Source organism: Xylocopa sonorina, chromosome 1 (assembly GCF_050948175.1).
Source record: "Xylocopa sonorina isolate GNS202 chromosome 1, iyXylSono1_principal, whole genome shotgun sequence".
NCBI classification, from domain to species: domain Eukaryota; kingdom Metazoa; phylum Arthropoda; class Insecta; order Hymenoptera; family Apidae; genus Xylocopa; species Xylocopa sonorina.
The window spans coordinates 15095675-15158813 of record NC_135193.1 but is presented as its reverse complement, the minus strand read 5'-3'; the positions used below and the strand labels follow the sequence as shown (position 1 = coordinate 15158813).

The window sequence follows — 63139 nt, the reverse complement described above, 5'->3', positions numbered from 1 at the left end:
TTAATCGCAAACTCTGCTCCGTGGCCACTTTTAATCAGTTTTATTCCCTAACTACTTTAATTACGTTAAACCGAGGAAATTATTATCAGGTGACGTTGGTATTTCCCAAGGGTTAAACGTATCTTATTTTATATCCCATGGAAAGGCAATTACTTAAAAAAAAGATTATTTTCTCCATTCCTGAAATTACAATTTTTATCTGCAACCAAATTCTTCATATCGTCACAATCACTGTCATTTAATTATAAAATTCCTTCGCCTATCTCGTTTCACTTTTAGCCAGAAAGCTCGACATTTTAGGTGGCTGGGCACACGCTGCGAGTCAGACATTTAGTACATATGTTTACTCTCCTGCTTCGTACGTCTGACGTTCAGTTTGTTCTTCTGAGCAGCCGGGAACACGATCCCCTTATTGTTTCGAGCTGTGTGTTGAGTTACTCCCCTTCTGCCTAAAAGAAAATTCGCTGGGAGACATAAATGGCTGTAGTTGAATAGTAATGTGACTTTTAAGCGCGCACTCAGTGATAGTCGATCCGATCAAACGTTACTCTCGACTTTTTGCTATTTGAATCCACTTTCGCGACATTGGTCGCAGGCAAGAGGTAAGATTTACTCGCAGACGATACAAACCTTGCTTCCGCGCGTGCTTACGTTGGACCAGCTAAAATTGCAATTTCGTAACTTCGCCTGAACTTTGGTAACTTTAATTGAACACACGCTTAACATAGGTTACAGCTTAACGTAGCTATAGATCTCTGCGTAAAACAACAGAATGCGACTTATCCGAGGCTTGGCGCAATTACAGTTCGTAAACTTTACCAAAGTGGCGGTCAGAAATCTGGATGACGCCTCTGGCACATTAAAAGGCGCATCATCCCTATCGTGCGATCAATATCGCCTGCGATTCCTCGAACAATCCGGATCTCATTAATTCTACATCCTCGAAGGAGGCGCCCGCTTGTTTTACCCTGTAATTGGCCCATTACACGGTGGAAACAGCATAGAACGTCCGTGATCATATTTCCATCGCGTTCGACGTCGATAATTGCCGCGTGTACTCAGCATTGCGGCTCGCGCGCTACGCTTCCCATCAATTGGAAACTAGGCTCTATTAAAGCGAAACGTAAATACGCTTATTGTCAGACTGCGGACCCGAAGTCTTGCTCGGGAAGTCGAGGGGACCTCCACCTCGCTAGAAGTCGACGATAAAGCCTCGAAAGATACGAAAGAGATAACATAGTTATGACTTTTTTAATACTTTCGATTGAACTCGCCTTCTCGTAGAAGGAAATATCATCGTTTTATATATGTCGCGGCTAACTTTGTGGCAGGGGTCGAACGATACACCGATATTAACTTTCATCCAACGTACACGCGGAAACTTTAACCCTCTGTATGCAAATTCTCGTTTGATCGTCGTACAAGAAATCGTAATTAATTGCAGCTCCCTACGCGGGGTCTGCAGTTGCAAAAAAGCTGCGGAAACATAGCTCGATCGATGGGAATTTTCGAACTCGATTTCGAGTATCTTGAATAATCCTGATGAAAGCTTTCTGTTCGACCAAAAAACTGCGCAAAAGGTTGGCAACGCGGACGCGTTCGTGACGCACGAACGCGAGGGGGTAAACGCAAACAGCGGGTCGAAAAAAAAGCCCACGCTCGTCTTCCACGCCATCACGATCGCCCGTCTCAATTTCCTTCGCGTATCCACCGGCATCTCTGTCATCCATTCATCCCTTCCCTAATCTGAAGCTCACCCTCTGCGAGCGGCGTCCACCCTCGTCACGGTGATCAGACTTTCGAGCCCTTCCGTCCCCCTTTCTTTTCTTGCTTCCTCTCCTCTCCACCCCACGCGACCTTCGACGAGAACACTCGAAACGACGAGCCGCGTCGCCACGGGGTTGAACGTTATACGTTACGTTATGTTTGAGAAATTGGTCTGCTCGGCTGGAGACTGGTCGTCGATGTTGATAGCTACCGTCTACGTTGCTTTGTTTCGCGCTGAAGCACACGTACCACCTTTGGATCCGTCCAATTGACTTAAGAACCGATTGTTCGTTTCATGGGTTCCTTTCGACGAGATTCAAAGTACTCGAGAAAAGCTTATAAATTCCCTCCACTCGTTTAATTCCCGCAAACAATCAGACTCGAACAGATTAATATCGTAATTTTCTACGCATCGCGTGTATCTAATCGCACCCCATCGATCGATTTCTCCCCATCCGTTGGCGAGAATCCCATAAATCCTCGATTCGAGCGATTCAACCAACAAATTTCCCTCGTACCTCATCGTTCGCTAATAACACCTGAACTAAGCAGCCGTAAAACGGACAGCCCTCTCGAGAAACCGCGGAAAACGGCAGGGAACGAAGCAGCGGGATCAAGGAAACGACTATTACGTACGCTAGCCAGCGAACGCCCTGCAGGAAGACGTAGTAAACGCACCCCAAAGGGGATGAAACTCAACCAGCCATCTTCCGTCTCCGCGTGGAATTAATGAAAACATTCGCGCATCGTTCATTAAACGAGACAAAAATCGTCCGACGTTCCATCGAAGCCTCGAACACAGCTCGACGTCGCGTGAAACCTCCCTCGTCGACGGGGTATAACCCGTGGTTCCCGCGCGATCCGCTGGCGCTGTCGTCGGTCCAGGAGCCACGGGGTAGGCAGCCGGAGCGAGACGATGTACGTTCGAGGGAGGGAACGGAGCGTGGAGATAGTCGACGAGGACGCTGGGTGGTGAGTGCCACCGTTTCGGGTCCTCCTGTCGGGTCCTACCGTCAGGACCAGGACGTTCCTCCGTTTCCGTTGCTGGCGTTCGCACGCGTCCCTCGTAACACGCGATCACGGGGAGACAACAAGAGAGAAGGACAGATCGATAGACCGGCAGGCAGCCAGCGGCGGCCAGTGTGCTTTTGCTTGCTCGCCTGCTCGTTTGGCCCTTCGCGGTGCGTGCGTGCGTGCGTGTCCGCTCGCGTCCGATTCCGTCGACCGACGAGGCTCGAGCACGGGGTGCGGCCGACGATGGTGAAGGCCCCGACCATGGGACCCTCGGCAGGCACCCAGGGGATCAGGAAAATTCACCCGGGTCCCGAAATCGCGATTAACCCGAGGAATCTGCCGACCGCGAACGCCACTACACCTCCCAGCATCCGAACAGATGGCAAGGCCACCCCGTTCTATCATCACCAGGTACATTAGGACCTCGCTCTACCCGACGCGCTTCTCACCTTTCGCGTACCCGATCGTACGTCGACTGCTTCCCTCGATTACGTGGCCGATTGATTTCGCCCTTTCTAACGCCATGTGACGAGTCGCACGGGGCTTAGATCACCCGTGTCGTTAACATTTCACGAGATCTTTTCGTTCTTCTCTTCCTTCATTATCTATATCGTGCCGTTCTTGGGTGAAGTGTGCTGTTTACGAGCTTCCGTTTCTCGTTATTCGTGCGTAACGCGGTTCTTAATTTTCGAACGAGGTTAGTCACTTTTTTTTTATATATGTTTGGCTAGGTTTGTGATAATGATCGTGTCAAGGACGGCAACACTTCGTTCTATTTGTTTGGTCTTCAATGATTTTTTTATTGTAGATTGTAAACGAATGGAAGTTGGGTTAAAAAATTGTTGGTATTTGTTGCTATGATTTTTCGTTGTTGCACCTGATTAGTGGTGAGTTTTGTTTTGGTACGAGGTTTCGTTCGTTTCTTCGCGATGAGTCTCTCACGAACGAACACTTTGACCGAGTGTCGCAGACGCGTCGGGATTTTGATCGCGGCTTCTCGTCGCCGTCGCATAGAGAATCGTTTCTGCCAATGCGTCTCGTGCAGACGTGCCTTTTGTACCGTTTCGTGGCTTTTTTGCAGCGCGTCCCTCGCTGCGTTCGAACGTACGATTTTTGTGCGGTCGTTGGGTTAAGGGTGAATGGAGCATCGAGTGATGTTGATTAAGTTGTCGATAGAATGCGTGCTTTTTGTAATTTGATTGTCTTCATTTTAACAGAATTTATCTCTATTTTACCATCGTTCTGATTATTCGATCGTCACGAAGAACTCAACTTCTTACGTTAGTTATCAGCGATACGAGTCGATAATTACAGAGATATTTAATTTTACAGCAGAATTCTCTCTGGCTTTTATGCCATTATTGTTAACCGTATTGTTCCATCGAAAATCGTTTTCCTGCAAGTTTTGTTTCGTTCTTCGGCTCGTTATCGTTAACGAACCAACCTACTTCCATGCCCTATAATTTCATAATTATCGCCTGGATATCAAAACTTTCGTGCTTCTTGTATCTTCAATCCCCTTTGTCTCACCATCGATCCTCGAGGAAAAATGATTTCTCCCTTTTAAACGGTTGCACTCGCGTTTCGCGTGTTTAATTAACGTCGACCGAGACTTACGTGGTCATTAGCCGGGATGCTTTATTACGGGGTATAATTAGATCAGCCGAAGCCTATTAGGTAACAGGCGTCTTCTAAACAGCGTAGCGGCGGCTGCCCGGATTTTGCGATGGTCTTTGAAATTTCCCGTCAGAGTTGAATCCATACGTCTGACGTTAATTGCGAAACATTGCGCGGAGAGCTGTTCCGGATAGTATCCTTAATTGTAACCCCGACGTAACGTTTCCTCTGGATCCAGCGAACTTCATAATCAGAAGTTAAGTAACACTTGGATTGTTCCTCGCACAAAACCTACCCTGACTTTATCCGCAAATAATCCCTGTCGAACTTGATCGCTATTTTCTTCCCGGTTCTCCATATTCATTTTCGAACAGCATTATTCAACGACGCGAAATTAATTGCTTTTTAATAAATACATTTCAAGCGCGGTACGCGTACGAATGCAATTGATTCGGTACGCAGAACCAAAAAAGGGTAGTCGCAAATTTTTTGCTCGAACCCCCGATTCTACCGAAACCAATTGGCTTCAGTCATTCGCGATTCGATTCAATTCGATTTTTCAGACATCCATCCAATTTCTCGGTGGCTGTCGAACACCTCGCGCGATCTCAACACCGCCAGATTTGAATACCACTGGCCCCTGTCCCATTTTCGCCTATTATTTGTTGCTGGACCTCGTCTGATCTTCGCATCGGACGCAACCCCCTCGTTCGCGGCTCTTCGTCTCACCTTCTGTCTCCCCCGTAACGTTTGCAATTCAATGATCGCACGGTGGGCTTCCGCGGACGCAAATAAATTATTGTTAAACTCAGCCGGGAAATATTAGGTCCGCGCGGTGGAAACGTGTCTGCGAGTTCATGAATGAATGGATGCCGCGCTCCTTTCTAAGAAGCACTTGTAATCTTTTAAATCCATTGATTTATTCTGCCTCTCGTTCCTTTCCCTTCTCCTCCTTTTTCTTCTCTTTTTTCTCTTCCTCTCTTCCCGCGTAATTTAATATTATTGCAACCGGTCGGGGTCGTAAACGAGCCAATTCGTGTCGTTCGCGGTGGCTTCGACCTCCGTTTCGTAATTTACTCGTCAGCGACTATTAAATAGATGAATTTTCTTGCCCCCGCCGCTTTGACGGGAATTTATGCTAATTTTTCTCGTTAAAAGGAATACGAAATAACATTGTTCGCGCGCGAGCCTTTGTTTTCGAGGAAAATCGATCCTCTCGATTCGTCAGATACGCGCGCTCCGTTAAAAATTCAGTTCAATGAATATCCCTGGAAACGTCCATTATGTTTACACTTAATACGGTATACGTGTGCATAGAAATGCAGCGGACTGTCGCGGGGAATATTTCTCCCTTTTTTTTTTTTTTAGGATAAACACCGTGGGTTCTTTGTAATTAGCGAAGCAGTTATTCGAGCGCACGAAGAGTTAGAAATTCAAATTATGCTAATAACCTGCTTGATGCATATTCTCGATTCGATAACATCGTCACCGACTTAGAAAGCGTCGACGAAGTACGGTTAAATCTGAGGCGAAAGGGTAAATATCATTTTGCTCTTGAAATTTTATCTGCTCAAGATTATTCAAATTTCTTGCGAACAAAAATATACGCACAAATCATTAATTAGAGATGGTACATTGTTATAGAATATCAGGCACAGATTATCGATATAAAAGTTTTGGAAAGTAATATTGTCCAGAGTAGCGAGTCAATAAGTTCGACTCTTACTTCCATGATGGATGATCCGCTTCAAGTTTATACTACTTGCGGTACCCTCGAAATCGGAGTAAGATATACCTCGGAAAGTTTATAACTATCCAGACATTTCGAGCATCGAGCTATAACCAATAAATAGAGCTCTGTTGAATCGCACGCGAGTCTTGCGGAAGCGTCAGATGCGATTAATTAAAGTCTCACCTGTTCTATCATGTTTATAGAAATTGGCGATCCAGTTGTCGAGGAAATGGATTCTAGATCTTTTTTCTCGCGTCGTTCGATTAATAGCTCCAATTATTCGTGGTAGTCTCGTCGAATTAAAAGTACTTAACGACCAGTCGGATTTTCTATTATCAACGTTTCATTTATCTCCTGTTTGTTTATTTCTATCGCGTCAAGTATTCCCGCTGAACGTTAAATTCGCACGTTTCGAGGGCGCAGCAAAATTTTGCACCTCGAACTATCCCGATGTTCGATTGAACTGTAATTAATGCAACGTGTATATTTTCCTGGAATTCGGTTGCTCGACGCGAATTAAAATCCGCTGCGATTGTTGCAAAAATACTATAATGCGGAATTTCTCTATCACCTGCCATAAATTCAGTCTAATAAAAATCAGCACTATTTCTGAATTTCATTTGCTCCTTCGATGAAAAGTCATTCAAGCACATTTGAATTGGATCCAGTTGAATTATACCGACTTCTCGTTCGAGATCGTATTTCTGGGGAGACGAAAATGGAATTTATAAAATTAACCAGCGCCAACGTTCCTTCAGACTGGTAATCCTTAAAGGGCGGTGGCACTAAGCACGCAGAGAACCCCAAGACTCACGTTTCCCTTTTCTCCCATTTGAGAATAATATCCACAGTTAATCCGACGAGCCGCGCACCGTAAAATTTCCCAAGCACAGTCACAGTGTCCCCAGTCACCGGGAACTCGTCAACGACGGAACGGGACACGGCGGAGGACTGTTCATTAATAAGGCCTGTGCGGGCTCGGTCGATAATTATCGCTGGAAATTCAATAAACAATGATACCCGTAATTGACAAGGGATCCGTTTGAAAGGCCGGCCTTAAGGCGAGCCAGCCATTGAAAGTGTCATAAAGGGCCTAGAAAGCGTAAGAACTCGAGTTAGCATAAAGCCTTTAATTAATCGTGATTACTGCTCGAGGAGTTCCCGTTTCTTCTCTCCAGCCCGTTCCCATCATCGAGCCACCCGCCCAGTTCTCCTCCTCTCTTTTCACCCAGTTCCCTTTTCGTTTCTTTTCCTCGTGTCCCTTTCACCCCGCCCAGCCACGCTCAGGTTCCCTCTCGCTCGCTCTTTCGCCCCCCTCGCGACGAATAGGACGAGTGCACGACCTCGAATCGAAGCCCGCAACTCAGCTCGTGTCATCCTCTCGTCTTGCGAATAAGTGCTCGGCGCACCTCGACGATGCACTCGAAGACTCGTTTCCCGCCGATCGGATGTGGGTCAGTTTTATCGAGAGTCGGCACAGGGAGGGGTGGGGTGATGGAAGCGAGATAGTCGGTCCGTTCCATTTTCACCGTCGAGGGGGTCCTTTCTGTTGATCTTTTCACGCTTGAATTCCAATAAATGGAATTACGCCGGCGTGGAATTCCCACCGTCTTTCTGCGGATTAGAAAATTTCACCGCCGCGAGATTATGCCCCTCGCAAGCTTTGGTACCGGGGCGCACCTTCGACCAGCCGGATTCCAATAAAATGGCGCCGCCGCGAGAAGAATCTCTATTTATCCGCAGGTGAAATATCTTAAATGAACTGCGCCCTGTCAGTTTCCGCGCCTGGTCATATTCCTTTGTTGTTGTTTTCCGATCTGCGAAATTGAATTTCTTCGTTTACGATAGCTGGTTGCATTACTCTGTCGGAAGGGAATAGATTTTTTAAGACACTTCTGACAATCGTTTATCGCGAGAAGAACTTATAATTGATAGCATCCATGAGAAGCGTAGCAGTGTATAGTGTATGGTACGTTATGCTATTAAGAAAATAGCAACGTCAACGCAGTGCCTGGTGAAACTGGTACACGTCACAAGTATGATTAAAATTTAAAAACGAGAAGTGGTTCGCTGTAGTTGGAGAAAACGGGGAACTATTCTCTCGCGCGCGACACACCTGCAAATAGTAATTGTTGACGTAATGGAATCGGTGGCCAGGAAAATGTTTTCGAAAGTAGAAATCGTAACGACCTCCCTCGTAGATGGGGAACACCAGGGAAAGATTTATCGCGTCACGCAACCACTGTAGTGTCACGAGCAAGTATGTTCGCGAGATGTCGCATATCCTCGAGAGCTGTAAGCGAGGACACTCGTAACTTCTAAAATGCTCATTCGTATGAAACGTGTCCCCCTGCCTGACGACCTCTGTCGCGCGAGTGTAAATTTACAGTTTCGCTATGTTTTCTCCCGTGGAGCCGAAAGATCGAAGAATCGTTCGAAAAATATTTGCTGTCTGATAGAGAAAGCGGAAGGGTATTCGATTTAAATTTACCCCTTTCGACGTGTACAGATAATTGCAGACGAGGACGCAACTACAGAACTTGAACTTCGATAATTACGTTTTTCAAAATGTGACCACGGATAATATATTAAAATATAACACTTTTGCATGTTAAGTTGTATATAAATTCATGTACGCGCGAAATCGTCTTGAGTTGCAGCACCACCCTACTGAAAAAGTCATCGAGCGCAAAGGGTTAAGGTATTAGAATTCCAATGTCGAATGTTACTAAAGTGAACATAATATTATCTGAGCTTGAAGCTCTGCAAATTGAAATATAAAATACGCTTGATCATTTTACCATTAATACAAAAGCTCTAATGAAAGGATATTAAAGGATGTATGAAATAATTTCGAAATTAAAGCATTAATTTCGAATTTTCTATATTTCCAACTACACATCGTACTTCGCGTTTCGTTATTTCATTGAGTACAGTGAAATTTCAGCCCGCGGCGTTATTAAAATGCACATACGGGGTGACAAGTGTATATCGTGCTATCCGAAAGTGAAGTTTCCGTCGAATTAAAATACTCTGAACGCATTAAATCTAGGCTGTCGTACGAAACCGGAATAACCTCCGACGGTTCTATTGTTCCGCTTCATTTTCATATCTCGTGGACCACCGCGACTCTAAATTCTCCGTATCACACATCGCTGTCAATGGGCGTGAGGGGGTTGGTTTTTCGACGCGACAAAGAATTTCTTCGGTTGTGCGTGCAAGAACGTCGCATCGCATTATCGATCTTCGTTACGGAACATTTTTGTACACCTTTTTGCGGCTCTACGACAAAGAGAATTATTGGAGTAGAAATACGGTGTCTGGCGAAAAACATTTTTTAAAGAGACCAACAAGTCCGCGCGCTATTCCTGTCAAACGGGAGCGTTAAAAGCAGATTTTCGCTGTTTCGTTCTTAAATCAGCATCCCATTCTTCGTTGCGCGAGGCACGAAACGTTTCTCTCTTCGTGTCTCGAAAACTTCCAGATGCCCACGAGTAGGTTAACGAAGGCGTTATTCATCGCAACTAACGGCTGCACTCTGTTCGATCGAAAACGAGTGCTTTCGTCTATTTTTCTTAAAGTAACGACACCCTTTAACACTTTCGTATTTGAAATCGTGCACGATCATTTTATCGCGATCTGATCGCCTCGATTTCGAACGGTAATAAGTATCCATACTTTAATCGACGGTGTGCATAGCGTTGAGAGACACTTGGTTTCCACGCCAGTGGAACGGTTATTACCGCGCGTAGTCGTTCGAGCGGAATATCGCGTTATTATTTCACCCGATATCGAGAGCTTCCGCGATGTTGGGAATAAAAAGTCGAGGCGGTGTAATTGCAACCAGCGTGGCCGGGGTCACGTGTCCTATCCGGCAACGCAGAAATTCTTAATTAATCCCTAACGATCAATTATCGCTTCTCGCGACGCGTTCGACGTAAAATGAGAATGTCCTCCGGACGAGGATGTGCACGCGAGCGAGTTGTATGATATTAAACGTACATCGAATTCGTAAAGTACACGCGTGCTATCGAATTTATTTTAGTATTTCGATATCGAGTGCGAATAAAATGTAGAATGCTAGTGCTCGCCGTAATTGTAACGTATCCCCAGTTTATATCGTCGTGTGTGCACGGTATCTCGATTTTCATTTCCTGCGTCATGTTCCAGTGACGTTGTTTGTGTCATTTAGTTCCCATTGCCCGCCGTCCATTTAATGGAATATGATGTTTAACGTTCAATTCGATGAGGTCTGCGTTTGATGGCCTCAGGATAACTGCGAAACTTATGATAGAGCTGTAGCAATAACTAGGTAACGGATATAGCAACATTTCATTCGAGAGAATATTCATCCTCCATATTTGTGTACCATTTTTCCTCGTTAAACTTCGTTGCTTCTTTTGTTCGTTTATAAACTGTCTAAAATTCTAATTTGCACGATGAAAGGCTAGACGAACAATCAATGCGAAGCTCTTAAATGATTGTGCAGGACGAGGTACAGTTTCGCATCGCACTTATGCGTTTCCAGTTCTCAGGGGTTGCGTCGCACCCTTGCGTTTTCGCGAAAATTCCATTCCAACGCAGAGAACGTCATCGACCAAAAACTAACGTCTAGATTTTTCATTCACGTTGAATATAGCTCAACTAGATTCAGACGAAACAGCTTCGTTACGGATTTCGCGAAACAGATGGCAGAAGAATTATTCACGAATTGCGAATGACGATGTCTGAATGTTGAGTCAGTGGCAGTGACAAGTGGCAATGAAATGCGAGTAATATTAGTATCGTCGATACATTCGATAGTGCAACAAACCGAAAGCAACGTTCGTACAGCACGATAATACAACCTTTATGGTATTTGAGCAGAGAGACTTTCGAAACGCTCGTGGCCAAGTGAATTCTCTTCGATCGTCCATAAGCGGGCACTGGAGACTGGTAGGAAAATCCATTTTAACTGTTTCTCTGGTGCACGTTCGCCGTTTGGTGTTTGCCGATTTCGTTCTAGCCGAGTTAGGGTTGAAACGTTCGAGTGAGGCAAAATTCGTGGCATCGAGCTACGTTGTTCGAAGCGAAAATCGAGCGATTTTGGGATCGCGTGTGCACCAAGCGGCACTGCTAATACGGCGGTGGTAAACTTGGGAATACGTTATCGAAGAAACGGTTGGGTTAGCATTATTAGTTGACGCGGTAGCGATAATGGCCGCGAAAGCGCGCGACTGGTGATCGAACTCTACAATAATTTCTCGTTATACACCTGGCGGAAGAGAACAATACGATATACATATCTATATTGCGAGTAAATGATCACTTGGGTGGTATCGTACGAGCAGGGCACAATCAGCGTGCAATCATCGACGGATCGACTAAGCATTCATAGCTAGAATTTCGCTGCCACGGAGGCGATACGGAGGAGTGTCGATGCCGCGTTGTTATAAATGAATAGACGTACTTCCTATTTATAATATGCATAGACGAAAATGCAAACACGTCGATATCGATCGGACATTGTTCGTGCGTCGCACTGTCAGCTGGCCGAGGACCTTTAAACTTTGATCAATAAATACACAATCGGCGAGGGTGCCATTCACTGCTGCGGTATTTGTAATCTCCGTTAATCTTACGACGTTTCGCCGACAGAGGGGGCAACTGGTCTCCAACGATCGAGGATTGGTTAATCTTGAAGTTGGTACGCGCGAGCTTTCCGCAAAGTTGTAGAGTAAACGTTATCTTTGCGCATTAACGCGAGATTTGCGTCTGGGTACTATATTTGTTTTCGAAATGGCGAGTATTAGAATCGTTGATCGTGATCTGTCGCGTAAATCTGATCCAAAACATATTTAATTTGCGTGGAAGGGAAGGAAGCGTAACAGGCCCCAGACTCCTCTCGAGGTCTGCCCCTTGCTTGTTTAAACTTTCTCATCTATTGTTATCCTCTTTCTTCCTGTCATTTGTTCGAGTTGCCAGAGTGAACTTCAGATTAACATCTCTCCTTCGATAAAGTTTGTATCGCTTCAGGCTTCGCGTTATTGGATGAGGTGTAAGCTTCGCGTGTATTGGCTGAGTTCTGAACGAGTTTTCAACTATGCGCTTGTATGTTACGATTTTTACACGCATTTTTTACAAAGTTGCGCTAGGAAATATCTTTCAGAAATAGCATTCATTGTCAAATATTTTCATTCGTACGTAGGATAAAAACAATCGCGTGTACGTTTCTGGTTACATTAAGTTCGATTCGATACTCTCATCGTTCTACGTAAATGTTAAAAACATATGGAAGAAGCAAATACACCCCGTTCCGTTCCATCCTCGTTGGTATCAGCATACTCGATTAACCGACCGCATCGCGCTCGTTTCGCAATTTAATTAGCGCGATGGAAATGGAGGGCTTGGAGGGTAGGCGGCGTGCACGTGTGAACGCGTGCCAGCGCGTTCGAATCGATCTCGCAACGATCTGAAAACCGTATCGCGTGGTCGCGTCGCGTCCACGGTTGCTCTCGCCGCTCCGTTTGAAACGCGCGCGAAATGCTCTTTTTTAAATCGCGCGCCGCGTATCGATATTCCGCGTGACGCTAACAGAGTTTCAGTCGAGCGTTTCGCGCGCCGCGCATCGATCAATTCGAGGCGGATCGATGGCCTGCCCAACCGAACTGTAACAAACTCGTTAATGGAGGATGAAAGAACGTTTCCACCGCTTTTTTCACTCCCATGCGGCCAATTTGAAATTGACGGACGTTTGGGGGCCAGTTAGATCGACACGCGCGAGAGCTTCGCGTGAGATATTCATAAATTTCAACGAAAAGTTTCAGAACACGCGTTTCTCGATAGAAACGAATAAAAGCTGAAGAATATTGCGCGTTCGTTGTTTCTGATTTTTCATGGTCTATTTATGGAGCAAGTGGAACTGCGTCGCAATTCGCATCGGAGTAAAAAGACGCTCGTAAGTCAGAAAATGGATACTGCGGAGGTGTAGCTACAATATCGATACGGTCAATTGGTAATTAATCCCCGTTTTAATGACTCATATCGGATCGAAAGGGTGAACTTTTAGCGCCCCTTCTTTTTTTTTTATTTTCGATCGCTCCTTGAAATTGCTTTCATCGGAGCTAATGTTTGTTATCCGAAGGATATCGTGTTTGCATCAGCGTTCCATAAAGTAAAGCTTTAAAGTTACTTCGTGGAAGATGGCTCGAAAGATGGAAAATTACCTGTTCTCGCAGAGGACGCGAGTAACAGCCTTCTTTTCTTCTCTCTTTCCTTTTTTTTCTACAGAAGATAAATATTAACCGGTTACTCTAAATGTTTCGCTAAAAGAAGTCGCGTCTGTGCCTGCAAAGGCGTTGTTGAGACGCTTATTACACGAGGTCGATTCTATTACGCGGTTCAAAGTAACCCGAAGAACCCGATGAAAAATTTACGAAAGCATTTCTTGCTTCGCGTCGCGGTGTCTACAAAGGCTGAAGCGTTGCTGCCACCGCGATTACTTCCGCTGGCACGCTCCAACCCCCTCCATCTCGACCAAAACTAATCTCAAAATCCTTCGCGGAAAGTTCAGACACGCGATTCCGCAATCGTTCTCAAACCACCTGTTCTCGAAACTCGACGCAGTGTCCATACTCCTATCACGAGTATCCACCGTAAACTAATTTAAACCGCACCGCTGGCCCATCCCTCGCGAGCCGTCTCGCCGCCAACCCCGTCGTCCACCCCTTCAGGAGTTAGTTCCGTCCAGTTCGCGATCCCCGCGGCGTTTCAATCCCCTCGTCTCGTCCTCCCCATCGATTTTCCACTAATTAAAGCCGAACGTGTGCGTTGTGTGCGTGACAGGTGGACGTCTCGACGCAGGTGGACCTGCACGGCGGTTACGGGCCGCCCGCTGGCAGCATCAGCATCGACTGGGACCGCAGAGCGACGCCGCTCTACTCGCGCGAGGACATCAAGGAACAGTACTGCATAACCAGCAGGCAGTTGGACGCGGTGGAAAAATCTGGCGGCGGTTTTTTCGGCTGCCTCTCGACGAAGGGCCCCTCACCGTGCAGCTCCGCCAGGACCTCGATCCTCTCCGCCTGCGTCAGGAGCGTGCCCAGCGATGAGAACCTCTGCGACGCACCTTACCCTCGACGGTCCCTGCAGATCATGTACCGTCAACCTTACCCGACCTACTCGAGGGGCTTCTTCCGTTACGACTTCGAGGACGAGGCCGACTGGATCGAAAGTTCCTATTTCCGGCGCAGACCCAGGTCCTTCTGCACCGTGCCTGATCCGAAAAGGTGAGAAGCTTGCTTGCGTTCAGCTTTTCCGATGGTCGATATGATTTGTCTGATGATTCGACGATGATTTGAACAACTACTGCTACCGCGATGCTTGGAAGTTCTTTTTTGTATTATTGTCAGGTTTCTTTTTGGAATAGAGAAAATTTGAAACTGAATTAGAAAGTTAGAGGGTGGTTTAGTGGAACGGTGTATGATGCGATCATCACGATCCATTCAAGTCCTGGAACTTTAAATAGGATTTACTTGGAATCATGATACTCGAACCGGGTGAGACCATGTTTTCTAAGCGGAGGAAGCTGAACGAGTAAATCAATTGATCGAAACTTTTGACTTTCTTGAGTTAACTCGTTATTTTTAAGCTAGGATGAACGCCAGTCTGATAACAATTCTTTGCTTTTTTATTTGTCCAAGTCAGTCGGTGGAAGCGAGCGTGCTTCGACCGTTCAGAGTAGTATCGCCCCTTAATTTGGGGGTAAATAGAAGTGGACGGTTGGGAAGGGAAAGTTCGGGTGTTAGTTTGGCTGAATTGTTTGATGAAACAGGGAGATTGATCTGGTAGAAGGTTTTGATGATGGATGGGGTAAACGGTTGGATGAAATTTGTGTGATTTGATGTGTATTGGGTGATTCATTTCGTTCGCGTGTGCTTAGGTCTTGGAACAGGATCATTTCATTTTACTGAAATCTATCGTGAGAAGGAACAGCTGGATGCTTTTTGTAGAATTAATGAAGATCGATTGTCACGTGTTTCCGTACATCGAGACTTTGATTGGAGAGGAGTTAATTTTGTATTTCGTGCGAGCTATGAATGCATCGCTCGAATACGGTTGGCAAGGCTATAATCTCGCGTTGTAAACAGCTAAAGTGGCTTCAGAAAAGATCGTTTTTTTTTTCTTTCGTGTCTAATAAAAAGTGCATCGTTCGAGTTGGTGTATTCGGTAGTTGTAATAAAATTGGGTATAAAATTTACGACATTTTTTACAAGTTTCCATGGGATTTGCTTTATTGAAATTTTATAACGCACTTATTTCTTAACGATCGTAGGAGGATGGCCGTTTGATCGCCTGAAAATAATAAGGATTATCGGTCTTACCGTTCACGTAAAAGTTTACAGTAAGTAGCTTAAGAAAAACGTGCGTCAGACTCGTTAACGTCCCATATTTCACCTTAAATAGCCACGGACGTCTCGAGAATTTCTTAATTACCAGCTTTCGAAACACCAAGCGACATTCGTCCGCGAAACCCGTCTTTACGAATTTCGTCGAGACCAGACTTCCGCGAAAACAAAACGTCAGCCACCGCGAATGCGAATCAGAGAAACGTAAACTCGTCTGTTAGTCTGCGACCGTGAAGCGTCGTGCGCGCGTGTCCCTCGACTTCCGCGAGCGGTTCAGCCTCTCGCAGTCAAATATTAAAAGTCCACTTCCGTTTAAAACATTAAACGCGCTTAACAATGAAACGTTCGTCCAACGAATCCGTAAATAACGAAGCATCTTCTGTAATTACAAAAGTTCAGAGGATTCCTCCGCGGGTGGTCGAGGCTGGCGAACCAGCAAGTTGTTAACATCCGGTCGCGCGACGAAACCAGCGTCGTATCCGCGTAATACGGTGATAATATTTCGTGGACGTAAAAGAGGTTTACCACCGTCGATAAAATACCTCGTCGTTCACGGTGCCGTGGCTCGACGACGTGCATAAATATCCCAAAGTGGGCGACGAGAGGAATTAACCGCACCACGTGAGAGGAGGCGTGAAACGCGCAGTGTTCGAATGAAATCTTCAAGAAGGATGTACAGAAGTTTGTAACGAGGGTGTCCCCTGCGTAACATGGTTCGAATGGCTATTGTAAGAGTATGCGCGGAGTGGTCACAGGTTCGACAGGCACGTTCGAGGGGTTTAGGTTTATTTCTGATTGCTGTCGCGTGCTGCCGCCGCCTTGGTCGCCGCAAGGCCAATCGTAAGCCAGGATCGATGGGAAGAAGCGATTCCCCGTTGGTGTGCGTCGCGATGTATTTATACGTTCGCCAGCCGATGATGCGAGAGCTGCGGAAATAAATTGCGAACACGTGGCGGATCGATTTTGCGTTAGGTTCGTGGGAAACGGATGATTAATTGAAATGGCTCCGGGTCTATCGCGTTACGTCGAGAATTATCGACCATTCCGTGATATTTTCATTGCGCCAGACTTAATGAGCTTCGCGGGAACCTGTAACGTCGCTGTATTTACGATCAAGTTGAATATTCATTGCTCGCTAAGCGAAAGAAGAGAGATTAGGTTTTTAACGGGTTGGAATCGTTGACCTTTACTACTGGTGCACGCGCTCAGCCGCCTGGAGAACAGCGGACGCGCGTTTCTCGCTGTGTTTGCAGAGATATTACAGGTACATTCTGTAGGTATTATTGTAATGGTTATTTTTAAAGCCATCGCTGCGTGAGATCACGCAAGAAGTTCCTTAGAGATCTAGACTTATCGCTGATGAGAAATCCTTTCTTCGATATCCGCCAGTAATCTATGATCCATTTTCGACGCTTCTGCTCTACTTCTTCGGCTCTGTCTTCTCTGCGAACCGTGGCCAGCTCGCAGCTGTACGAATGTCTATACAACCCATAGCGATAAGCATAAGTCACGTCGAAGGAAAATATGTACCATGGGAGGTGATAAAGCCAGATCTGGATTTGAATAATGACTTGGAAATGTTAAGAATACATCGGTGTATGCGCGCACAATGCGCCCATATTTCTTTGAGCTCTAGCTGGAATTCATGGAGGAGCGTTTGTTACCACGGAACGAAAGGAAATCGCAATTTTTACGTAATTCTTGGTTGGAGATTACAACGAAGCGTCACGCGATTGAATTCGAGACGACGTGAATCTGTGAGATAAAAATATCGCGGTAACTTCCCTCGGATTTAGACATTTTGGAGCCTCGATTTAGTATTCATCGATGCAAATACCTGGCGCGACTGTTCAATGAGATATAATGCCGGTAGATTGAGCCGTTTCCCAGCGGACAGTCTAGCCACGCGTTTGTATTAAGGCGCAATTACACGGTTTAGTTTGGCCGAACAAGGCAACGGTCCCAACGAAATCGAGGGCAAAGCGAACGGTGTGAATCACCATTCAACGGGCGTTCAATTAAATTGTAATTGACACGTTAATCGCGCGTTCAACGAGCCCAGAATCAAGCCTCGAAATTGCACGCGCGTGAACAGCCTCCGAACGCGTCGCTTCTTCTCGCGACGGATCCGCGCATCAGCGACAGGACGGTGGTATTAAAAATCGTAGAACTCGAAAAGTGGATAAATGCGAGCGTGTCGCGTTATTATTCCCCGTAGTGAATGTAAAACGAGCTACGAAATAACCCGTCGGTTAACTCGCTTTGCATATTCCCGTGGAATAAGATTTTCCCGAGGAAAAGAACGCGTTGACATATAAGACGGCCTGAATAACCGTTTTTCTGACATAATGTCGTCCGAGGAGAACGTAAAAGTCCGCGAAACGGCCGGTTATTTTCTCGAAAATAAAGCTCTCCCTAAACGAACGTAGGTGCCTATAAAACGGCTCACCCTCTACAGAGGGATGTAAAGCCAATGGAACGAGGCGATATTTTCTTAAAAACAGAGCTACCTCGCGTTACGTGAAAGCTTGCGCGAGGTTAATTGTCATTTCCACGCGGTGCCGTTTATCCCATTTTTTTTAAACGAAACAGCATCGAGTGTTAATCTAGATCTGTAGAAAAAACAAACGCGAATAGAGGAGATCCGCTTTAATGGGAATCGGGATATTAAAACGAGATTCGTTTCAAGCAGACCGGAAGCGAGGACGGTGTTATTACACGCGAGTCCAGGGGCGCGCAGGAATCTAAATGCAATTTATTTAGGTCGTTGTCGCAGCGTCGCAGAAATAACCCAGGCGTCACCCACTTTTCCCGAAGATAATGGCTGTCAGACGCGAGGATCGGCTCCTGCGCGACACAATGGTACCAGGAATTGTAGCCATCGCGTGTGGCAGTGCCTACGCGCAGCCGTTCCTGTCGCGCATTAAATAAAAAGCTCATCTCCCAGGGAGAAACGAATGTCTATCGACTAACTGGTTAATTAAGTCGCGCTCGTCCGCGTCCGAGAGTTTCCGCCGTTCCAATGGCGCGGTTCCATCGCGACGTCAGTCGACGGAGAAAGAAAAAGAAATCGCAGTACGCGCTTTCTTTAAACTTTGGATCGTTAACGCCCACGCTTTGCCCCGTGATTATGAAATGTTCTTCCGCGACACCTGTTGGATCATCGAAGGACAGAAAGACACGAAGCACGGGGGCGTCTGTAACGTTCTTTAATTTCGTTTGGACGCTGTTTCGCATGGATACAAGGGTGCACATTTTTTTTTCTGAAACGCGTCGTTGACAAGATTCAATACTTGGCTCTGGTGATTGTAAATATAAACGCGAGAACGCAACAAGTTACGATTCGAAAAGTGATTCGTACAGTCTCAAAGTGGTAAAAATTATTTCAATCCTGCCTGCTCTCACAAAGCCTCGGTTCTCTCGCACATTAATTGCGTTAAATAGATTTATCAAAGCGGTAGAAATATTTAATTGCTGCTCGTATAGTCCCAAAAAAGAAACGTTATCTATTCAGTCGCGTTGGAATAAATTTGCACCGATTTGAATAATTTCCCGATGCATGCGATCTCGCGGAAATTCAACTAGCGACATATCTTTGCAGAAGAACCGATTAATCATCGATGAGAAAAAAGAGAGAGAGAGAGAGACTTGGTCGCGTCGCCTCGTCTCAAAACATGCGACGTGCGTTCCACTTAAAAAAAAAGACACTTAACGTCTCGATTTTTCAGCTTGTCGACGGTTGTTCCGTGTCGCAGGTACACGTGGCTTCCGGAAGACGAGGAATCGACGAAACTGGAGGGCCCTCGTCCGGTGTTGCCGCCAGCGCCACCGCCGCCCACCGTTCAAGCGCCCAAAACGAAGCACGTGAGCTTCGCGAGGTCCCACACCCTCACGTCCTTCGACGTCCCCAGGAGCAGGAGTCCTCCAAGGCCCCAGAACCAGGAACGCCTTATAGACTCGCAGCCAACGATGCAGAACGCCATGCTCCCTTCGACCTTGCCCTTGATGCACTCGTACGTCACTAGCGAGCCCCGTGTCATTGTCCTCGGTGAGTACCACCTTTTCTCGTGCGAAATCGCGCAATTATCGTTGCCACGCGACCTAATTGCGCGTAACGCGATTTGTTTCGCGCGGTTTATAACGCGTTAACCGTGTTGCGAGAGTTATTGGATCGTGCCACAGGGAGACGCGAGCACTTTTCTCCTCGCTGATGGGGTGAAAGTACGAGGCGTCGATGGTTAGTCTCCGTTGGCCAACTGGTGGTTGAATATAAGCGAGAGCGAGTAAAATGGCTGGCGAAATGGTTGCACGACGGTGATATTTAACAACGCATAATTTCTAGTTAACTGGTAATGAACAGCCAGCAACTGACAATCGGAAATCGATAATTAGGCACCGGTGACTAGCACCCCATTTCGGTTAACTAGAAATTGATCATTGAAGAGAATTGATTTCCATTTAGGGAATACGTTTATTTCGTATATTATCTCGAGGAGGTTTTCTCTGTTTTATTTTATTTACGCTTAAAAAGGCGCAACGACTATGCTTGTAAACGAAGTGGATTATATAATTGTCTAGCTTTCTACTTTCTACTTTCTGTGAGTGATTCCATTCAACCAGTGTCGAATTTTTAATTAATGCAGTCTGATTAGAAGGGTAGAGGAGAGAGCTTTTCACGAGATCGGATGAAAGGCGGACGGATTCGTCGCTTACAATGCTCAGTGCCATAAATGTCTCGTCGAGACTTCTTCTGCCATCCGCCAAGTCTCGGGACAGGATCTTGGGCGTCAATTTTCACGGTTTCGCACTTTTTTACGGTTGACTCTCGACTCGGTTTCCACTGGTGGCGCACAAGCACAGCTGGTACCTCAAAAGCCACCGTACACACGCTCGTCTGAGCTGCCACCGCATAGGCCGTCCGATGCGACTTCAAACTGAGGCTGTACATTGGTCTAAAAGCAGCCTTTTCACAAAATGTTTCAATAGGATGGCTCGTCTCAAATTCTTTCTCTCTTAAAGTAGTCACGCGTTGGATCACAGACGGAAAACTTCCGCGATGCTCGAGACTCACGCAATTAATTCTTCGAGCGTCTTGCGTCTGGCGTTGCAATTAATATTCTTGGCGAATTAACATTCTCTAATTGAGACATTACAGTCTGATGCTCGTTCGATTACTAGATAGAATATTTACTCAGTTGCGTAAGCAACGCTCTGGTTCTCCGTTATTAAAGATGAAGCTGATGGTCCCTTTCATGGTGTTTCGAACTCCAAATATTTTAGTGGCTTTTCAGATCTTGGTTTAATAATAATCGGAAGAAATCCAGCGTAAGGATGACGTAAGTACCAGCTTTGTTTCCACGAAGATGCTCGAGTCTGCGAAAATGGTAATAGAAACCGCCAAGAAGTCCCCGAATTCTTGACGATTCTTCATCAATCACTCGTGATTAAGAAGCAACGCGGATGTGAAATTGTTCTTCGTTCTGGTACGAACAGTAGTAAACGCGAGACTCAATAAATTGCTTTCCATTCAGCGAGAGAGATCCTTCAAAGGCAATTAACCGTTAACCGGGAAAGACGAGTGAGCTTGTCATCGAAATTGGCAATATCTCGACGTAATAATTTCGTTATCCAACCGATCCTCCGTCGCTGTTTGTTTAGTGTCGCACTCTGATTCGCAACAACGAAAATGATTTAATTCAACCACATTAGCCTCTTATCCATTTATCAAAATAAGGTTCTGATTAGAAAACCAATTGGTAAACCGGTAAACTTTTCGTTTATTTCATTCGTTTCCATGGCAATGAATTTCTTTGACAATAAAAAGGAAGCTCGAAGGGATAAGAGCAATAAATAACGAAATGCCAGTGCGCTCGAACGCGAAACCAGCGTCACCCTCGCGAGCTTTGCGTTTAAACGTCGTTACGCTCTCACGATTAAAGAAGCTCCGCGACTCGTTTCCATTTCCACGGATTATCAGCCCTTCTGGGCCATTAACATCTTGGCCCAGGATCGCGCAGTTAGCTCAATATTGGCCTAGAAATTGCCAATATAGCCGCTCGAATGAGACTCGATATTGAACTCCTCGCGTAGGGGCGCGATAACGACTTAGCAGTAGTTTCGTCGCATTCGCGTCGCGATACGATCTACGAGCCACGCGAGCCAGGCGACGAGCTCGACGAAAGCGTTAATTTCGCTTCCCTCGATTAATTCCTGACGAACGTCGAATTACCACGTCCTGGTGAATTCCGTTGGCCTGGTAATTTCCACGTCGCGGGAAATTTCGTTTCTTATTCGTCTCTGCGCGCGGTGGCGACGTTGCCTGGGATGCGTTACGCTTGGAAATTCATGGAGAATCGTGGCGCACGGTGAGATTGCTTGATTTATCGCGCGACGGATGGGCCACCTTATAGGTGGTGCGCGGTGATTATTTATTCTTGAAGATGGAACGGTATAACGTTACGGAAATTGTGCGCGAAATCGACTGCTTGGCTCTGTTAATTGGCTGTCTTCGAGCGTTCGTTATACACGGACGACGAGCAAAGGTGTTGATTCACGTTTCGAAATCGCTTATCGGATTAAAATCGATTATTCGCTAGCTGCGGAAGCATTGAGACTTTACCACTGCAACAAAAAACTGAGCCGACTGAAACTTCAGAAACAGCGTCCAAGGCTCGAGTTCCTTCGTGCCCACTGCGCAGGATAAGATCGACAAAAGGCGAGGAAGCAAAGTCGAATGGAGTAAAAAAGGGTCGTCCTTTACCGGTGACCCCTTTTCCGACCAACGCCACCTCGCTTTCTGTCACGTCTGCTTCTCGTTACTAGCCCTCTCAGCCCTCTCAGCTTTTCCTTTCCCGTGGAATCAAGTTCAGGACGTCTTCTCCCTTTGACCCCGTTGCTCGTTACCCGTCGATCTCGTCGATTCAGATCTATTATTTCATCGAAATTACGAATTAAATACACCCCTCGCGTAACGGGCACATTAACGACCAGGGCGTCGAATAATTTCACAAAAGCGGACAAAGATGTTCCACTCATTAATCATGCTTTACGCGTACCTCTGCTAACTATTAATTTAAAATTCAAATTAGTTCGATAATTAATTGACCGTGATAAATAGAACGTTTGACGGATTGCTGAATGAATCCCCGCTAATGCTTTTCTATCCAACGATTAATACCGCGAGGAACAATCAGATTCGATCATTTGATCAAACGATACATTCCACCCTTCCTCGCGAAAAGAAACAATTAATGTAAATAACTTAATACAGAAAATAAGCGCGACGGTTACTGAACAAATCTCTTCGCCATCCCTAATTTCTCCCAATTAAGACGGGGGGTTACAAGCCACGTCTCATAGGATTTTAGCGTGAACTGCCTTTCAGAGAAGCCACCGAAGCGCGGCGCGATGAAAACCCAGGCGACCCAGACTGAGCTGCCAGCAGTGTTCCGGGGTCGCGTCCCCGTCACCCTCAGTCCGCGAACCATACACCGCGTGAAGATGGTGTCGCAAGGGGCGCAGACGAACGGTCTGCTCAACGGCCGGAAGTTGACCAAGAGCTACTCAGAGGCGGGCCAGCTGGGCACCCCGTTGGGCGGCGTTCAGGCTGGCGCAGCTGGCAAGGACGAGCAGGATCTCCACGAGCCGCTTCACAGAACGCAGAGCGAGGAACCGCCAAAGTCACCGTTCCTCGTGCACACGCCGCCACCTTTGGTACCAGCCGTCGAAGGGCCGCTGACCAACGGGGACATCGAACCAGAGCCTGTCGCGGTCGCTGTAAGTGTTCTCCACGGTTGTTGTCGCTCGATGTGACTTGGCGCTGGTAGTTTTCTACGGTATTCTCTCGATGTTCAATTTTTGTAAGGAGTATTCTCGATGGACCATTATGTCGATCGTTTTCTGTCTGCTACGCTGTTACTTGCATGACTAGCTGTCTCGATTTACCTTTAACGAACGGGAGTCAGGTTCATCGTGCATTTATCGACAGCCGCTGCAGAATTCTGGTAACTTAATAAACCGGTTTACCGGATCCAAATTAGCTTCTGCCGTTAATTATTATTCACTTGTTCGCCGAGTAATTCCGCGGGAAATTGGAATAACTCGCGAGTGAATTGTTACATTATTATTGTAAAACTAACGGTGGTCGTGTCTTTCTAAACGCGAGATCGTTTCTGGGGTCATCGTAGCGCCACGGTTTTTAATAAGCACCAAGTAGAATTTATTTAATCCGACTAAATAATCGCGTCACGCGAGAGATTTCGTCGTGCTTAAGTTTGATATAATCCTCGAACCGGAAGAACGAAAGAGGATTTGGTAGACCGTGGAAAAGTGTGAAATGTTAAAAACTGTGCTCTCTGAATTCATTAATATTGCAGTAGATGGAACAGGAAGCGTAACAAATAGCAGCTGAAATATTACTGACAACTAAAATTGACAGTTTCGCAATATTCCCTTCCGTTGATTCTAATGCAATCTGTCTTTGCGTTCAGTTTGTTCGTACTGTTCTCTTTTAAACATTTCCACCCTCTCTCTCTTTCTTTTGATATAGATATTGAAGTAAAATAATGTTTACGAATATTGAGTTTCGTTGCAATAGATTCTACAAAAGCAGAATTAACTTTGGCAATCAGAACTCGACGATGTTCACTGAAATTACATTCAGTTAGAATCTTGTAGCGCATCTACCGAGGAGCTGCAAAAGCACGTCGAATTACGTAAACGCGCGAACTTAATCGTCAATTTCTACGCGAATTTCTTAAAATAAATCGGTACAAGATCGATGCATGGTGCAAATAGATGAACCAGAAATTCGAAAGTGCCACGAAAGTCAATCGCCCGAAATTTTGCGTTCTAATCAGTCTCGCGGTTAATTCGCCGCTGAATTCTATCGATTTCGTAAGCCACCGCGATTCAATTAACCAGTTAAACGCCGAGGACGCGTCAGCGCAACGTGTCCCAGCCTCAACGCGAGGCAGATGTGGCGCGACGCGGGACGAACTGTATAACTTAATCGCTCTGATTACTTCCGCTGTTCATCGACCAATTTCGCGTTACTTTGCTCGCGAAAATCCCTCGCGAACTCGACCATCTCCACCCTCGCGGATAACAAATACCCTCGAAGCACTCGCTAAGAACCAACGTTTTCCCAGCTTCGATGGGAAACTTCCGTCTCGTATGCATGCGTCTCTGACTCCTAGTCGATGTCAACTATCTAAACTGCATGCAACGCATCGGGAAAGCACGTCGACGGCCCTGGTTCTCCTACGAGAGGACACCACCCCCTCTAAAAAGTAGTCAAGGGTTACACACGAAACAGCATCGACGGGCTGGCGATAGAATTATCCTTGAGAAACGCTTCAGAAGTCGCCAGCCACTCGTCACGTCCATCGATCGACGCTTTGCCAGGCAAAGTGCACGGCACGAGTCCCTTTGACGACGAAGTAATCATACAGGGCACAACTATCGACAGGACTCGCGTGGAATATCGCGTGGACACAGCTCTGCAGGCTATCCCAGTCGAATCGCATCGATTCTGCTACTTGGAGAACGGGCACCGCTTGAAAGGGTTCGCCATCGTGATGCTCGAATCGTTATACGCGCTCTTGATACCTTTCCCTCTCTCTCCTTCTGTCTCTTGGTCCCCCACTTTGTTCCGAATCCGCTGGAGAAGATATTACGGATTCCAATTTCGAGGCTGGTTAAGGAGCCACGTTCGAAAATCTACCGGATTATTCCTGGTCGCGTGGTCCTCTCCAGGATCAAACGCGTCCTCGCTGGCACTCCGTTCGATTCAATTTCGCGTATGAAATTTCACCGCTGTCATTGTGCCGGGTACTAGATATCGATTAGCTGGTCCACGATTCGGCTTTCCGGCTGCTTTTCTGCGCTGCCAACCTCGGGCAGCCTCGTTTAAAGACTTGTGCAGTGTTCGTCGAGTTTTTTTATACCGTTAAATTGAAAGCAAGGGATACAGTAGAATAGCTCAACGATTATCGACACATCGATCGCGTTTTGTGCGTCTATTTAATAATTGATACAGATGTCTGGTCGTTTTGTTGTATCGATTCGTTAATAGCTGCGACAATATTCGTACAGGTACACAATTATCGCAATTAATTCCGAAGAACAATGTCAAAGCTCGTTGCGAAGCGAGCTTTAAAGATTTCATTTAAACGCGGTGATTTAATGTAAACCGGTGAAACGCGAACACGAATGCAAATTTTATGCAATTTTCAAGCCAGCCTTCGCGTCTGATCGCGCGTAAAGAGTAACACGTCGCGATAAAATGAAGTATATAGTCCTCGATAATTGCAAGGTAAATAAGAGTTATTATCGCGTTTGATCCGAATCCCTCGCGATCGAAGCTGTGCTCTTAACCTTGTGCGGTGTCAACGCGACGGATGAAATAGTTTCTGAATTAATTAATCCATTTCGCGAGGCTGTTTCGCGTGAATTATCGTCGCGCGTCCCTGCAGGGTGGTGCCCGTCGATTGCGCTCTGTTAACAGCAAGGTCGCGGAAGAATCGAATTTTGCCACCTAATTTATGACCGGACTGCAACGACGACGCGATCGAATCGCCCGCTGGGTGACAAAACACTCGCAGTGGAGAAGCAAAAACGCGTCGGTGAAGTGTAATTAAAGGACACGCGTCGTTACGGATATTAATGTATTGATCGATGCACCAACACACCCCATCCCCCTCGTCCACGTCCCGTGTCGTTTCGCGTTCCGCCTTGTTTCGTCAACAGTGAAACACACCTCCCTCGTTTCTGTCATTTTTCGATTACGTAAACGGTTTTAATTAACACGCTGCACGCAAGAACCGCGCACGGTCTAATTATTTCCAGCGGTATTGTGCCACGCTGCGCGGTGGATATCTTCTGAATATTTTAATGACACTTTTCGTGCAACCTGCCACGATTCCTTGCTTACTTTAATCGACGAGAAACCTCAAAAAATGACATGGACCACGAATTAATATTTATCCAGATTATAGGTTCCTTCGCCAAGTTAACACGTCTCCAAAAACTTCTTTATTTCCATCAGGATACACGGAATAAAATTTCTGCAATTCGTTACTTACTTTAATCGACGAGAAACCTCAAAAAATGACATGGACCACGAATTAATATTTATCCAGATTATAGGTTCCTTCGCCAAGTTAACACGTCTCCAAAAACTTCTTTATTTCGATCAGGATACACGGAATAAAATTTCTGCAATTCGTTACTTACTTTAATTCACGCGTAACTTCAAAAAATTACATGGACCACGAATCAATATTTATCCCGATTATAGGTTCCTTCACGAAGTTAATACGTCTCCAAAAACTTCTTTATTTCCATCAGGATACACGGAATAAAATTTCTGCAATTCGTTACTTACTTTAATCGACGAGAAACCTCAAAAAATGACATGGACCACGAATTAATATTTATCCAGATTATAGGTTCCTTCGCCAAGTTAACACGTCTCCAAAAACTTCTTTATTTCGATCAGGATACACGGAATAAAATTTCTGCAATTCGTTACTTACTTTAATTCACGCGTAACTTCAAAAAATTACATGGACCACGAATCAATATTTATCCCGATTATAGGTTCCTTCACGAAGTTAATACGTCTCCAAAAACTTCTTTATTTCCATCAGGATACACGGAATAAAATTTCTGCAACTCGTTACTTACTTTAATTCACGCGTAACTTCAAAAAATTACATGGACCACGAATCAATATTTATCCAGATTATAGGTTCCTTCACCAAGTTAACACGTCTCCAAAAGCTTCTTTATTCCCGTCAGGATACACGGAATAAAATTTCTGCAACTCGTTACTTACTTTAATTCACGCGTAACTTCAAAAAATTACATGGACCACGAATCAATATTTATCCAGATTATAGGTTCCTTCACCAAGTTAACACGTCTCCAAAAGCTTCTTTATTCCCGTCAGGATACACGGAATAAAATGTTCATACAGTTAATTACAGTTAATTACAAAGAGACGCGTAGGTGCGTAACTACACGTGAAAATATTAAACTCAGCAGCCTCAAGATCAACGAAGATCCTTCGACATGGACGACCAAGAGATCCTCATAGACTTTAAGCCAGCGCCCGTCTCGCCGGACGCCCGCGCACTCCTGAACCGGATGTCCCAGACGACGCGGCGGTTCCTGCCGCTGCAGAAGACGCTCTCAGACGGGGAAATCCGCGTGGAGAGACGCGAGCTAATCGGCGAGGCTGGCGAGCCGAGTTACCCTCACACGTGCAGGAGGAACTATCAGGACCCATGGGGCAGGACCGTCAGAGCACCCGTCCAATTCTCCTCGACTCCCGAGGACCTGTCCTTGCTCAGGGTCGCCTCGCCCCAGGAGGATCATCCAGAAGAGGTAACTGCCATTGATCCGCGCCAAAACGATCCCTCGAGCTGTTTAACCTGGTAATAACGCGACGAGTCTCTCTTCTCCTCTCCGCTCCTCTCCGCCCTTATTTGTCGCAGCATTTAATCGTCAGACGAAACTAGAGCTTTATGAGAATTCTACTGTACTTTGTGTACGTTGTGAAAGGATCATTTGGAATTGTATGGTACATTGTTGATTACTGGAAAGTCATTTTTGTTGGTTAGACTTTTTTTTCGTTCGTTTGGGATAGATTGGTATAGGTTTGGTTTCTGTAGAGGGGAGGGGGCTTGGAATTGTATCAGAGAACGAAGAGCTTTGATTATTAATAACAGAACTAATGGACGATTTACTTTTATCTCAAGGGGATTACGTCCATAGGACAGCTGGTTTAAAGTGAAACGTGGAATTCGTAATTCTTCATTTGTACAGGATCGATAGAACGGCGGCTTTGCTTTCTTTTTATAGCTTCGTGTCGTTTTATTAGAGATTTAAGTTCTTCTAAATAACTTGCATCGAAGGGACAGCAAATTCTGAGAGGAATTGTAGCTGTTGATATATTTATGATACAAGGCGCCAAGCAAGAATTGTAAATGTAAACGAGTCTTCTAAAATTGATACCAATTTTGATGCTAATCTAAAAAAAGGTCGAGCAAACTTTAATTCTTGTATAACGTCAAGTTGAATGCGAACTCATCCATCAATGCGGAATCGTTTCTTAAAATTTTCATAAACGTCGCATTCGAGGAGTTTCATCAGCGTTCACGTATCAAATGCATTCCTTCCAATACGTTCGTACTATTTTGCATAGAAACACAACGTATCGCGAGACGCCGAGATTGCTGCTACAGAAGCACTTTAAATCGCTGACTCGGTTCAATCTACGTCGAAATCCTCCAATCTCTATCCATCAAACTTTTCAAATCACTCTTTACACCGTGAATTGATACGCGACGTCACCCTTCGTCCTCCATCGACTCCCGATTTGCCCGGTTACTTTTATTTCAAGATTGATGAACGTTTCAATTATTAACGCGCAGAACGCTTCCAATACCCCATTTCGAAATTCGTCCAAATTCAGAACGAAAGACGGAACAATGATTCGTTGCGATGTTATAGAAAATTTATCCGTATAATTTCAGTGTACAAATCGCGTAACAACTACCTCGCGTCACTCTATGTCTGGGCTCATTTTAGGGGATCGCGTTATTACGATTGTTTTTCACTTAGACGAATAAATATTTGATTTTCGACGGGAGTGCGCGTTTGAAATCAGAACGGACAAAAGTTTGCACTCGTAATTGAATTAAATCTCGGTGCGGAAGTTTTTCCGAATTTTTCTGACCTCCATTTTCGAGCTGGAACGGAAGTTTAGGTTAACATCGCGCGCAATGCATCCTTAAGCACCTCTCAAACTTTTTATCGCGTTAATTGTTTAAGTTTCACGTGTGTGCTGCACGAAATTTGCGCACACCGATTGTTTGCTCGCTGTCGATTTTCGGTACGAGTTGTCCATCAGTTTCGCTTACAGGTCTTTTTTTTTCAATTAAAATTCATGTCACTTCACGGATTGCATTGTAAATACTTTCCGTGGACAATTGTTTCACTCATAAATCTTGCGCAACTTTTATTATCTTCGATTATTTTTACGACAAGAATTTTTATAACATCATTCGAAGTGCTCTTCCATCGTGCACTTGGCTGAAATATCGCAGAACTAATTAAAAGTTCTGAAAGAATCCGCTGCTCTGTGCAAGGTGCTTGAATTTTAATTGATCACGCTCCGGGAACGTATTCTCCGGCAAAAAGTTATCCTAATTAACGAAAATTACAAGCTTCTCCTACTCGATAAAAGCAACGAAGATTTCTGCAGTTCTGTTACAGTTACGATAATAACGGTTATTTTTCTACTTATTTGCGAGAGCGAGAAAACGGATGGAATTGGTACAGCGAATCGTAAATGCGGGATTCTAGCGCAAAACATCCTCAATAATTGTACACAGAAGGACTTAGAACGGTTTGCACAGACTAAATCCGATAAATGTTGCAATTCCACCCTCGCTGTCATGTTTATTCGCTATCTAACGTATTTATCTTATCGTTTACACGGCTGCCTCTATATTTGCCTTTCTCCTCTCTACGTGTAACGGGAGGCACCTTCTTTTATCGAGCGTGCACGGTCAAGCACGTTTCACTTTCTTTTTGCGATGCTTCCAATTTAGGGGTGAATGGGAAATCAATAATAAACTCGATGGTTACACAGGCTTCCCTTTCATCGTTCGCCATTACCAAAATTGAATTTTTATCGGATTTCGTATCTGAAAAAACACCTGAAATCGTCGAGTAAGAAGCGGAGTTTACGATCCCTGTAGAAGGTGTTTACTTTATTTTAAAAAAACATTTCACTTGATAATTATCACTCGACTCGTTGTCCTCGATCGTCGAAATCTGAAAAAAGTGCAGGCGAACGTCTCGTTTTGCCGGAAGGCTACTCACTGGGCCCATCGCTGTCCTTTCTCTCTCTCTCTCTCCCTCTCTTTCCCTCCGAACGACTTTCGAGCTTCGAAACTCGGGGAGACCAGAAATCGATAACCGTCACGAAGTCCTCTTTTCCTCTTTGCGAAACTCTGAACCGTGTAGGGGGGAAAAAAAATCGTTCGACCGAGAACCCCTTTCTCGGTGCTGCCCCGTTACGAGGTTATTTCTCGTCACGTGCATACAGGACGCGTATCGTTGCAGGAGTTCCACGAGAATCTGATCCGTCGGGGGCTTTTCCGCAAGAGGAGCGTGTCGTTGGAGGACGGCGTGCAAGGCTTAGCGGCGGACGATTTTATGCTACCAAGATCGCTGCCAACCTCACCCACATCGCCCACCGCGGTATCAGGTACGACACAATACGTACGAGGGACTAACGATCGCGCCAGTGCGTGTCATCGACGACTGAGAAAAAAAGAGAGAGAAAAAAAAAGTAACGAAAGCGACCAGTTTTTACGAGCAGTTGGCGAAAATTCTCGGAAAATCGAATAGTTCGTTTTTATTCGTTCTCTGTTCAGCTCGTGTCCAATTTCAAAGTTCCACCATCGCGTCCGTTCGAGCCCCTGTCAAATCTCTCGCGTTATTCACATCGCTAGTGGCAACCGTTTCGAGTATCGAGCTTAAGGTGAGAATATGGGTCAGTGGTCCGGGCAGCAGGACAAATCGCGTAGGAAATAAAGGATTCCGATTGAACCCTTGATCCAATAACACCCTCGCTCTAACTTATTCCCTTCTGGAATATTTAGCTGCAGGATTACGTTACGTTCGCGTGGCGATATCGTAGCCTGGAAGGAAAACGTCTAATTGCGATCCCGTGTTCATACCACGAGAGTTTATAACCGCGGGTACGAATCTGATGAAAAAATTTCAATATTCCGCGCGCGATCGTTCCTCTTCGAATTTAATTTCTCGAATCCCTCGGCGCTCTAACATCGTGGCCAGGCTAGGCTGAGGATATATGGCGGTCGGCTAATTGCGAGTAGATTCAGCTAGGCGCGGTTCCTGGTCGACCACTCTCCTGCGGATAGCCAGCCTAGCTGAATCTACTTAGAATTAGTCGGATGGCCGTGCACAGCAGCCTTTGTCCTGCTCTGCAAGATCATGCGCGTAGAATATAGCCGTTGGTATATTTTTCAATTCCAATTAGCGATCAATCTGCGAACTAGCAGAACAATGGTTGAAGTGCTCTCGAAATTTCATGTGCATCGCAGCACGACGATGATCGATTCGACGTGGAGTAACTCGACTGTTTCAAATGTTTTTTTCAGCGCCACGAAGAATTTTACAAAGTCCAAAGGACTACGCGTCGCCGTCACGCATACTGCGACAAACCGGACAAGTTTGCCCGATAGTTTTCAGCCCGGGAATCGGGATCTCCGGCATGATCACGTCCCCGTTCGCATCGAGCGACTCGTTAACGAACGACGTCACGAGGGACCACAGCGACGGGATCTGGAACGAGTCGCAGGCGACGGTTCTCCAAGCGGACTCGTTAGCGCTTCTGACACCGTCCTCAAGGAGGAGGCACCTGCTGCTCCTTCAGCACCAGCAACGCTCCTCGATGGACACGGAGGCGCTCGACATCGAGGAGACGATGGAGTCGCGACCATCCAGTCCGAGGATGCGTCTCGAGCCCTCGGCGCCCATTCAGCCGTTGACGCCAAGGTAACGAACCAGTGTCTCGCTTTGTAAATCCATCGACTATGGGTAGAGGAATGCATCCAGGCTCGCGTTTCGATCGATTCCATTTCCGTGCTGATATTTCCTAGAGACGACAATAATAGTAGTCTTTGAAATCTCGACGAAAAGAGGAAGCAATACAGAAAACCTAGAAAGCATCGCGTATCTTAGCGAAAGAAGGAGAAAAGAAATAGTCGAAGCTCCAGATACATTCTGCTACCTCTGTTGACTGAATAAAAGGCACCAGTTCATCCGCAGCACCACATCGTTCGATCGAATCACCCATCGAACGCCAGCCAGTGGTAGAGACACCCGTTGCTAAAGTTTGTAGCGATTTTTAAAGGCAATTACTTCTCAGCGTCGAATCGTCCGTGACGCCGATGAACGGCAGACCGCGGGGGTTGTTCCGTCGGCCAAGCCCAGCGCCGCCCCTCTCGCAGCCGCAATCGCAATCGTCGAGCGAGTTCGGGCTGAGCTTCACCAGGACCGATTCCGGCGGCCGCACCAACACAGACTTGTCCGAAACCTCGACCACCGAGGATTACGTCACTGCCAACACCTCCACCGAGACTGGGACCACTACAGGCACATCCGCAACGACCAGTTCCTGGTCGAGGCCCCCGCAGACCTCGAGCGCAGCGGCCTCGGCCTCGGCGACAGCCACTGCCGCGGAGGGAAGCTCCTTCGAGAGCGCCAGCTCGATTTACAGCCTGGCTCGCAGCGAGGTGAGCGATTTGCACGCATTTTCCTTTGCGTGCAACTCTGTCAGAACTCTATTGACGTATAATTCCCTGCCATTGTACACGTTGAACTTTTCACTCGTAGAACGAGCGAAAAGACAATCGAGTTGGTATCGTTTCGTTCTGTTCTTCTTTTTCTCTTCAAATCTCTCCGTTCTTCTCGTTAATTATTCTCGTAATTACGATAGTTATACGATAGTTTGATTGAAGCTGATTCGATAGATGTAAGGGTAGCGATAGGAGAGTAAGAGTGTAGAGCATAGAGTGCGAAGTTCGAAATTCCGCGGTGTGTCCTGCCAGGCTGTTGTTGAAGAGCCCTGCAGCCCGCCACCGATATTGGAGGAAACGGAACTTCCATTTGGATTAGAGGTACCACCGTCGCCGGCTAGGTCCACCAGCAGCAGCAGCTCGGGTAGTTACGACCTGAAAGACGCCATGACAGATCCGGGTCAGGAGCCCGAGCAACAGACTGCACCCCCAAGCGGACACACCTCCGAAACGGAACTGGATCGTGACGTAAGACGACAATTAAGCTAATTCCTATTAGACCGTCGATCGTGCTTCCCCGCGACGCCCACACTCTCGTTCTCGCGCCGCGCGGGGATCGAAACGCGTGTAGTGCTTTCTGCGAGCTGCTTTGTTAGATTTCTGTGTATGGGATGGTAACGCGTGGGCTGCATGTGGCCGTCGATGTTGCTGTTTAATGCTGGCAAAATATTTTTCACCTGACTTTATCATCGGATATCGAATATCTCGCACGCGGATATGTGTGTTAGGTAGGACGAACGCATCAGAGGAGATATTTTAAGCTGCTTGTATGATTCAATTATTTTTAGTGGACATGACAGGTCAATATAATGGCACATGTGATGTACGTTTGGACGTTTGTAGATGTTCGTGTGCTAATACATCGAAACAGGTGACGAGAGGGAGAGAAAGAGGGAGAATTTCATATTCTTTTTTCTTCTCTCCTTAAACGGTATATCACTGAGTTGTCAGAGATTTCGCAATGTTGAATTTCGTTAATGGCTTTGCATTAGTCTCGCCCCAGTTGAGTTATGACCCGTTGCCGGGTAAACGTGAATTTTAATCGAATACTTGAACGCGTTTAATTTGTTCGCATCCATTGCAATTTGTATAATATCGAGTGGCTATCAAGTTTCTATTCTGTCTCTAATTGCGAGAAAAATGACAAGTATCGCGCGCGCAGGGAAATTGCCATTTTTATTCGTTCTTGAAATCCGGCTCGAAGCAACGCGAGGCACACTTATCACTGCCAGCGAAATAGAATTCTAAATCTCGATACTCAAACTTTATTAGTAATTGAAGGGCTTAGAGCGGACGTGGCCAACTGCGGCCTCTGCAGGTTGAATATTCAGCGCGAACGGGTAGTAAAGATGCTGTAGTGTGCGTTACAAGCCTCTACATCCAACTTCCATGGGACCACTAATCTTTATGTAGGTACTGTGTACGGCACGGGGCTTATAAACATAGCCAGCATTTGTATCAATTAGAAGGGCCGCCACTTTCGAAGATAAATCATTCTTGTCGTACGAATTACATTCTTTATGTAAATCGTGCGATTTAACCGTGCGAAAAATGTCTGATACATTCGAATCGAGAAACAAGTAGTTCACAAAGTAGAGAAATTTACCAGGTCCCAAATTCTAGTTAACTATTCCGAATTACGCGACGAGGATAATATTATATACCTTTTTTTCTTTTTAAAGCACTTCAAACTTTTAATAAGAAACCTCAACTTTTAACATAGTCATCGCATCTTCTAATTCTTTCAATATCAACTAAGTAAATAGTAACGTTAACAAGTTTTTCCTTCCCATTCGCTTTCAGGAAGGTCACCGCTCCTCTTCAGGCGGCTACGCGGAGTCTCCGCCGGATCTGCGCGGCTGGACCGAGGAGGAACGTCGCAGACGCAGGAAGACCTTCACCCTGGACTTCCTGGGCAGCACTGGCGACATCGAACGCAGCCCAGAGCACTACGGGGACGCCATGGACGTCAGCCCCACGCCTAGCCATCGTCATCGGCCGAGGGTGAAGTCGACGAGCGCTCGAAGCCCTCACAGGAACAACAGGAAACGCGAGACTGTTCAGCAGGCGGTGCAAGCGCAGCAAGCGCAGCAACAGATCACTAGAAGCCCTCAGAAGGAGGATTGGCGAGTCGAGCAAGTTGAGGACGGCGGCCACGTGCCCACGTCCGACGACTCCAGCTGCAGCCACCATTACTACATGCATCATCATCATCATCATCACGTGCATCGAGAGGGTGCAGACACCAGGCACAGAAGGACGAGGGAGAGTCCTAGGAGGAAGACCACTGGCTACGTTTCAGCTAGGAGGAGGAGCAACGAGGTAATGGATATTGAAAAAGTTGTGCTACGATATTTATTTATTCATAGTGCCATCAAATTAGTCGAAGTTCAGAAGCGTCATTCGATTTTCCGTTTAACGATCGTAAATTTGTATCTTTTTTTTTTTTTAAAAATCTCTTCATTTTTTTAAACGCATCGAACTCAATATGAAATGCACAGTGCAACGGGAACAGTATCGGAGGCATCGAAACGCATCGCATATGTATGCGCCCGTATTGATACACGAATCGAAATTCATGTATGCACAGCGGACAATTTCGCGGGTATATCGCGGATACAACTTTGCAAATATAATTTAATTTAAAATAGACGTCGTTTGACGCAAAGTCGCGATTGTGAATGGAGAACCTTTAAAACTGTCGACCAATTATCAACGCGAGGCCACGGAGGGCGGCGTGAAATGAGATTGCACGTAAAATTGGGGCTGCGCGAATGAGGCTCGAGCGGTGGGGCATAAATTCGACGATAATTCAGAACGCGAGCCGATATTGGCACCGCGCGAGGGCCCTGTATTCCCCTTTTCCCATTTAGGACAAGAACGCGGCCATAACAGGCAGCTTGCCACGTAGAAGATCCCGCGCAGCGGACGACATAATGTGTTCGAGGCTGAGCCCAGGCCGTTATCAACGGAGCCCAGGGCACAACGGGCAACGTGCGGTGATCGTCGAGTCGCAGAGCCCCGAGGCAAGATTAAAGGCTCTTTCAGCGGAATCGTTGAGGTCCGTCAGTCCAGGGAGCGACAGCGTTTTCTACAGCGAGGGCGCGGACCACTACCTCGCCATTAGCGCCCTCGACGCCCACCATTGCCACCATTGCGGGCGAGAGGTAAATTATTTGCTGTTTATCACGCTCCTCCTCTGAAAGGAAGGAAGTTCGAAGGCATGATGCGACGAGGACGTACCTTTGTTCCCGATTCGGACACTTGGACGCATCCACGTAGTGCACAGAGTACAATAGACGAAGTCTGTAGTTCATAGTGTAGTTAGCTGCTGCTTGAGTCTTGAATTTCTTCCTTTCCTCCTACTTGTTTCGTTCGGTGGTTAATACATAGATTCAGTCTCTCAAGTACCATTTATAAATTCAACAGGGTGCAAAATCTGTCTCGCTATTTAGAAACAAAAAATAGACTCTCCATATTACTACATATACAACGTTCCACGATGCTTATCTCTTTCTCTTCTATTTTGAAACAAACCACCAAGAAAAGAAAAAAAAAAAAAAGAAAAGAATCAACGTCGAATCGATCTGTCTCTCTATCTGTCGGTCTATCTACCTCTTTTCTCTATCGTGCGTGCCGTCGTGTTCCTCCACCCCGAGGTCTCGGAAGAGATCGTTCGACCGCCAGCAGGTTTCGCGGACTCCCCGGACGGGCACAGGACCGCCGCGTCGAAGCACGTGTCAGGCCAACGGCTGTACAAGAAGTTCGACAAGAGGTACCGATCGGAGGATCGAGGCGACAGAAGGCATCGACGCAGCAGCGCTGGCAGATCGGACGTCCGCGCGAAGTCTGAGGAGAGGGTGGCCTCGAGGCGCGGCAGCAGGGGTTCCATCGACGAAACCGCCGCTGGAAGGAAGAGGCTGCACGCCAGGAGCACGGACGTCAGCCTGGAGATCCTTACCGGTTGGTATGCTTTGTAACGCGTTACGCGTTCGACCATTCCTGCGAGACATTTTCGTCGCAAACCCCTTTGCTATTCGAAACGTTTCGAGAGTGATTTTAATCGGCTGAGGATGGTGTGCTCGAGTGTAGAGGGTTTAAGGGTGAAATTTTTGGAAATATTGCGGGATTATTGACGGTCGAATGGATAAGGAAATGTGTTCGGAGGATTCTAGAAAGACAGAAGGAGATTCTGTATCGGGGATGGTCGAAGTTTAGGATTAGGAGTTGGGCAATATATCGTGCTATGAGATTAATGGGAAAGAAATCTGTGGCGAGATACGGATCAGAGTTTCGTGTGTTCAGAACAGATCTTAAGACTTAGCTCGTATTTTGTGATATAACTGCCTGGAGTCTTATATTTTTATTAGACTACCCTGTTGATTTATAGGGAATATTTTTTTTTTTTTTTGCCATTCTGAATCAGAAGTACGTACAAGTGAAAACCCATTTGTGCAAATGTTAGATGAATGTACATTGCTCTTTATGAATATCTTATAAGACGGTTTAAAAGGAATATTCGTTTGTATCGTGTTTACAGTGTTTCTAGTTCGGTGGCATCGTAATTTTGTTAAAGAATTCCGTGGCGTACGTCGTAAAGATGAGGTTTAGAAAATATCGGGGCGCAAACTTTATTAACTGCTTCCATATCCACGAAGAAGAAACGCGTTCTGCGGAAAAATGAACGCACCAAGTATCGCGCGGAACGAGTATAATAAAGGCAGACGTGTATCGCTCTTGTACAAAGTTACGTAATGAAATGCGAGTTAAAAAAATGGTAGTGAACACGGCGGCGTTCATTAATTAAAAAAGTTGGCCCCGGTTCCCCGGTACCATTTATCTTCCCTAGCGGTGATTAGTTGTTCCGCTGTTTGTTAAGATCCGATAAATTCCCGTAGAAAACTAAGGGAAGAAAGTATTCTTAATTCGTTTAATAGGTTTATTTAATTTACTCGCTCCTGAGATTACGTGCCAAATGAAATCACCGTCCTCCCATTAATATCCTCGAGCGAACATTGAAAAATCAGACTAGAACGTTGATGGAATCAGCTAAAATAATTTACCATTTGACGAATCTTCGTCGAATATCATTTTTTTTAAATCAAATCTCGTTAGAAATGTCTGATCAAATTTAATACTGAGATATGTTTATCAAAAAAGAATCGCTGTCTGAATCGAAACTTGTCAAAGGTATCCTGTCTCAAAGACAGCGAAGCTTTTCAAAATGTATTCCGTCGAACATTGAAAAATCAGACTAGAACGTTGGAAGAATCAGCTAAAATAATTTACCATTTGACGAATCTTCGTCGAATATCATTTTTTTTAAATCAAATCTCGTTAGAAATGTCTGATCAAATTTAATACTGAGATATGTTTATCAAAAAAGAATCGCTGTCTGAATCGAAACTTGTCAAAGGTATCCTGTCTCAAAGACAGCGAAGCTTTTCAAAATGTATCCCGTCGAAAGTCCCCTGGCTAAGTCGTTGTACGAACGTGTGATACCAGGTCGAGAGGACGAGGACACCTACGTGGAGCCGTACACGAGCAGCGAGTGGATTTACATCGGCGACCTCGAGGAGAGCCATGTGTGGAAGAGGCCGGAGAGCCGTGACGGCGACGACGAGGTACCAGAAAGCGTTGTCAAAGAGAGGAGGAGCTCTCAGGAATCGACGGAGAGCGAGAGGAACTTTAGGAAAAAGTACCAGGCGACGACGCAGAGGATAGTGCACCGGAAGATCAGCGGGGAAATGTATAAGAGGATACAGACCAAGTGTTTCGGTGAGTCGCTGGACACTGTCTTCCTCTGTTGTACTTTCCAGGACTCCGTGGCCGGCTCCAACAATATAAATTAGTAAACTTTTACTGCGAGCTGCTGGCCAATTCGTTTTATCGTTATTTATGATAGCTGCAGTCTGGGCTCTGGCTGCGTACTTTTAGGTTCATCGTTTAATACTTGCAGCGGCGAGGGAGAGTTCGAAAAGTTTCGCGTGGCTGGCGCGTCTGAAATTTTAAATACGTCTACGCGTTATCAATCCACGATTTCTTGCGGTTTACTTTGGGAAGGATGATTATATTTAGCGTGCGGTTATTTCTGCCTATTAATTTCTACCGGATATCAGAAATAACCGATCTTGAATAGAACGTTCTTGACTCGTCCGAGCAGCCTCGACACACCGTGCGATATATGCTCTAACGTAAAGGTTATCCTTCTAAATATACAGAAATATTTACAATGAAGGTTGTAATCAAGGCTGAGATCGATCGTTTTATAATTTACCGTACACAATGCCTGTTTATAACGGTGTGCGATGTAATTTTAGTAACGCATCGTACGAGGGAACACCGCGTGTGTAAAACACGATTATTTATCGCGGCGATTTTAAATCGAAGAAATCGAATCGATCATCGAAATGTTTTCAGTTATTTTCACCCAGACAGCCTAAACGGTTTAAGTCCGGTTTCATCGTTTCCGATGGACGTTCAATTATATTTGAAAAAACGTTCCGTAACGAGAGAATCAATCTTGAGGGCAATTTATAACCACCTGTCGATATGAACTGTTATAATTCACGAGACATCGGGAAATAAATAACGCTACTTATGAATGATTGACAGAGTTTCAGTAATTAATGGCTGTCAGGGGAGGTAGACAGAGCGTTTCGAGTGATTCGTTTAAAATAAATTCGACGCTGCTCAAGTGCCGCGTCGATCATTCGAAAACAGGAATCATCGATTTAAATACATCCCACTTAATGCACTATATTTAGTAATAGTGACGCCCGCGATCGAGAATACATGGAACTGATTGCTCTTTACTTGAAATCTCGAGTTCCTCCATCGATGACCGCCCAATACATGGCATTCTGATATAAAAAAAACTGTTCACCACCGTTTAATATCGCCGTGCAATTGTTCGAATCGGTTCTCGATAACGAAACAGGCAGTTAATCAACCGTAAAATACAAATTTCTCAATTTACGGGAAATTTCAATGTGTAATGGCATTACTGTCGCGCGCGATCGATTAATACGGTAAATTGCAAATTCAAACGACAATATTTGATCGAGACGGGGATATTCTGCCACGATAATTCGAAAACGATTAAGAATAATCGCGAACGATTAAAGCAGGCTCGCTCGTTCGAGCGAATACGTACCCAGGCTGCATATGGTGGCTAGCTCGAGGAACCAGAAGACCTCGTGCGCGTCGAATCGAGATCACGAAAGTATATACAAACCGAGCGTACACGGCGAGGCGCAGAAATTCCGTCCTCGTCCGTCTATCGAGGACAGGAAGAGGGAGAGGCTGGTGTAACTAAAATTTAACTCCACCGCGAGGCAACGCATCGCGAAAGAATGCCTCGAAACGGACCAAGATCGGACGCAGAGATCGCTCGCGTATCGACGGGGCTGTGACGGCTCGTTGAGACGAGAAAAAACGAGCGAGGTTGCGACGGACGCGTTTCAACCAACCGTGGTCCAATGAAGAGGGATGTGCAGACGCGATGAAAACGCAGGATGGAAGAGAGAGAGAGACGCTCTGGGAGACAGAGGAGGAAAAAAGAGGGAATCGTTCTTCCCGTTTCTTTAAATAAGCACCGCGTAATACTCCGGCTAAATATAATCGAAACGGTGTAGCTGAGAGAAAGACGGCGAGCGTCGGCTGGTTACGACGCGCGCCACGACAGTGGCGTCCGCTGGGCACGTGCGACGAATAGGCCTGATTAGAATAGGCGAATCGCGAAATTCAGATGTCCCCTTGGATTTCGCTGATAATCATCAATATACAACTAAGGGCTCATGTTCAGCGTTAAAATCATTTGGTCGCTCGTGTTCGAATCGATAACTGATATCTCTAGCATAAAGGGATTTTCGGGAAATCACGTATCACGGGTCGTATCCGCTGTAATTTTCTAGAGAGTATTGTTCGATACAAAAGACAGTATCGCGTGTACGGTTCGTCGTTAATTAGAGGGGGCCCTGAATGAAAATTGTGGACAGTGCGGCTCGCCTGTTAACGCTCCAAAGTGTTTATTAGCAAAATTAATGGAGATACGTTCGATTCGGACAACTGTAATTTTTAGCTGAACCGAATGATACACGCTGGCGTGGAAACCTCGCATTGTTGCAGAGATTATATCCGTTGTAATTTTCTCGGTAGACCTATTTAGAACGAAAGACAATAGTGTAGACGTGCGTAGTATAGGTGCATCGTTAATTGGCAACGGTATGAATGGAAGTTGCGGAAGTGACAACAGGACGACTCGTTCCTTGAATTTTAAAGTCCTTATCGTTGAGAAGAATTCCTCAGGAATCTGCATACCGAAAGATCGTGTCTGCAGTGTGACTTTTAAAAAACAGCATGCATACATCTGCATCGTTATCAAACAGGAAGTTGAACGAACATCTTAACCAATATAGTCCACGATACTGCTACTCAAACACGAATATGCATTTTATTAGTGTTTCATCTGAAAAAGTCTGCGAATACTCCTCTCCTCGCAATAATCCCCTGAATCGTGCAGGAACGCATCGTACAACTGCATCGTATTTTATATACGGTGGCGGTACGAAGAAAGCATCCTCGAAAATGTATGAACGATCCTCCGCGACCCTCGATCCTATCTGAAATCTCCGCAGCGTTCTCTGCACGGCGTCCAATCAGCCGAGAACAACTTCCTCCGCGAGCCTCGCGTCTCCATTGCTTTTCGCTTCCATTCAACGACAACGTTCAAACTACTCGGTCGGCACCCAACGGCGGAACAGCCGGAAGCATCGATCCGGCGTCATCGAGATACAATTTCGAGCGTGCTGCAGAGAGCGAGAGGGAGTAGAAAGAGAGACGCGTAGAGGGATACAGTGGTAAAGAGGGGAATATAGAGAGAGAAAGAGAGAGAGAGAGAGAGATAGAAAGAGAGAGGCTGATTCTACTTATACGTGGAGGAGGCACGATTCGCGGCCGTCTGAATATTCCCGCTTAACTGAAGCCGAAACGGTGTGCGGCTGGTCTGGGAGTGGGACGCGACGTGGAGGAGGCAGGTGAGGAGGGCGTGTGGGAAGAAGGAGCTTTTGGCTGGCAGTCAGTGGGTCAGGGCGGCGAGTCGCATTCCACGAGCCGGCTGAAGGCATCCTCTCTCCACGGAAGATCGGAGCTTTCCTCTTGTGAATACCGCGTTCCGCGACGCGCGTGCATCCTCGTCGAAGAGGAGTCGATCGCGAAGCGAGAGAAAACGCGAGTCGCGTGCGTGGAACCGCGATCTTCTTCACCAGCCGCTCAGAGCGCGATTTCCGGACGGAAGTACTCGCGAGCTTTTTTTTTCTTCCTCGTCGTCGTTGCATCGTCGAGGGTGGATCGCGTCGCGTGGCCAGGCGCGCGTCAGGACGCGGGATGGTGTGCGATTGCGCGGCCTCCGAGTGTTCCACGGAGCTTGGAGAGGACGCGTCCTTGAAGAGAGCCTTGGAGGAGCTGTTGAAGTGCATGCTCAGGGTCTGGTGCAGGGAGGGCCAGGCCCTCACCAGACTTGGCGCGACTACCCATGGTAAATGGTTTTCTTGTGCCGCACGGGGTGGAGAAGATGTTTGCTGGTCACGATATTTGTGGTGGGATACGGTGGTGGACCGAGGGAAGACTTTTTTTTTGCCACGATCCGGAAAAATTGAAGGGAGTCAGGATAGTTTTAAATTATTCAAAATGCGGATCGTTTTCTTTCGCTGTTATTCGTACAGTTTTCTCTGTCCGCCACTGTAAGCTCAGTTTTGATCGTAATATTTCTTGCGAGGAGGGACTGTTTGCTGCGCCGAGGTTTGTTTGCTTTTAAACGAATGTCCTAATTTTTCTTCTTCTTTGGTATATTTTTCGTTTCGAAAATAGTTTCTTGGTTTTATCGTTGGTACTGTACGCGTTCATTATCTTTCTTTTTTTTCTGTATTTCTTTCTGGAAATAAGTGTTACTTTTTTTTAGCGTTTATGTACCAATTTAATTTATTTTACGTTTTCACCATACTCTGTGACCTGGATATATAGTAGCCGGTATTTGAATACTTTAAAAGCCAACAAGCAGATGTGAGAACTAATTTTAGGATAGAAAGTACTATGCTATTCGGAATTAGCTGTGTGGCAAATGTGCTACCTCATGCCTGGCTTATAATTGTTGACCACGTGATATAGGACGGACTAGTATTATTATTATTATCACTATAATAATAATGATTCGCGTAAATATTCATTTCAGCTCATCACGAATACCTAGCGTTATTAAAAACTTTTTCATGAATTCGTGGAATATTAAAAAGCGTTATAAAATACCGGATATATATTTTAAACACATTTTCCGATGATAAAACGTTAATGACGCGTATATACGCTTTAGCGCGGCAGTTTTGATTAACCTGCATAAATTCCACCGTGAATAGAAATGACAAACACTTGTTTGTACAGTATAACGTACAACAAATATAAATTATTACGCGTTTAAAAATACATATTCGAAATTAATCTTGCGAGCAGCTTATCGTCGCTCGTTCGATAAATTTCTAATTCCATTCTGCTTATAAACTTCGCTCCAACTTTTCGATATAATTTTAAATCGTGAATCACTCCTTTCTCATTCCTCCAGCTAGCGGATTTTCGATTTATTTTTCTACACCGCGACGCCACCGCTTCAGATTGTACCAACGGTTCCTATACCGTCCGATATTTAATATTTATCCAGTGAAAAGTTCCAATCTAGCCCAGCAACAAACAACGATACAATGGCTTTTTAATACGAAAGAAAGCACGGAATCTTTCGCGTCGCGACGAATCTCAAATAACCCATTTAAAATTCCATTCTTCCAAGTGCAGAACGCGTCGAGGAAATTTCGCATCGTAAATAGTGAACGCACAACGCGTCTAGCGTTTAATGTTCGCTGGCGAGTGAACGCTGTCCGAGCCGCACTGAATTTTGACGCGAAAAATAATTCCTACGCAGAATATTCGCCATTCGTACGCGAGGAAACAATTTTCGCGACCCAGACAGCGCGTCGAAATATTTATCCGTGAAATCGTGTCCGGCGGATCGTCTATCGCGGATTATCAGTGGAAATTAATTTCCCGACGGCGGACTCGCGATTGAAACGCGAGTCCTTCTGAATGTCCGACAGGCTCGTTTTTGCGTATCGAGGCGCGGGAAATCGAGAGGCTGAGAGCCTGGCTAAGTGAAAAATTAAATCGGCACCGCGAATGTTTGCCAGGTCAGGAGGAAGTCCCGGGTGGCGTCAAAGTTTGCGTTATGAAACGTATCCCAAAGCGGTTCGCTCTTCCACTCTTTGCCTTCGAAAACTTGTACCAACGCGATACCACCGGATACCCGCGTAATGCTATCAGAAAATTTCCCCGCTATCGAAACTCGTCCGTAAAACTGTTACCGCCAAGATTTATGCGGGCAACTACAAATTCTCTCTTCGAACATGAATTTTCTTCGTTGGGAATTATTTTCGTTCAACTTTCTACCATTGCTCTCACACACTTCTCTCTCTCTTTTTCTCGTTGTGCTACGCGAAATCACGGAAATAATCGAAGAGAATCATATTTTTTCTTTAATGCAGTACATTCTCTGAATATTCTCTTTGGTTAGTAATCGTGCCGCGTAGAAATTGATACTGTGACTTGATTATTGAGATTTTTCGCTCGAAAATCATTTCACGGTACCAATTAGCATAGCTTTGCATAACCCGAGTAGCGCGCAGGGATTTAGCGATAACACGTGTAATGAAAACGTGAATAACGTACAGCGATTATGCAACGGTCATTAATTGCTGTTTTACCCTGGCGTTAATAGGTAAATACGATTATTACGGCTGATTAAATTATCGAGTCCAGCTTCTTCTCTTGGACAAGTGTGTCATTTTGGGTTGTAAATTGAATCGTTGCACGATCCGCCTCGATTGCGAGATCTATCGATAGCTGTGGTATCCGCTTTTCAAATGGTTTCTGTTTCTTCACCACAAAAGTGGAGATCGAATTTTCGATCGTAAATGGCGGAAACTTCCGTCTCCGCTAGGATCTGGTGAACGTGTCTGTCGAACGAAGTCACGGTCGTAACCGATAATTATTTCTCGCGCGACCCTGAGCCAACCGCACGAAAATATCCACTTTGGATACGCTGAGGTACGATTTTCGTCTTGCAGCCGATTTATCGAAGCCGCGGCGACACCCAACAAGGCCGTAACACACCGCTGCGCCGCTTGTTTCGTCCAAATTTCAGCCCGCGCCGCGCGCTAATTTAATGACAATGAAATTAGATTTATCCACATCAACGACGGTTAATGCTTACCTGTAATTAGTTTTGCATGTTTAGTCCTTTGGACACGCGACTTGCGTAATTAACTATCGATCCATCGGCAGCTGGTTTCGCTCGGGAGCGCTCGAACAACGCATTTACTAAATTGATATTTTTATCATTATTGTTACAGTGTGTAATTATATTTTCATTGCCAAAAACGGTGATAAAAATATAATCTGATACGAAACAAAAAAATGAATAGCATACAACTAATGCTAAAGTCAATTAGAGTTGTCTCTGAGGCTAATTAACTGTACAGTGCGAATGATAAAGACAAGGAAGAAAGAGAGAGGGATAACGTTTGCAAATAAGGTAAGAATTAACATTCCAAAAACGAAACGCAACCCTCTCATGTAAATTCGAGTACTACACGACTGAACGTGATCATCGCGAAAGATGGTACCAGCAAGTTTTACCGATTTGTCCCTCTTGAATAAAGTAACAACTACTGGGTGCCGGAACAATGCCAATTCCGCTGTAAAGAAATTTATAGAGAAACGTGATTGTCGACGGGACGATAAAATCGGGAGTGTGCCAAGTCGATGCCAGGGCATGGTTTGATTGTCATTAATCGAACAATACGTGCCACTGCCAATCGTGCCTCCGTCAAGATCAGACCCGCGAAATCGAACGTCTGCTTGCGAAGCGGTTTTGTCCAAGGAGCCATTTAATCCTTCGCGTGCATATCTTTTCATCAACTGGACAGAATTCACTTTTTTCTTTCGAATTCTTTCGATTTCGTTTCTCTGCTACTTATGGTCGCGTCCATCGTTTATTGGCGTCCCTGGCGGGACCAATCAGATCGCAAGAACTTACATATACCTCTTTCAATTTCTATTCTGCACGTGAACATCGTTATCCTTTCAGAATTCTTTCAATGTTACTTAACAAGTGGATGAGTTTGCGTATAAGTATGAAAAATCCTTCCTCGTCTTGGTAATCAAAATTTAAGGGTTGCGTGCACCTCTGCCGATTATGCTTCCCTTCGAACGTGACGATAGACGAGGTGCCACGATTAATATCCATAACAACGACGGCCCTCCCCAACGAGACGCAGCAACCTTGGAATGTTCGCGTCGCACGTGCGAGTTTCCGCCATCGGGGGAAAAAAAAGGGGCGACAAAGTAACTTTCGCTATTTCTGACATCGCCTGGCGAAAGGGGTTGCCAGGAATGCGTGCGCCTTCTTTGTCGTGGAAATAAAAGGAGTCTCTCTCTCCCTCTCTCGACGATAATGATGAGACAAAAGGCTAAGCACAGTCGATTACGTTTGAGGCCTGATGACGCAAGGACTCTGCTTATTTTTATGGCGCGATGTGTTCCTGGATAACTTGCTCACGACCTGCTTTTATTTTGCCCGCGTTTCGACCTCGTTTCGATACGTTTCGTCGGCTCCTTAGCTCGACCTGGGCACTATCCGTTCGCCAGTATCCGCGGTAACGCGATTCCGTGCTTGGTTCGCCGGAAATTCCTCCAGCAAAGATGCTAATTAGTTAATTAGACGGTTCTGGTCTCGTACCTGGCGTCGATTGCGATACGTGTCGCGGATTAGAGCCACTTTAGGTGCCAGCATTAATTTCACCCGTTACAAGCTTACATTCCATTATATCCTCGCAGTTTTAGGTATCGATTGTCGCACGACTCTTCGTCGTGGCGTTCACTTGGTGCACAGTATCGTAAGCGTTATCCAGGATAATTTTTCGCCCGTGCAAACAATTTTTAATCGCGCCAGCGAAACGATTCGTTAGAAATTTTCTGTTAGCAGGGGTGAATTGCTTTCTCTCTAAAATAATACGCTCCGTTGTCGAAGGTGCGAGTCGCGAAGAGAAAAGTTGGTACGCGGCGCGAAAATCGCCGGTGTTATTTGTAAATTTAAATGCTAACGAATGCGGCGTTAATTAAAACGCGTCCCCGAATGCTTTTCCAATTTAGCCAGCTCGGTCTTGGTGAATGCACGACGGCAATTCGCGATGCACCGTAGAATGTTCAACAAAGACATTCCACGGAGGAGCCGCGACGGGTATCTGGTAATCGATCTCGCGTAAATCGAGCCCCTTAGAATTTCAGAGCGATTTTAATTGGAGGGGGAGAGGGCTCGAACGCGCTGCACTTGAAACGGGGATAGGAAACAGAGGTGTTCGACGAGTGTGAGAACCGTGAGACGTTCGTAACGAACGCGGTGATAATTATAAATACGACCAGAGGCGATCTTGGAAGTTGGAAAGTGTTGAGAAAACGTGGGTGAAGTTAAACTCGAGTAAACGATCCCAGACGATAGGTCGACAACGCGCGTATCGTGGTCCAATCTGGCATCATAACCGCCATATTTCACGCGCGATGCTTGCCCGTGTATTTACGCAAGATTGGCAGTCAAAATATTATACTTGCGTGCAGTGTACGGACATTTACCAGCACCGTAAACCTACATCAGCGTCCGAGTGTTTACTCGAAATAGAAGTGAAAATTATACCGGCATTCGGATATTAATGCGGGTGACCGCATCGTAGCCGCTGTGGCCATCGTCTCGCCTACTTGACGCTTCGTAGCCTCTGTACATATGTATATATAAAGGTTCGATGTCAACGTTCTCCGTCCGCACGCATCACGCGAGCGTCTACGCGTCACAACGGGGCGCGAAAACGGAAGTGCCGCGTGAGTTCGTTGATACGAGAACGAAAGTCACGCGTCCGCTCAAAGGGGTTGCGTGTGGCCTTCTTTTTGGACACGAACATAGCACCACGCCGCGTTGGGAGCGCAGCGACGCGAGCTATTATTTTTAAAGCACGTTACGCTCGGTGGGCGACGCATCGTTCGGTTTTATTTTCATTTCGGTGGAACGTTCGATCGCGATCGATTCAGCGAGAACGCGTAACAAGTAGTCGCGCGCGAGCGGATACGCGCGGGACCAGTGGCCGCCATATTGTCCGCGTCTATCGAAACAGAAATTAACGTTCCATTACGACCTCGTGCTGCGTTCTGATCGCGTTTCTTGTGACGTTGAACTGACAATTGATTTCGCGAACGTAAATAGAGGGTTCTGGTATTTTCGCGTAACAGGAATTGTAATATTTGTTGTATCCATGATTTGATTAGGAATTTTTTAATATCTGTGCTAGATGGTACACTATTCGTTCTTCTTTACGGTTCGCAGTTTTTAATTCAAGTTTGTTCTGTATCGTTTCCTTCTAATATAATTTCACTGGCTGGAGAATATCCCGCGTTACGCTTGGCAAATGTTTATGGTGAAAAAGGGAAGTAGAAGGAATAACGAAAAGGAAATGCATTTATTTACGTACCTACGACGACACGAGCTGTCCCGCTTTCATTTTATTTTTACCCAGTATTCCTTTCTATTTGTGCACTTGCTTTGAGACGCGCATAGTACTCTCTCTCTCTCTCTCTCTCTCTCTTTCTCTCTTTCTCTTTCTCCCTTCAAATCTGCACGGCAGACGTCGCGAGTTGCAGACATTTCTTGTTTGCGATGAGAAAACGATTGAAACTTTCCCGATTGTACTCCCATTCATTGCTCTCCCATAAGAGTATCTGCCCTTTTGTTGCCGGCCGTTTTTAATGCGTTTCAATGCGCTCGACGCTCTCGAATTTATAAATAAACTTGTAAATTGCGTAAGCTCGAAACTCTGTCCCACTTCGAAAAGGGACGGGAATCAATTTAACCTGACTAACTAGTAATTTCAAGTACGCCGACGAGATTTCTCAATTACGGTGTATCGAATGCCTAGAAACGGACCGTCGAGTCAGCAGAAGTGGAGGAGCGATCGAATAAATCCATAATTCATGGGAAATTATAACCTAAATAAATACAGGGCCCAGAAATAATCTTGCATAAATAAACAATGAACGCAGTTGACGGAGGCGCATGAATAAACTCGAGGCTTCTTACATTCGTAACTGGTTAAATTCAATTTAGAAAAATAGCTATCGCAGCATTAAATATCCTCTCCCAGAATATATACCATAATTGACATTATCAGCTTTAAATCAATGCTTCATTGGAATTCACTCGACCAATCCGCTCAGTGATTTTAATTGGCAGTTTAGAGAAATCGAGTGGCAACGACACTCGTCCTCAGATTGATTCTCGAAACTAATATAAAAAGTGTAACAGAAGAAGTGCGAATTCGACTGTCTCGTATATAATTTCGCGTGACGAATCGAGCCGTAAAGTTGAAGTGCGATTTAGGCAGCTCTCGCCTAATGGGGTGCAGGGTGCAGCGCTTAACACACGTGCGACACAGTTGATTCTGACAATGACCGATGCACAATGGCTAAAATTCCGTTCGGCGAGCACGAACAATACAAAATAGGAAACTGGGCTCGCGGCCGTTAAGGAAATAAGGTTGAGAAATTGGAGCAACCGTTAACCCCCCTCGACCTCCGCGCTCTTCAGCCCCAAAAACTCCTCCCATAAATTCCCCTCGCGGGGGATGATTTACCGCGTGAGCGCACGTTCCGAAAGTATCCGCGGCATCGCAGCCGAAAGTTCAGCGGTGGGGCAAATTGCCGGTTATCTCACGCGAGAGCGTGATCGCGAATAAAAATAATCGTCCACGTGAAGGGCTCGAAACGGGGCCAGAAGGAGGGAAGCACCAGCGATGACAATGCTCTTCCTTCCTGCACGCTCGATCGCTGGCTTGTCCGTGACGCGCCTCTTAACGGCGCTTCAAATGGACAAGAATCTCCTGTAATCCTTTCCAACCATTTACCTTTATCGAGACATTGCCCTGCTTCGCGATAATTGAAATTTCGATTTAAAAAATTGCTCCTCAACGAACGTACCTTCACCATCCCTGAATTTATACCACGTAGAAGAACCCCTAGCATTCTCTATCTTAACGTAACGTTGAATCATTAACAAAAATTGAATTTATCACTGATGAACGGAATACTAACTAGTCACTCAAACGCATGAATGTATCAAGCATGTTGCCGATCAGGAGGATTAAGAACCACCTAATTACGCCTGGCGATATTGGCCCAGCAATACGAACCATATCCTATGCACGTAGCCCACGATATCGATCCAGGCATTCGCGACATTATCGCCCAATAAATCCATGATTCCCCTATCTACGGGTCCCGATCGTCCGATTTCCCGCGGACGAGTCCCATTCATCGGTTGCCGGCTGGCGAATAAAAGCGCTCGTCGGTTGGCCGCGATAACGAACCGAGTAACGGCGGTTCTCTCTTCCTCCTAATTACAGAAAGCGACAAGAGGGTGGTGGTGAAACGAGAAGCCGGCGGTGAGTTCGGTTTCCGCATACACGGCTCGAAACCGGTGGTGGTTTCCGCGATCGAGCCAGACACGCCGGCTGAGAGCTCGGGCCTCGAGGTGGGCGACATCATAATGTCCGTGAACGGGAAGAGCGTGATGGACGCGACGCACTCGGAGGTGGTGAGGCTCGCGCACTCCGGCACCGACGTCCTCGAGCTCGAGGTGGCGAGGACCTGCAACGTGCTGGCACCGCGGCTCGCCAGGCCAGGCGCCAAGGACGGCACCGAGGAGACGCCCCTCTGTTCCGGTTACCTGTGGCGGAAGTCAGCCACGTCCTCGAGCACGGACAAGTGGGTGCGCAGATGGTTCGCCCTGCGCCGCGACAACTGCCTCTACTATTACAAGACTGACGCGGTTAGTATCGCCAATTCTTTCGCACGTGGTAATTTTTAAGCGATTGATACTCGTACTGTGGGTGTTGGTTAGTGCATCCATTGAATCGTTTGGTATTTGTGCGTAAAGAAATGAATTTTTAATATTGTTTTTTATCCCCAATGGGATCAGAAGTTGAAATAGTTATAATTGAGGATCGAATTCACTAGGGCCGTGACAACTGCCTCTACTATTGCAAGACTGACGCGGTTAGTATCGCCAATTCTTTCGCACGTGGTAATTTTTAAGAGATTGATAGCTACTCGTACTGTGGATGTTGGTAATTGCATCCATTGGATCGTTTGGTATTTGTGCGTAAAGAAATGAATTTTTTAGTGTTTGACTAAGTATCGAGTCGATCACTAAACTTATTATTTATATATTTGTTGTTTAATGGAACGTGGTCAATTAGAGGAATTTTTAACATTGTTTTTTATCCCTAATGGGATCTGAAGTTGAAATAGTTATAATTGAGGATCGAATTCACTAGGGCCGTAACAACTTCCTCTATTATTGCAAGACTGATGCGGTTAGTATCGCCAATTCTTTCGCACGTGGTAATTTTTAAGAGATTGATAGCTACTCATACTGTGGATGTTGGTAATTGCATCCATTGGATCGTTTGGTATTTGTGCGTAAAGAAATGAATTTTTTAGCGTCTGACTAAGTATCGAGTCGATCACTAAACTTATTATTTCTATATTTATAGTTTAATGGAACGTGGTCAATTGCAGGAATTCTTAATATCGTTCTTTATCCTTAATACGATGAGCAGTTGAAACAGTTGGAATTAAGAATCGAATTTACTTGAGAAATAATTTTGTGTAATTATGTAGCTCGTAAAATTAGAATGTTAGGTTTAACGTTTCTTCTTCGATCAAAAGGACGCTCGCAAAGACCACGGTATACGAGGATTTAACTAGCTGTAAGTAGATTCAGCTGGGCGTGCTCGCTGGTAAACCGACAGCAGAGCGAACCGGGCACGCCTATCCGAATCTACTTACGCTTAGCTCATTCGCGTACTTTGTCGGTCTGTCCTGACCGCAACCTTACAGGGCTCGTGAATAAAATAAGAACGGGATGCAAAAGGCGAGCATCGCGAGATACGGCCACGTTTTTCGCTCTTTTTTTCTTATTGCTCGAACCGGGATCAAATTTGGGAAATAAAAATAAATTTAAACTGCACGTGTGCCTTTGCGAGCGGAACAAAAAATTGGCAGAAAACCACGAGTCTTTATGATCCAAGTGAAAGAAAAAATTCACTCGTTCCGTTTTTCTATCGTTGCAAAAATAGAAGACCTCAGCGACGAGTAAGTGGTGAAACGCATCGCGGAAGCAAATGAAATATAAACGTTCCTGGAAGAGGTGAATAAAAAAACACCTCTAAAAGCCTGTCTCGCGAGAAGAAGGGGCAATAAATAAAAACGCGTACCTCTGCTCGCGAAACATACCGCCATCGCGTCGCCCTAAGTGCGCTGTAACTAAAAAATACGCTGTTGCAAGGATCGATAATCTTTCCGAGTGACAACGGCTGTAACAAGTATCCGCGTAGCCGTTACACCTCGTGCGTTAGCATTTGCGTATCGATTAAACTGGAAGATGTGCATCGTCGAGCAAAAGGAAGGTCCTCTCTCTCTCTCTCTCTCTCTCCAGAGCCACACCTCGCGCTAGCTCGAGTCCTACTTGAACTACGATCCATTTCGATGAATCGCCACGGTCCGCGTGACGAGTGTGTTTGCGCGGGTGGCTCGAAAAATGATTCACCAGGGCGCGATTTACCGTTCTCCGCAGGACTCACAGCCAGTGGGAGCGGTAATGCTGATAAAATACGACGTGGAGCAAACGCCTGAGCTGAGGTTGCACAGTTTCGCGATCAAGAAGCAGGGCGCACCGACGCTTCGGCTCGCGGCGGACACTGAAGAGGCGGCGGCTCGATGGACGACGGTGATCAAGGAAGCCATTGAGAGAAATGACCAGGTAAATGTCGCGAGTTATCCACCGGCTTATTCGTCCGCTATTTCTGGCCCGCGATTAAGGAAGAGCTGACTAAAGTCAGATTATTTACATCCTCGTTCGAACCCACCAAAACGCTTTGAATTTAGTGTCGACGTAACGTTTACTTCAGCCACGTTCGCTTATCGAACGTCGTACGGATTAAAGGCTAATAAATCAAGTTCTCTGATAAGTTCTGTATGAATTAAATTTCTTCGCGAGGAAGCTCAGCTATGGAATAAACGAATGGAACAGTGAAATTTGTAAAGAGAAATAAGTAAGAGTATTTGTACGTTTCATGCGAAATGGAAATGTCGCGTTCTTTCAGGTTGACACCTGGCTGGAGGCGTCGCTGAGGATGCGCGAGATGGCTGCGAGCGCCATTCAGAGACCCGATTGTTTCGGCTACCTGAGCAAACAGCAGGAACACGCGAGGAAAACGTCCTCGCCAACTGGTTGGTCCAGGCGATATTGCGTGCTGAAAGACGCAGCGTTGTATTTCTACGATGATGCGAACGGCGAAAGGGCGTTTGGTGTCGCATGCCTCCACGGGTTCAGGGTGCACAGCAGCGCGCCCACTTCCGGCGGCAGGAAGCACGCGTTCGAGCTGCAGCCGCCGGATCCCACGCAGAGGAGTTACATCTTCGCCACGGAGTCGGAAATGGACAAGAAACGGTAATAAAAATGATCGTTTTTCGATGATGTTAGTCGTGCGTGTGATAGTAGCGTCAGTTGCATTCGTTTCGAAGTAGTTTCGAGGTAGACGATACTATTTGTGCTTGGAGGAATTTAAAAAAAACTCGGTTGGAATTAAAGATCGAACTTTAGAGTAACAGTCGCGGTTACTTTCAGGTGGCTTGCAGCGCTCGAATACTCGATCGATCGATGGATAAAGATTGGTTGACAAAGGCCGACCTACCGTACAAAGAAGCAAAGAAGTCGAAGCAGCGAAGATCCCTTGAGGTGTCCTTCGCCTCTTCCTGTTTCCGGTTCCTAACGAACATTGTCGCAAATCGCAAGCTCATCGATCACAGCCGCCATTGTCGCCTCGATTGTCGTTCGGAGATTCATCGCGCGTATCATGTCGCAAATACTCTTCAGATTCGCGATTCTTCAGAGGTCTCAACAATCTCGTTAACATCGAGGTCATCGTTCGTATCCGTGTAAGGATATTCCATCGGGATCGTCGACAAGAATATGAATTTTTGTTCCGCGCGCGTTCTAGCTCGAACGATTCGCTGAACTTAGCGTGATATGATTTTAACAATTGTCCGCCGCAATTTTATTGCTGTTTTAAGTAAATTATTTTCTAATTGTCAACCGTTTACTTTCAGACTTGAGTCAGTATCAGCAATCGCTGTTTAATTGTCGATCGCTGGATTACGTCGGATGATAGACACTCTATCGAGGATTAATTCTTAAGGGCTCTTGACTATATATATATATGTATACTTGAACTTTTGTACAGATTTCTGTAAATTATCTATTATTGTATAGATTTTTTTCAGTGACTATGCTGTGTGGCCCCGAAGTTTCGTCACCCTTCTAGCTGTTTGTATTTCTGATTCTCACGAATTTCGTCGATCTCGTTGTTGCCAGTGATTATATAGGTATGATATCCAATTTATAAACTTCGTCATTCTTAGTGTCGCAAGCATCATTTTTATAATAATCGTTGATTTCCGAATAACGTTGTATTTATCAAAAGTTGAGTAACGGGATTTAACGCTTGAAACAACGTTTCTTGGGGTGTAACACAATACTTAAACAATTTTCTTGGGTTGCACGAAGAGGTCGTGCGATTATGTATACTGCCAAAAGTGATCAAAAGGTTGTTTTAGAGTATTTAACAATTTAGCGATAGCAACGATAAAATTCGGTGAAACTACTCTAAATATCTATCAACGTTGGCTAAATTGTCACTAGTGTCGTAAACGATCGCGAACGAATGGGACGAGCTTCGAAAACTCTTTCATTTCCCTAAAAAAATTAACGCACAATTTTTACCATTTGCATGGTTGTTACTTTTTCGACAAGGACGCTCAGAAACGCAGACAGACTCGAATATCGCACGAAAACCGTGAAAACAAGTAGCTAATATAATTTGAACGGCGTGCAGAGGTTGAGAAATGTTGTTTCAAGTAGTCAGTGTCAGCGCTCGGTCAGACACGCGATTTTACTACTCGCAGAAGCACGCGATCCAGGACTCGAGTTTAGTCGATTTTTGTATTGTTAATCAGCTTTTGGATTCCGTTTTTATATTATACAAACGTTGCATACTTTACACGACACGCAGGAATTGAAATCGCAATTGACACGCGTGGATACGCCAAAGAGAGAGAGAAACAAAAAAGAAACGAGGGGAGAACGGAGATGACCGTGAGGGCGAGAAAATTGTTTATTCACCGATTGTGTCTTGTATTAATTAGAAACGACTACCACCGATTTTCCCTTACAGTAATAGGATTCGATTTAGCGTTTAAGAGGTTTCGAACCGTCGTCCGCCGCGTTTTCACCGAATTTCCACGGTACACTTGTTCACTGAAGATCGAGCATCCTCGTGGGGAAAATATTTCCCGCGGACGAGACGAAAAAAAAAAAAAATAGCGTTATTTGTACACTTCATCGTTCGAATAACCGTTGTTCAGCCTCGACTGGTAAACACTCGAACGTTTTCGACGTTCATCGATCCGACACGCCACGAGGACGAACGATAAACAGAACAGTCGGGAGAAATTGTTGCGAGATCGATCTGTTACGCCGTCACTTTGAATTATGCTTCGTTTCAGAATTTACGTGAATCGTCCGCGCAGTTGGCAATGAGAGATATCGTTTGAAGCACGAGAATCACGGATAGAAGCGTTTCTACGTTAGAATCGGGCGGAGGACAGGAAATACCGTGGTTTGATTAAACAAAGTGTTGAATAACGAAACATTCGTGAACGTTTTATCGAGAAAATTAAGTAGAAACGTACGTCGATGAGACGCGAAGGATACGAGAATACCTTTCGTTTGAATTATTTCCACGAGCAGTTTCAGTTCGAATAATCGAGGCTATGCTTTCATTTCAACATCTCATAATTTTGTCGCAACTTTTTACTACAGTTTACGTAGACTTTTTCTTGCACGACATTCAATTCTTCGTTTGAACTCTAGAGAAGACTGGCAAAATTAATGCTGAAACATGGAGGACATCCTGTATGAGAAAAAGCTTTGTTCGAACGATAATTCTCTGCTTGAGCGAATGATTGAAGGTTCATTCGAATAATGATCATTATTCGGTTAAATATCGTAGGAGAATTATTCGTGGTTCGAGCTGTTTGTGGTAGTACATAGTACAAAGTAAAATTGAGATTAGGGTAATCGTTGTATTCTAAAAAAATTAAATGTACTACGAATCGTTGAAGAGTAACACATAGTATCGAAGAACGAAGCGATGGGATCGTGTATTCCTCTGGAAATCGCAGGAAAATCGACAATTGTAAAGTTCCAAGGGGGTCGTCAAGAGCTTAATTATTCGAGTAACCCTTTAACCGTACCAAGTAGAAAAAAAAAGAGAAGAAGACAAAATCAAAAAATGTTTTCGCGAACTGAGAAAACCTCTGCTGAGTGAATGCTTTCTACCATGCGTTTCGCACGTGTGTTACACTGGCGACCACTCGCGACCAAAAATTTGGGATCTACTAAAAGAAGAAACCCGCCGTCGACATCTACGCGATGCAAAATTCGAATAAAACTCCAAATCAAGAACAGCGGAGGGTGATCTCAAAATTTTGGCCGACACCAGAGTGGCGCGTACGCCATGTTCTTACCGCCGATATATTTGTATCGATATACTCGAGAACCACGGACATTATACGAACGAACGAAATCATTTCTCGTCTGCACGGCGGGGCAGCGAAGAGAGAGTAACAGTGTATCGATCATCGAGGGGGCAGCGAAATGGAAGAGTATTTCAACGAAAAATAACAAAAAAAAAAAAGAAAAGAAAAAAAATCAAACGAGTCGAACGAAAAAAATGGTGAACGCTCGAGTTGATTGCGACAAGGATCGATATTACGTGTATCGGGGATCGCGCTCGAGAACGGAAGAGGGACGGGGATGAACGAAGGACGTGACGAGGAGTACGGAACGTGATCGTAGGCGCGTCTGGATGGGCGCGAGGAGGCCGCGAACGAAAGATATCGAACGACAGACCGCTCAAAAAGCACAGATAATAAAATAGGAGGTTTAATACAATTGTAGAATGAAGTGCGTCAATTATTTACCTGTCACCCTTCGAGCTGGTTTGAAGGACGTTGATTTTATTGCGGTTTAGACGGTGCCAGCGTCTTCACCGCGGTAGGAGGATCCTCTTACCGCCGAGAAAGCCGGACAGCGGTCGCTTTTCTCGACCAATCGACATTCGTTTTCGACCGTAGAACCACTTTTCCAGAAGATCGCCCCGTTATCGTCGCGTCTTCTTATTTCGAACTCGCTTCGTTTATTCTTTTTTCAAATTTACGTTCTACTTTCTTATTGTTTGAGAATGATTGGTTCCAGCGTTGCAATACACGTATCTGTTTGTAATTGATCGAGGTATGGATACATTAATACGTAGAATGACGACCATGATGTTTTCATAATTAACGAAGTAATTGTAGAGCAAAGTAATTGTCGTGACTGATCTGGTTAGGTGTCCCTGATGAAATTAGAGGAGAAGTATGATGGGAGCAAGTTTCATCTCCTTTATTGGAAACGATGAAAATGCACAAATTGAAATTTGCGAATTTATGAAGGAAATATAGATATAATAACCGTTAAGGGTTCAACGTGTTCCTGAATGAATAATGAAATAGAATTATTAGTGAACGCATAATAGCAATTCTAGTCGGATCATTCTTTCGGTTTGAATAATTTCGTTAATTCCATTCTTTATTATCTTTCTCGACGAGTAGCCGATTGTTTTGTCCACGATTGTTTAGCGTCAACGTGAAAATGATAAAAATCGAAGAATTGTGTAATATTATTGTAACAAAGTAGAAGCAGCGTGATTGTAAAAGTACAAAAGGTCGAACGTAACCGTGTCCGTCTTTCTAGTGCCAAAACTGGAATTAATTGATTGAACCAATCGCGCGAGATTGTAATAAATGTCGTTGAGAAAACCTGACATTTGCATTTCTTCATTGACTTTACAATATATTATATATCGCTGTCTTTTAGCTCGAGGCAGTTCAAACAGTTTAAAAATAATAAATTTTATGTTTCTATAGTATTTTCCGTGCTCGTAGAAGAAAGTTTCACTGCTCTGTTTAATCGTAATTCTCTATGTTTGTTTTAGGAACATATCGATTGCAGTGCATCGATTTCAAACGAGAACTAACGTTATTTACAACGATAGTCTCGTTTCAACATCAAAGAGTCTACTTGGCGAAACACGAACGCCAAAATTTCAATTTCCCCGCTTTCTCCGACAGCTCGTTCTTATTTTTCGAACGAAAGCGAACGTATTTACATATCGCAGATACGAAAATGCAATATAAGGCGGAATAAAATATCCGAGGGAAAGAAATCGTGCACAGGGTCCCTGATAAATTGCTTTCGGACGCCGTATCGTGGCAAGATTCGAAAGCTGCAAGAACTTTCTACCCGAACCTGTCGCTAAAATTGCTGAATCGCTGTTACGAAAATCGAGAACAGGACGCTTCTTCGAGCAAAGTGTTCGAAACGTACATTTTAACCTCGACGCAAAAAAAAAAAACAGTATTAACGTCAACATTAACGTGAAACAATTATCGAACGAGTCAACAAAATCTTTAGTTCCTGTTAAGAATCTTAATACGAACGTCACCACGGTACGAAATGATCACGCGTGTACGCAATTAAACAGTACGCGCGCGCGGTTCAGCTTGACCGGACGAAAACGACGCGGAGGATCAACCGCGAGCGCTTGACAGGATTTTATGATGGCATAAAGATCCCGAACGCCGCACCACCGTAAACCTGCCAGCCTACACAACAATAAAATTCCATTTACCAATAATAAAATTCCAACCGCCAATCCTGGCCTGATCGCCATTAAAAAAAACTCGAGGGCTACCACTCGTTGGATCCGATACGTGTAAACATCGGTCTCGAACCGTCGCGGCATTCGACCGGCGGGGGGGAGGAAGCTACCCGCGTGTAAAACGAATTTGAGTTTGCTTAGGGCCCGATACACGGTTTATCCGAGGTTGAACCGGTGGTATCCGTTTGATAGCAGATAGCAGGCCGAACGACGCTGGTATGTTCTCATTACGCGGCGTGTAGGTATGCGGCGGCCAGTTCGTGTTCTCCATGCCTCGAGATCCGTGCACGGTGCCGGGACCACGTTTCTTCTCCTTCTCCACCTTGAACGTCTCCTTCCGTCCCACTCCTCTGCCTTCCACCTCGCTCAGGCCCTCATTAAGGCTGTCGCTCGCTTGCAGCGTTCGATCTTCCGTGGATCCATCTTGGATCTATCCTAGACTGGCAATCAAAAGCTTCACCGCTGTATTTGTATTCGAGGAGATCGCAGAAACGATCAGTTCTTCAAGTAGTCGTCTAGAATTGTTCTATTTTAAGTGGAGTTTCATTGTAAGTAAACATTTGTGAGATGCAAGAAAATTGATGTTGATGTACATGGTATTAATTTGAAATTATTAGGAAGATTTTTTAGGGAGTACACGTTAACGTGGATTTGGTTATGTGGTGTGTTACGTTTCAAGTGGAAGACAGCCTTTACTCCCCTCCCAGGTTGCTCCTGGGACCAGGATTCAAGCTCCGTTCACACCAACCACCAGTTCGTTCTCGCTCCAATTACGACTCGAGCTTCCCAGTCGACCGCCTCGCCCCTCCACGAGCCAGCGCGCCGTTTCGTAGATGGACTTGAATTATTTTCAAAGTAGTTTGTCTCCGTTCGACCGCCGCTCGGTAACCAGTTTGCCCTCCGGAGATTAATTCGTCCCCGGCGAACCGGTGTGAAAGTTTCCAACGGACTCCTCTTGGCTACGGCAGAACCCGCCGCCGCGCTTTCTTTCTCCTCTCCGTGCTTCGCATGACTCGCGCGGAGAGTTTTCGCTCGTTTTGCATACATTACGCTCGCGGTTCTCTTCATCTCGTTCGCCGCGTCCTGGCGGACGATAAGGGGACGACGGGCGCCCGGGCCACCTGTGATACTCCTCGAATTTTCGAAAAGGCACGCTCGCACGCTCCCGGACCGCTCGACGCTCGCGGCAGCGCCGTTTCCACGGGATTATTTTTAATTCGCCCTACCCTCCCCTCCCTCGCGGGTCGCGTTCGTCCTTTTTAGATTCCTTCGACCGCGTCGCGTGTATTTATCTTAAAGTTTCGCGAGAACTCTGCCAGCTACTTTTTTTTTATCCGAACGCCTCCTTTTAGGTTCGTCCGTTCCTTCCTTCGGCTACCCTGGCTGCCCCACGCTCTTTTCTTTTCCTTTCGGCTCCATTCAGAGAAACCGCGGTTCCTCCTCGGGCAACGTACAGCGTTACTTCGCTATTCCACGGTGGTCGCCACGCTTGATGCTCGAGAGTGTCTGTTTCTTTTTTTTTTTCTTTTATTATGTTTTTAGTTTCTTCTCCAGTGTGCTCGATTTCGATATTCGCACAATTAATGTTTACCAAACTTGTTATTATTGTTTGAGAAATTGTTCACTGGGTTTTACGCTGATTTCTCTGTTTATTTACTCGCGATTGCTCTCCTTCGCTTGGCCGTTTTCATTCTTCCGTATAATTTCATAAATATGCAACAAAACGCGGCGATAAATGGCCGCGAAGCAAGTAGGCGATCATTAATATTGCATGGGACCGTTTCCATTAATGCATGAGGCAATTTTTATGGTAACGCTACGTAGAGAGGCCGCTACCTCAATTACAATCGATTTATACCTCGATACCTGCAAATAGCGCGAGCCACGTACCCGCGAATGAACCAGTACCGTAAGGAGACGCTCGCGAACACGTGGTCCGACCGTTCAATGTGAACGCCCTCCTCGACAACCAGCTACTTTTCGTTCAAGTTCGACGCATCAAATTCGATGAACGCGTCGCGTTACGTGCTTTAAGGTGGTTGCACACGCAGCATTCATCTGCTGCGAGACGCGAATTCGACTCGACGATTCTCATTTTTTTTTTTTATCGAGTCATGGACCTCGAGAATCGCACTCTCATTGATCCACTTCTGATTAGAAATATGAATTTGTGCGCAAGACGTGGCGTACGAATCGCTACGCGATCGCCATTTAATTTCTTCGTCAACCCCTGAAGGGTTTATTACTCTCCCGTCGTACTGTAATGAATTTTCTGGTAATAGATAATTATCCCTCGCGGTAATTATATATCGCGCGTATAAAAAATCTATTAAGATAGCGCGCAGGAAGTAATTAAAATGTACGTCGATGATGGCGTGCATTGAATTTCTGCGTAGCAGAGCATCGAGCATTGACTGTGACGCGTTTTTCGTTCCCTCGCGCAGAAATTGCTTCCTTCTCGCAACGCGAGACTTTGAAATTGCACGGTGGAAGTAACCCGTCGGTTATATTTTTACATCGAGCCAGAAATAAATGCTCGACAATAACAAAGAACAGTGGAATTCGAAGTGCGGAACGGCATCGTAACCGATGTTTTTTTTTTTTCACGTCGCATCGATTTACGTCGTTACATAAGAAAAATAGGGACAGTAAATTTGTCGAGGAACGGCAGCTCCAAAATGGTCGATTACGGGCTAGTCGTAAAAGCAGGTAGTCTAGTTCACGTCTGCTCGATGGAAGTCCGAGCGGTAGCCTCGTTCGACGCATATATCAACGCGCTACCAATTAGGATCCATCGATCAGTTTAACTAAGAAAGGTTATCGAACGACACAAGAAAATTCAGCTTCCAGGATACCATTTTCTACGATTCAGTTTGATCAGCAAATTCGATCGAGTCGTTATCAAACGGTTGACCACCTCGACCCTTCGAATTTCCGTGCGAGCACAGGATACTCTTTCATCTCGTTGGTCCCGCTTCCTCCGCAACTTTCCACGGCGCGGTATCAGCATAAAAACCACGCTGAATCCCATCGACCACCAAAGAAGTTGCGCCAACTCCGCGTAACCGTGGCTCCCACTCCGGTTCACGCTGCGATCAGACGCATTAGCTCGTGGCTAATCGAGCGTACACTGTGAACGCCGCTTAACTTAAGTATTCCATCCACTTTGCGTGCGCAGCCGGAGTTTAGCAAAGTTCTTCTCAGTGTCCGCTATAAAACGCGCATCCTTTCATTTTTATACTGACTCCAACCATTTGCTTCCGCGCGATTCAACGCACGTTGGGCCAGCGAAATCGTATTTTCAGAAGAATAATTGTCACCTCGTAAACAAACGTTCCCGTTTCGACCGCTCTCCCCAAAAAGTATGCGAACCCAGCAGTAAACAGCTCCATCGCGAGAAAACACACTGCGACTATGTAGATCGAGCGCAGTGGAATCTTGGCCGAAAGTCAGCGAAGCGCGTCCTTTTTCCCCGTTCGATCTCGTTGTTCCGTTTCCTCCGCGGCGCGACTCGCTCGTCCGGTCCTCGTCCAGCTTCCAGCGGTGATCTCGATAATGTCCTCCGCGCGATGGTAGTGGTGGCGAGATGGCGTCGGTGTAGTGGTCGAACGGTCGCGCGCGGGAAGGGCAGAGGGAACTAGTTCAGTGAACAAAACGACGCGAGAGGCAGTTGCACGCTGTAGCAACGCCTCGCCGCCTGTCGCTTCTCCTAAAAGCTTGTACGTACACACTGGACGAGCCCTCTGACCCCCTCGCCGCTGTCCAAAACTACGAACCGTCTGTTCGCGCGCGGATCGCTCGCGTTTTTCAACCCCCCAATCGCTGCCGCCATTTTTTCGCGCACGCTGATGGACGCTAGCGTCTACGCGCGACGCGTTCGAGGCGATGTTGGTCCACGCAACGGGGACCAGACGCGCGTTGCGTAACGACGATAAGAATGACAGCGGAGGGATCAATGCGATTTAATTCGTAATGGGAAACTTCTCCGTGACCTTGTTATTAGACGTAATTTTGATGCATAACGCGCCCTCGGGCGTGAAATCACGTACGACGTGGTAGTTTGCATCTGAGTACCGCCTGAGTGACGCTTCGATATTTAAATGTAAAATACCTGTCGTCGGAGTACCATTTCTTTTCTCTCAGGTTGAAGGTACGTGCTCAGCTTCACCCCAGCATCTGGACCTTTTAGGAGAAATA

At 45.7% G+C, this 63139-nt stretch overlaps 1 protein-coding gene across 7 annotated transcripts; it reads left to right on the top strand.

Annotated features, from left to right (window-relative positions):
• Positions 1-2738: 2738 nt before the first annotated feature.
• Positions 2739-54126, top strand: LOC143432562 (gamma-2-syntrophin). 7 transcript variants are annotated; one of them, XM_076909246.1, is made up of 17 exons: positions 2739-3192; positions 13955-14397; positions 19272-19564; positions 22901-23292; positions 27565-27906; positions 30655-30799; positions 31719-32115; positions 32474-32855; positions 33171-33386; positions 34722-35240; positions 35792-36085; positions 36578-36881; positions 38424-38696; positions 50462-50886; positions 52696-52881; positions 53225-53571; positions 53749-54126. In XM_076909246.1, the coding sequence occupies exons 1-17, from the start codon at positions 3025-3027 to the stop codon at positions 53798-53800; spliced, it is 5178 nt and encodes a 1725-aa protein (XP_076765361.1). In that variant the 5' UTR covers positions 2739-3024; the 3' UTR covers positions 53801-54126. The 7 variants fall into 7 exon arrangements, 6 of the variants coding, with proteins under 6 accessions (XP_076765361.1, XP_076765362.1, XP_076765358.1 ...); XM_076909247.1 differs by having other exon boundaries at positions 27562-27906; positions 32489-32855; XM_076909243.1 differs by having other exon boundaries at positions 27562-27906.
• Positions 54127-63139: the final 9013 nt, after the last annotated feature.

What these genes read in the sequence shown, in the direction of transcription:
- LOC143432562 (XM_076909243.1), top strand. Translation starts at nt 3,025, where the DNA reads ATGGTGAAGGCCCCGACCATGGGACCCTCGGCAGGCACCCAGGGGATC. An exon ending in GCCCCGTGTCATTGTCCTCG is followed by an intron (nt 19,565 to 22,900) that starts GTGAGTACCACC and finishes ACTGCCTTTCAG; the next exon opens with AGAAGCCACCGAAGCGCGGC. An exon ending in GATACAGACCAAGTGTTTCG is followed by an intron (nt 38,697 to 50,461) that starts GTGAGTCGCTGG and finishes TCCTAATTACAG; the next exon opens with AAAGCGACAAGAGGGTGGTG.